Source organism: Eleutherodactylus coqui, chromosome 4 (assembly GCF_035609145.1).
Source record: "Eleutherodactylus coqui strain aEleCoq1 chromosome 4, aEleCoq1.hap1, whole genome shotgun sequence".
Taxonomy (NCBI): Eukaryota; Metazoa; Chordata; class Amphibia; order Anura; family Eleutherodactylidae; genus Eleutherodactylus; species Eleutherodactylus coqui.
This window is the reverse complement of record NC_089840.1, coordinates 34,518,717-34,579,620: the sequence shown is the minus strand read 5'-3', so window position 1 is coordinate 34,579,620 and position 60,904 is coordinate 34,518,717. Positions and strand designations below refer to the sequence as shown.

Here is a 60,904-nt window from a genome sequence, read left to right as displayed (position 1 = left end):
CACACACAATCTAATCATGGTATTTGCTAGCCAATGGATGGGTGATGTATTTGCTCTAAGTACATAGAAGTTGCTCAACCAGTTTCTAAGAGTTAAAAGGCCATAGTGTCGTGTATATCCTGTGTTCAATACTGAGTGTTTACCTAGGCCCCCTTCCACTCTCATCCTGAAGCTAGGTAAACAATGATTCATCACTACACGGAGATGACTTCAGCTAGGACAAAAGTCCACATTATACTGGACTTGAGAGGGGGTGGGCAGAGAGGTGGGGGATTCTATATGATCCAACAAATGAGAATCTTATATGTTACTGATGTAATCTGTTGCACGCCCATTGAAGGGCGGTTGTTATGTGTTATAATAAAAAGCCTGAGCCTCTACACAGTGTAGAGACTCTCCCGGTTTTAGACAAGCATTTGTGTCTGATTCTGGTCGACGATGTGTGCACACGACACTCAATTCGGAAAGCGACAAAATACCCCAAAGCCTGCTGGAGAAATCATAATCCAGATCAGTGGCGTCCCTGGGTGGGCGAGTGGATCTGTGAGGTCACAGCCTGGAACGTACAGAGATCGGCAGATGGCACGCAGAACTCAGGGGCCCGAAAATCTACAGAACACGGTAAGATTGCTTTATGTAAATCTACCGATGTGAGCTGGGTTCTGACTGCTTTTCTGCCTGTTCCTGATCCAGACTGGACCTTCACTGAAAGACAGGTCTGTCCACTCGGAAAAACCACCGTTTTTACCTGTCTAGGGGTATTTTGTACGCTGTGTATGCTGTTGTGTCTGAGACGGTTAAAAATTGTTTATGCAAGACCAAGAGATAAATTCTGTGAGGGTTAATGTGTCGGGAGGGCGGACTCGGCTGTTTAAGTCTGAGGGAACACGCCAGTGACACGTGCTCCTAGGTAAAACTAGTGTGAGGTTAGGAAGATTTATGATACGTATACTTAACTTTATGATTGAGCGTGTTATGTTCTCATATGTGGAAAGGTATATACGTATGAAGTATAGTCGTGCTTTGTGACGGCTGATTTCTCCAGAATATTATTGAGGTTTTGGTCATTGAAAATAATCGTCAGTCTCTGTGTATAGCTAAATGTCCTGTCTAGATCGTGTACAAGGAGTGCTCTTGGGGATTACTAGTAGAGGTTGGTTGATATAAAGGTGGATGAGATATATATATACCTTGAGCCGTTGTGGGTATTCTCCAGTAATCCCGTCTGTCTGGTATTATAGAAAGAATGTGCAGTGTTGATTATTGGGGGAGGGGTGCTGGTAAGAGAGTGAACTGAAAGCTTTTTCAATTAACCCTTTCTGTTTCCTTTGTCTTTTCTGAGTGGGAAAGAGAGGTTATATGGGAAGGATTTGAAGAAAGCAGATTTTAGAAGAGGAACACTATTGTGTCCAGAAACTTCGAATAGGCTAGAATAAGCAGGTAGCATAGAGTTGAGCAAAGTGAGCAAGGACAAAGGTCATAGAGCTTGTGATCTGGTTGCTGAAGGGAGCAGAGTTTACTGAACAATGGGAAAGGACCAGGAAAAGTTGCAGAAAGAAATGTCAGGTCATGGACAGATAAGATAGGTTGTAGAAAGTTTTCAGAAGATGAGCAGGAAGCCTAGCAGAAAGAAAGGTGTTTTTAGATTTCTAGGAGGAGGTATAACATAGTTAAGAGATTGAAGAGGGGAAGGCATGTAGGGGGGGTATGTGTATTGCTTATGAACAATGTAATGTCTTTGTGTTGACTACAGCCCCTCCCTGTAATGGCGGCCGTGCTTGCAATGTTTACAATCCAACATAGTGTGACTCTGCAGTAAATGTAGTGAGGCCTGCCCCCACCCTGAAGTTACTTCCCCCCATGTGCTCACTTTCAGGGTGTGTGATGTTACTTCCGGTCCCTCCCCATCCGGGACAGGACCTGGCCCCGCCCCTTCCTCCTCCAGCGGCCATCTTGCCTCACCTGGGAGTGCTGCTGCCCCTGGCCCCGTCCGGTCCTCCGGCAGCCATCTTGCCTCACCTGGGAGTGCTGCTGCCCCTGGCCCCGCCCGGTCCTCCGGCAGCCATTTTGCCTCGCCTGGGAGATCTGTAGCCCCGCCCCTTTCTGCCTCTGGCAGCCATTTTGCTGCATTTGGGAGGCCTATATTCCCCAATGCCACTGTATCCAGTGCTAACATCATGATTGTCTGAAGTAAGGTTTTGTTTGACCAGACTTTGTTACGCTCCAAGATGTGGCCACTTTGGATGTGTGATAAGTTCAGGGAAACAAACCTTTGTGGAGATGCAGCTTGGGACATAGTAGATGACTAAGCTGGTTTATAGTGCATGGAAGATTGGAGTTGATGCATGGGGGGCAGAGACCAGGAATACATGACAGGGGACGCTCTCTCATGTTCCCGGGGGCTCTGTTTTCCACTGCCCGCTTCTCCAATGGATGCTCAGACAGATGATGTTATGGAAGGCTCCTACAGATGGAATAATTTCCCTATAGTCACCCAGCAAACTTTTTCATGCAATTTGATGAAGTAATTTTACTTTTAATGTGAAGAAAGAGGGACTGAATTGCCCAGAGTAGGATGTTAATTCATCCGTATTCTTTAGTTTTTCTTTAAGTCTTTTGTATATTCTAGTGTCAGTCTACACTGAAGCTATAATTATATTCCGACAGGAGAGTAAAAGCTAAACGCTGGCCATACCCTGAAATACTATTACACTGGGTGACGTAAAATTTGAATTGTGTGGCGCCCCCTTGTGTTAAAAAATACTAACTGCGACCTGAAAGGGGAAAAAAAAAAACATTTTTTTTGTAAGGAGATTTTTGCTCAGACTTCGCTGCATACAATGTCACCTTGACCTACAAAGTGCTTGTTTTTGTGCCTCTTGGTTTACTAGTTTGAACGCAATGACTCTTTTTCCATTGAGTATTCCGCTTCAAAAGGGGGGAGGCATAGGTGATCTGGGCCATAGATGATCTAGGTGTTGTAGATCAGCTATTGGGTTTGAAAAAAATAAAAATAAATGGAATAAGATAACAAGATTCTGAGCCATGTGAAATAGAACATCAACATGATTATTTAGTACTAATACAGTAAGAAACTGCAGATATGCAAACAGTAACCAGAACCTCTGTTGATAATGCATATGTTGAGCTTTTTGCAGATGGTATCAGGGTGAGGATTGATGACTCCACATCGGATATGCAGTGGTCATACAACAAGATGTCCTAGAAGCAGGAGTTCTGCCTCCGCATGTCTCAGTACAAGAAGCGGAATTGAAGGCCCTCACTGAGGCGAGTAGAGTGGCGAGAGGTAAGACCGGCAACCCTTTACACTGACTCCTGGTATGCATTTGGCACAGCTCATGATTACGGCCCAATATGGAAGGCCAGACAGTTTTTTTACCTTAGCAGGACAACCAATTGAGAATGGTGCAGCGGTACAGAGTCGCATGGAGGCCCTACTTCTACCTGACAAAGTTGAGAGTTCGCACCGAGTCCTACACTGGAGAGGCGAGAGACGACACCCTCGCTGACAGCGCAGCAAAGGCAGCGGCCCTCAAGCCGTGGAAGAAAGAAGAAAGATACTGACAGCATGAGTCAGTGGTAAAAAACTTTGGACATTGACAAAAATTTGGACTTTGATATGCTAAAAGACTTTTACAGTTACAAGCCAGCAAGGAAGAAAAGAATAAATGGACTAATATGGGAGCAGCAGAAACAGGACAGCGTGTGGTGAACGGTCAACAGCACTTGCCCACCACAGTTCCTGTATCCCATGATGGCCCAGCTGATGGACGCAAAGACCCACCTAGTAAAGCAGCACTGACGACGACGCTTGAAAGAGGTTGGGCGACTTCTGGGTTCTCTGTAGCTGCTGCATCATTTGTCCGGTTTAGCATGATCTATGCCATAGGTGAGTCAGGGCAGAAGTAAATTTGCCACATCACACTTGCCGGGACCACTCTACCCATTTCAGGGATTGCAAATTGACTACGTTCAGCTCCCACTTGTTGGGAAGTATGAATACGTGCTTGTTGTTGTTGATGTCTTTGCAGGTTGGAGGCCGACCCTGTTACCAAGGCAAACAAGTAGGTAACCGCAAAGAAGCTCATGAACGAGGTAAACTGTGAATATGGGGTACCAGAAGTGATTCAGAGTCAGACAGAGGTATAAACTTCACAGGTGAATGTAACATGTCATGTCTGCTCTGGGTGTATCCCAGGCCTTTTACATACTGTACCACCTTTAGTGTAGTGGAAAGGTGGAAAGACGTAGTGGCACGCTAAAAAGTAAGATACTTGGGGCGGAGTCTGACCGGCGATGTAGACGGCCGCAACTCTGAGCAGCTCCCGGAGAACCCTGTTAAATATCCTGCCAGCGGGACCCAGAACGGCTGAAAACAGCCACAAATACAGCGACAGCTCAGCGGAGACCACCGGAGTAGAAGCGGGCACCCGACAAATAGATGGCGCGCGGCAAAGAGAAGGGGAAGACAGAAGAAGCCGGCGGCCGGCAAAAACAAGATGGCGTCGGAGGGAGAGAGCCGCGGACACTTATACCGCGCCCCAGCACAGGCAACGTGGAGGCAGCGCGGAGGCTAGCAAGGTATGCCAGAGAAGAGGGAGACAGCAAAAAAGAAGAAACAAGCCCGGGGCAGCGGAGGAGGGATACAGAGGAGCGGGGGAGCCCACACATAAGCAGACAGATGGCGGGAACAGGAGGGGAGGAAGAAGCCACACACCAGGAAGACAGAGCAAGGGAGAGAGGGGATAAAGCAACCAAAATAACAGACACCAGTTATGCAAAAAGCAAACAAGTCAGCAGCACACAAAAACCTGAAAATAAAAGACAAGACACAGTGCCCAGAATGAGAAACCCTAACAGCAGGGAAACAAACAGTGCAAATACAGATAAATACTGCCCGCAAGATGATGCAAGCATTATAAATGAAACAGAACAAGATGCACAAGATGACATATGCAATACCAGCGTACCTGGAGACGGGGCGCAAGAAGGCATAAACAATGCAAGAGCATGCAGTAAAAGTACACCAGACAAGACAAAGAGTACAAGTGCCATTGACAACCGCATGCAAAACAGCACAGACCATACAAGTACATTTGATAGCTATGCACAAGATATTATAAACAACGCAGGTGACCCTAACATAAATAACCAAGAACCAAAAGATGCAAGAGGCGTCAGAGAACCCACACTGAAAGACATCTTTGGAGAAATTGCCAAATGTAATGCATCGCTGAGTAATCTCAACACGCAAATGGGTGCGATGCAAACGAATGTAAACCTGCTGCGACACGACGTGCAAAAAATAGCAGAGCGTCTGACAGAAACCGAACAACGAATAAGCGATGTGGAAGACGCAATACAGCCAATGCAACGAGATATGGAGAAAAACCTGCAAGATATACAATATCTACAGAACAAAGTAGACGACCTAGAAAATAGGTCAAGAAGGAACAACATGCGGATTGTGGGCCTCCCAGAAAAAGCAGAAGGACGAAACCCAGCAGAATTCATGGAAACATGGCTGACTGAACTATTCGGAAGAAATACCCTCACCACGATGTTCGCAATCGAAAGAGCCCATCGTGTCCCCACGCGGCCCCTCCCCCCAGGGGCTCCCCCAAGACCAATGATCATGAAAATACTACACTACAGAGATCGAGACATCATACTCCAAAAAGCCCGCGAGAAGGGCGAAATCCAATTTAATGGCGCTAAAGTCTCCTTCTTCCCAGATTTTTCTACGGAAATTCAAAAGAAACGCGCAACATTTATAGAAATAAAGCGACGGCTGCGAAATCTACAAGTGCCATACGCGATGTTATACCCCGCCAAACTGAGGGTGGCGGCACTGGGCGCAACACACTTCTTCGAAAGCCCAAAGGAAGTCAGCACCTGGATAGACCACAACGAAATGGAAATTCGGAAGGAAAAAACACCACGCAAATCACCGCGAAGAGACAATACTTAAAGAAATGTTTAATCCAAGGGACCCCAAATTTTTGAGAGGAGCTTCTGGGACGACAGGACACATCGTTCGGCAGAATGAAGGACTGGTACCCCGATCCGAGTAGAAGACAACGGATCAGTGAGTTATATGTTGGGGATGTTCGTTGTTTGGTCTCTCTCTCGTATGTTGGGGAAATGTTAAATAATATACAGGTAGAAGAGGTAATGACAGGCGGTAGAAACATAGGACAGGGGGGGGTAAGGGGAAAGAATGCTAACATAAATGTACAGATGATCAGAATACTGGAAATAACAGAAATATGTAAGGTAAAAAAAGGTACATGTAAATACTGGAGATGGAGAAGGAGAATGGGTAAAACTGTATGCATATATGTGGGGAGGGATACGGGTGTAATGTTGATACACAGATATGGATCCTCCCAGTGCGGCTCACTCACAGACATAAAAAAGAACAGCAAACACCAGAAAATAAAAACCCTGAGGAAGGTAAAGAGCAAGAACAATGAGTAGGAAAGTCAGGATTGTTTCGTGGAATGTGCGGGGCATGAGTGACCAGACGAAACGCTCGGCAATATTACAGGTAATTAAGGAGCAGGGCCCAGCAATTATATGCCTACAGGAAACGCACTTGTCTAAAGAAACCATAGATACACTCAAAGTGGGGGGAATGGGACAAAACTTCCACTCTACACATACAAGATACTCCAGGGGGGTCAGCATAGTAGTGCACAAAAACATACCGTTTAAATGCCTCGCGCGAAAAATAGACCCAGAGGGCCGATTCATATGCCTACACTGTAGGATATACAATTACACATGTATACTGGCCTCGGTATACATCCCGCCCCCATATAACAACACAGTAATGCGGCAAATAGTAGGATTTACAAATGACATACCAGATGCCCCAATCCTAATAATAGGCGACTTTAACTCGGTACTTAACCCCGCACAGGATAGACTAAGGACAGAAAATATAAATGAGGAAAGGAACCTAACATCACTGGGCCGATTGTTAAACGAAATATCATTAATAGACATATGGCGAACACGACACCCCACAAACAAACAATATTCATGTTATTCGTCCACACATCAATCCCTATCCAGGATAGACCTAGCAATAGGGAATACTAGACTATACAGTGACATAACCGCAATAGAATACCTGCCGAGGGTTATTTCGGATCATTCCATACTACGCCTAGAACTACAACATAGCAACGCCGCCAACTACACCCAGAGACGGTGGAAATTAAACCCGCACTGGCTAAATATATTAAATAAAGAAAATGGGAAAATAGCCCTAGCGGAATATTTTGAACTAAATAAAGGCACTACAAGTGTGACGGTCAGCTGGGAGGCCATGAAAGCATACATGAGGGGGGTCTATATACAGCAGATCACACAGGCAAAAAAGGGACACAGAGAGAGAGGGCAGAAACTACAGGTAAAAATGAAGGAAACGGAAGAAAATCACATAAAAGAGAATACCATAACAACACTTAACATATGGAAAGAAGCCCAAGAGGCCCTTAATAAATATACACTAGAAGCAGCGGCCACCAAAAATGGGTTCAGGAAGCAGGCATACTATGAGGAAGGAGAAAGAACAGGGCACATGCTGGCAGTCATAGCCCGAGCACAAACTAGCCCCACATACATTATTGAATTGAAAAACGTACAAGGCGAAATTGTTAGGGATACAGCATCCATAAGAGAGACAGCGCGGGAATATTACTCCTCCTTATACTCCTCAAAGCTGGATAAACCAACAGAACAAATTGAGGAATATCTGGAGGGGATAGCAACACGGAGGCTGACGGAAGAACAGAGAGAACTCTTAGATGCCCCAATAGACTTAGAGGAAATACAAGAGGCAGTGAAAGATATGCAAAACAACAAGGCCCCAGGGGAGGACGGCTTCCCCATAGAATTCTATAAACAGTACGCAGATATCCTATTGCCGCACCTACTAGAGACAATGGAGGAGGCAGAACAGAAAGGGGAACTACCCAAAACAATGAGAAAGGCCAAAATAACAATTCTATTAAAACCAGAGAAGGACCCCCTGTTGATGGACTCATATAGGCCAATATCGCTGCTGAACGCAGACGTTAAAATAATAGCTAAAGTCCTAGCTAATAGACTATCTAGAGTGGCCCCCGCCCTGGTGCACCCGGATCAGAGCGGGTTTATACCAGCAAGATCAACAGCAACAAACATCCGCAGAGTATTCCTAAACTTACAAATACCAGTAGACAACGCCGGAGATAGAATCCTATGTTCATTAGACGCGGCCAAGGCGTTTGATAGCGTCGAATGGCAATACTTATGGAAAGTATTAGAAAAAATGGGATGCGGCGCAACATTTGTGAGACGGGTAAAACTTTTATACACTGGAGTGGAGGCGGATGTACTCATTAACGGGGGGTCCTCAGAGACATTTCCATTATACAGAGGGACAAGACAGGGGTGCCCACTGTCACCTCTCTTGTTCGCACTAGCAATAGAGCCCCTAGCGTGCAAAATAAGAACACACCAGGGAATAACGGGGTTTCAAAGAGAAAACACAGAGGAGAAAATCGCCCTGTACGCAGATGACATGCTGCTGTTCCTGGGGGATGGTGGAGGGTCCCTAGAGACTGCCATGCAAACAATAAAAGAGTTTGGGACTTTCTCGGGACTATCCATCAACTGGAATAAATCGGAAATACTCCCAATAGATAACCCCGAGATGCAAATCACTAACAGAGAAATAACCCTGAAATGCACACCAACAATTAAATACCTGGGAGTTAAAATCACCAGAAAAGTTAGCGAATACGCAAAAATAAATTTAGACCCACTCATGGAAAAGTGGAAACAAAAGTTACACATATGGCGCAAATTACCCATGACAATTATTGGAAGAGCGAATCTCATAAAAATGATATGGATGCCACAACTGCTATATCTAACACATAATGCCCCCCACTGGATAACACAAAAGTTTTTTTATAAAGTCAGGGGACTATTCAGGGAACTCATATGGGGGGGGGGAAGACGCCTAGGATTAAACTGGAATTGCTATATAATTCCAAAGAAAAGGGCGGGCTGGCCCTACCCAATCCGTTTGCGTATTTCATGGCCTCTCAGCTACAACACCTTAGGGGGTGGGAGACGGAAGAGGTACAGGAAGCCAGTTTCAGGATCCTTAAAGACTTCTTTGATGGGTCACATTTGTTTGAAACTCTGGAATGTGGAACATTTAAAAGAGATGGCCAGAACACCCCCACACTATTACTTATACACAAAGTATGGTGGAAGGCCAGAGATATGCTTGGTATAACAGGCTGTACACAACACACCCCCATATGGAACAATCCAAACCTACCAGAGATTAACAAGCTACAAGGCTTCCAGGGATGGAAAAACAGGGGAATTAGAAGGATGGGACAGATACTGGAGGGGGGAGAGCTGAAAACACTTGAACAGCTAAGACAGAACTACGACATCCCTAATAGGGATTTTTACAAATATTTACAGCTTAGGCATGCTGTACAAGTAGAAAAGAGCATGGCAGAAATAACAGTGTCAACAAACGCAGTGGCGGGTATAATAGGAAAGGCGACCACTACAGCAGGGAAAATATCTATATTATATTCCTATATACAGGACACGGTCAATGCACACAACCCGATACTAACAAAAGCAAAATGGGAAGCAGACATAGGTCCCATTGAGGAGTCGCACTGGGAGGAGATCCTACAAATGACACCCAAACTATCTCTAAGCGAAGCACACAGAATATCACAAATATTCCTAATACATAGAGTTTACCGTACTCCGGCCTTTCTGCATAACATAGGTATGAGAACCTCCCCAATATGTGTAAGGTGTAGGGCCCACACGGCGGACCTAATCCACATGCTATGGAGATGCCCGAAACTGCACAGATACTGGGCGGAAGTACGGGATGCAATAAACGCAGCATTCGGTATAGACATGGATTTCACACCATATGTGTGTATCCTAGGATATACGCATGACCTCGTGTTAGATGATAATGAAAAACTGGCGGTATCCAGACTATTATATATTGCTAGAAAGACAATAGCTCAACATTGGCTAGATGAAGAGCCGCCTACACTAGGGGAATTCAAAAATAAGGTTAACCAAATCCTACCATGGGAAAAAAGTATATATACTAAACGCAAGACCAGCCAAAAATACTATGATATATGGCTGAGATGGATACACGCCCAGAGCCAGACGAGGAATGATGGAACCAATATATGAGAGGTGGGGGGGTGAGCCGTGTGGGTCGGCACCAAGGGGTTGGGGATCTGACCCGGGAGAGGAGAAGAGGTAAATAAGACACAGTAAAATAGACATATGCCATATATAACGTTTATTGAACAAAATAGAGCTGCTCACAAGACTAGTATACTGGAAAAACAAACTAGAAAGAATTGAGAGGACAGGGTAAGATAATATAAAGGGGAGAAGGAGAGACCAGACAACGGGCAATGATATACTGCTACCCCTTGTAAGTAGCAAAAACAATCACTGAACCAATAAGATGACAAGAAAAAGACGACAAAAGAAGACAAGCGGCACGAAGAAGGAAGAACAAAGGACGACACTAGAAACTGTTAATACCACCTAAGATAGACTGAGGAGATACAGAGACCTGTCATTTAAAGGACTAAATGTTGAGAGAGAGAGAGACTTTAGGGGGGGTGGGGGTGGGGGGTGAGACTGGGGGGGGGGAATAGGGGAAACAGTTATAAGTACAAAAATGCTATAAAGACATGTAAAAGATGAAAAGCTGAATAAAAATATTTTCAATCAAAAAAAAAAGTAAGATACTTAAAAATGACGCCACTTTGGAAAGACTGTCATCCAATAGCCTTATACAGTGTTAGATATGAACCTAGGGGGGATTATACATTATCTCCCTACGAGATTGTTTGGGCTAGCCCCAAGGCTAGGTCTTTACTATCCTCAGTAGTTACAATTACAATCTGATGTGTTGACTAAGTATGTGATTTCCGTTGTTAAAGAACTAACCAAAGCCTATGCACAGGTGTTCTCTTCCAGACTCAGAGGCAGACACTGGGACACATATCTTGCAGCCTGGGGATTGGGTGTGCGTCAAGAAGTTCCTCAGGAAGCACCCTCTTGAGCCCCGATTTGATGGCCCCTACCAGGTGCTTCTGACTACTGCCACAGCTGTGAAACTAGCCGAAAGACTTACATGGATCCATGCTTCATACTGTAAGAAAGCTTCAGATCCGGGAGACCAGTCTTAGTTGTGCCAAAGACGTTACTCTGGTTAGGGCTAGTGAGAGAGGAGGGTGGCAACTGGAATCCTTAGTCGGAAGAATATGAGGGTATGGTTACCTTCTAGTATAACTCGTCCAATGCTCAAGTAGCCGCATATTCCTTCGACTATTGTACTGTGGTCCCGTGTCTAGGCGCAAGATCCCACCGCAGGCCAGATTTAGCCCAGTCCGGCTGGTTATATGACTTATATACCCGGGGAATACAATATGTTTGCGCCACTGATAACGTCTGGGGAGAAGACTGCCGTTATTGGGGATTAGTGGGATGTAACGCAGGAACAGACTAGTCCTATAAACCGCGAAGTGCCTTAAATAAGAAAGATAAGAGCGGGAAATCCCTAATTAGTCGTATAACCCTCCTTGAGAATAATAAGGACAGCAGGTATTGGAAGGCTGAACTTAGTATGTTGCTTGGTTTTAATGCGGTTTTTACATTAACCATGGGAGATCCAAGCCCGGGGGACGGGGAGACTTATAGTCTGGGGACATACCGGTACGGGAGGACAGATCCCTTAGGGAAGTTTAAAATAAGGGATATGGTAGATGCAGCCGAATGGAAGCCTTCACTTAGTCCCGTGCCCATAATTAACCCCCTCCGCCGTAAGATAAAGACCTTGACGAACATGATGATCATAGCCGACCCTACCTTTGAGGACACCTTGACAGTAGCGACTGGCTACTCTGACCAGAATCTCTGGTTGGAGTTGATGAGCTACAATGCTAACAGGAGCAACAAGTCTAACTGTTGCGTGTGCGGTAGTGCCCGATTACACTCGGGGATGGTCCCCCTAAATCTCCCTGTAGATGCTGAAGAGTGGTTTATTAGTCTCTTCACGAACATTTCCGCTAATTACACTGTCCGTGAGAAATGGAAGAAGGAATACTCTATAACTACTTAAGTGTTTTGCACCGGAGAGAGTATTACTGACTACCCTGGAAACTACACCTGCCAGGCAAATAGGCAGGGTGGAGGGAGATTTTTGGGGAACTCACCAACGGGTATTGCTCCTCCTACAGTATGATAGGAGGGGAATAGATGCAGAATCAGGTCCAGTCCTTAGGAGACGTTTACTGGCTTTGTGGAGACATGAGGTAGAGGACCCGCCTGGAGGGTAATTGGACAGGGGAGTGTGCCTTAGTAAAGCCCTTATGCTCCTCCACATCCTGTCAGACACCAACGTTTCCCTTGTTTGAAAAAGATGAAGAGCCAGTTCCGATAATGCCAACCACATACGCTACCAAAGAAAAGGAGAAATGTACTAGTACTGTGCCTGCCCCGATCTCCTAAGATGGATTGTCAGTGGAATTCCCATTTGCCTAGGGATAGTGCAGAAGACCTTAGGTTCCGGCGAGGGCACACCCTGTGGGGTGTTAACTTGTACAGATAGAGGGTATGGATGCCCGGAAATGAGCCCAGGGAATCCATGGCCTCCCTCTGAGGTAAGGTAGGGATCCCCCCCCCCTCCTAGGAGTAGGGACTTACGGGCAGTGGGAAAACCCTGACGCAAGGGTGAGGCGACTTGGACGTGTTCACCATTAGGACTATCTCCAGGAGGGACTTTGGTGTGGGTGAAGATTAGGGAGTCCCACGCCGTGCGTACCTGTTCACGCTACTAGTATTGTAACATTATGCTAGAGCGAGAAGAGAGACCCCTGGTGGTAGTTTTGATCTACACGTGTACATTGACGTCATAGGATAGCCAAGGGGGGTACCTGACAAGTTTTAAAAATTAGAGACCAAGTTAAAACTAGATTCGAGTCCATTTTCCTGATCATTAGGGTAAATAAATGTTGACTGGATTAATTATGTTTATTACAATTAGCAGTGGTTTATAAATTATACTAGAGACGCCTTATAGGGACTAGTCGACCAATAGGACCTACCTCGACTATGACTTTTTTTAAAATAGAGTGACCTTAGATATGACTTTAGCTAAAAAGGGGAGTGTCTGTAAGATGATAGGGGAGACTTATCTACATCCTAGACGACACGTGACCCGCGGGTAAAGACGCAGTTGTCATTAAGAAGCTGACCGCACTAACTAAAAAGAGTTAACTTTTGGGACCAGCACTCGCCATGGATGAGCGGGTGGTAAAGGATCCTGGCACAGACGGGCGTTGCTGTTGTATGTGAACTGATGGTTACCTTTTCTGTTCTAGTCTGCTGTGTTATTCCCTGTGTCAGAGAGACCTGTGAAACTGATGCTGGAAAAGCCGCCCCCACCATGAGTTTGCTGGATGCATCCCCAGAAGGAGTGGACAAGTCCTACACCCCCTTGAAGACCCTAAAACGAACCTTCAACGCGCTCCAGTTATAGGCTCATGCGCAGAAAACTGTGAAAATTAGATAGAGAATTAGAGGATAGACATTTTAAGGGGGGATTGTGATAGACATGATGATTATTTATAAAATGTCTATCGATTAATATAACCCAAATGTATTTTGTTGTTGTAATGACTTTTAGCTCAAGAGTTTAAAGGACACACACACAATCTAATCATGGTATTTGCTAGCCAATGGATGGGTGATGTATTTGCTCTAAGTACATAGAAGTTGCTCAACCAGTTTCTAAGAGTTAAAAGGCCATAGTGTCGTGTATATCCTGTGTTCAATACTGAGTGTTTACCTAGGCCCCCTTCCACTCTCATCCTGAAGCTAGGTAAACAATGATTCATCACTACACGGAGATGACTTCAGCTAGGACAAAAGTCCACATTATACTGGACTTGAGAGGGGGTGGGCAGAGAGGTGGGGGATTCTATATGATCCAACAAATGAGAATCTTATATGTTACTGATGTAATCTGTTGCACGCCCATTGAAGGGCGGTTGTTATGTGTTATAATAAAAAGCCTGAGCCTCTACACAGTGTAGAGACTCTCCCGGTTTTAGACAAGCATTTGTGTCTGATTCTGGTCGACGATGTGTGCACACGACACTCAATTCGGAAAGCGACAAGATACCCCAAAGCCTGCTGGAGAAATCATAATCCAGATCAGGGAGACAAAGCAGCGCAAGAGGGGGATGCCGGGCGAGGACGCCCGAAGAGAAGGAAGAACCCCCCGGCGAGGCTCAGCCCCGCGGCAAAGAGGAGCGGCCAGAGGAGCAGCCGTGGCGGCGAGAAGACAGCGGGGACAGTTCGCGCCACACAGAAAAAGGCGCCAAAATCAAATCGCGCGGCGGGAGGAACGCCCGCGGCCGAGCAGCGGGCACTGCCGAGTGGCAGTCCGCTGGGATGTGGATTACAAATGGTGGCATCGTCGGGGTGCCCCGGCCCGAGGGACCAGCGCGCGGCAGGGCGCACGGCAGTGGAGCATAGCTTGGGACAGAGTCATCAAGGAAGGAGAGCGGCGCACGGCGGTGCCCCGCAGGAGCGCAGGAGAACACAAGATGGCGGCGCGAGTGTTCAGCAGGCGCAGGTAGGATGGTCAGGGAAGGGTAGGGGAGGTGCAATGGAGCGAGGGGGGGGAGGCAACGAGGTAGAAGGCCACAGCAGGAGCAGAGTAGAGGGGAGGGGGAGGGAGAGTTATAGCACGTCTTCTAGTGCAGTTAGCAGCGCGGATAGCAGGAGAGGTAGCAGGCAGGGTAGCGGGGGCAGGGGCTTTGAAACGGATGGGAGCGGTAGTTTGTTTTCGGATAGCCCACCACAGGGCCCTACGCCTGGGGGCTACACAGATTTCCCACCCTCGCAAGGCTACAGCAGACAGCTCTCGCGACATCAGGTTGCGGCCACTGCGTTCCCACGCGGTGCCGCGGCGTGTAGTCGTGACAGTTACGGGGCGCATAGTAACCCGCCCTCACAGCAACAGCATGATTGCGCACGCCCAACATCGCAGAGGTTCTGCTACGTTAACCCACGTTTCGTGGAGGCTCTCTCTTCAGGTGGAGGAGAGTCATCATATAGCTACGTTAGTCGCGCTAGCAAGAACAGGCAAGGCCAGGGCGCTAAGCGGAGACAGAGGGAGAGAGCTAGGAGGGAGAGGTATCAGCGCAGGCGCGATAGTGAGCAGGCCAGGCTAGCTGCGGAGGCCAGCGGCATTAGGGCGAGAACAGGTAGAGAGACCGTAGGCGAAGGGTTCCGCGGTCCTGAGCAGCGGCACCAGCCGGAAACTTACCGCCAGGCGGACATCTTGCCAAAGACTCAGAGCAGCAGGGATTGCATACGCCACAGGAGGCGGGATGTTACGCAGGAGCGGCCGGAACAGGGCCACCTTGGTACAATTCAGGAAACGAGGGCTCGCAGGGCTCCGCACGTGAATCCGCGGCAACCAGCAGCCCTCGGGGGCAGAAGCCCAGGAGGAAGCCCGGCAAGGTCCACGCCCTTGGCGACGCCGGAGGACAGGCATGCCGGTGAGTCCAACTACTTAAATGCGTGGAATAATGTGTTGGATCCCGCCAGGGTGGCGGAGAAATGTGATTTAGTTACTGTATTGAGATCGCTGTTGAGCAGAGTGGATAATAAGGGTGGTGTGTCAGAATCCTGTGGTTCCCCAGGGGGCGCGGGCCCGCTGGTGGGGCAGGAAGGTGGTAGCCCAACAGCCGGTGGTGATGTGGACCCTATGGAGGGTTTGAGATACGCGGACTCGCTGTTTTGTGGTGTCGCCCCTTTGGGGGTCAGTGTGTCGGATGACGTTTTGGAAAAAATACGTAAAGGTATATACGTGGATATATGGTCCTTGCTGTCGGCGGACCACGTGATGGTTGACAAGGAAAAGGCCACGGAGCGTGGTTCGGACAGGAAGCCGAAAGTGGCTAAAACGTTCGCCAACTGGTTGCAGGCTTATACAGTGTTGGCGTACGTAGTATGCCAACAACAGCCTAAAAAAGGCCCTGAGATGTTGGTGTACCTAAACACAATTTTTAGCGCGTATAAGTTGCATGGCGGCGCTGCGTGGTAGCGTTACGACGAGGATTTTCGTCGGAGGGTTTCGGGCATTAATCACATAAGTTGGGCGTCGAAAGCGACGGATGTCTGGATACAACTCATTCTAGCACAGCGCCCTCAAAAAATGACATTTCAGGGAGGAGCCGTGGGGGGTGGGCAACAGCCTCCTGCGGCCTCCCCAAGACCCAATGGCACTTGTTGGCTCTACAATGAGGGCCATTGCAGGTTCTATGCCACCTGCAAGTTCAGACACGAGTGTTCTGTCTGCGGGGGCCAACACGCGGCGGTGCGATGCTTTAGGAAGCAAAGAGCAGCAGGCGCCGGAGCTGGCGCCAGCGGAGCGTCGAACGCCGGTGAAAAGCCAGTACCTCTCCCTGTGGCTAGACAAATACCACAGGAAGGAGGAAGCAAGAATCCTTAGACAGGGTTTTGCAGAAGGCTTCGGTATACCGTTTACGTTTCAGCCCGCGTCCACGTGGTGTCCGAACCTAAAATCAGCGACGGATAATGTAGAATTAGTCAAAGAAAAGGTACTGAAAGAAGTAGCAGCGGGCCGCATGGCAGGCCCCTTTGCTGAACCGCCTTTCCCCAATTTGCGGGTCTCCCCATTGGGGCTTGTCCCCAAGAAGGAACCTGGAAAATTTCGTTTGATACATCATTTATCCTTCCCAAAAGGGGAGTCGGTAAATGATGGGATATCGAAGGAGGAAGCGTCGGTAGTTTACGCTTCTTTTGACCAAGCAGTGGCGCTGGTAAGAAAAGCGGGAAGGCGGGCGCAATTAGCAAAAGCTGATATCGAATCCGCCTTCCGCCTTCTCCCGATACACCCAGATTGTTTTCACTCGGATGCAAAGTGGACAATCAATTTTTCTTTGACATGTGTTTGCCGATGGGCTGCTCGATTTCATGTTACTATTTCGAGCTGTTCAGCTCCTTCCTGGAGTGGATGCTTAAGTATGAAACGGGCATGTCATCGGTGACGCATTACCTCGATGATTTTTTATTTATAGGTACGGAAACATCCGGCGTGTGCTCCTTGTTGTTAAACACGTTCCGAAAATTGATGTCGCTCGCGGAGGTCCCGTTGTCTGAAGAGAAGACAATGGGCCCGGTCAACAGATTGATTTTCCTGGGGATCGAGATCGATACCGAGGAAATGGTTTTCAGGTTACAGCCGGAAAAAATCGCGCGGCTTCGGCAGACGGTAAACGAGATTGCGAGCTGTAAGAAGGCCACGTTATGCCAAGTGCAGGTCTTATTGGGTTTACTAAACTTTGCTTGCAAAGTGATTCCCATGGGCCGCGTGTTTTCCAGGCGTCTTTCCCTTGCGACGGTAGGCATAAAAGAGCCCCATCACTTCATAAGGATCTCGCAAGGAATCAAAAGGGATCTCCATATCTGGAGAGTTTTTCTGGAATCCTTTAACGGGCAAGTGGTGTGCCCTAAGGAGGAGTGGTTGGGCCCCGACCTCTGCTTGTTTGCGGATGCAGCAGGATCGGTGGGTTTTGGGGTGATTTTCCGGAACCACTGGTGCAGGGAACCCTGGCCAGTATCCTGGCTGGAGAAAAGTTGGAACAGAAACATTACGCTCTTGGAGTTTTTTCCGCTGGTGGTAGCGTTGGAATTATGGGGCGAAGAGCTCCAGGATCATAAGTTGTGTTTTTGGTCCGACAATGCGGCGGTGGTGGAGATAATTAACAGGCAGTCCGCGGCTTCCCTGCCGGTACTGGTACTGTTGAGACACGTGGTTTTGAGATGTTTGCAGCGGAACATATATCTACGCGCAAAGCATGTACCGGGTTACAAGAACATGGCAGCTGACGCACTCTCTCGTTCGCAGATGGAGCGTTTCAGGGAGCGGCATCCACAGGCGGACGCCGAGGGCGTACGCTGCCCGCCTTTCTTGTGGAAGCTGGCCGAGCAGAGTTGCTGAAGCTAGTTGAGACATCCGTAGCGGCGGGAACGTGGAAGCAGTACAATGCGCTTTGGCAGAAGTGGTTGAGTTGTGCGGGGGGCCGCATGGTACAGGGTGAAAGGGCGCGCGCGGCGACGCTGGACATGTTAGCGGCGTTGCGAAAAAGCAAGGCGTCGGTCGACGTGGTTAAAAAACATCTTGCTGGCGTTGCTTTTTTATTAAAACTCCACAGTCTGGTAGACGTTACAAAGGAATTTGTTTTCCGGCAGATTGTTCGGGGGTGGAAAAAAGAAAAGGCCCGGGTGGACACCCGCCGTCCTATAACTTACCCAGTTTTGTGTAGGTTATTGGAGGTGTTGGAAGGCATTTGCACGAACTTGGCGGAAGCGTTACTATTCAGATCTGCATTTTTGCTGGCGTTTTTTGCAGCCTTGAGAATAGGCGAGCTCGTTCCCGCCAGTAGATTCAAGGCGGGAGGGCTACTCGGCAACGACGTGATGATAGTAGAAGGGGCGCTACGAGTACGGATAAGAAAGTCGAAAACGGACGTGTACGGCAGAGGTGAGTGGGTGTACATCAGCCCGCTGGGCGCGCGTTGGTGCCCAGTCGCGACAGTAATACGTTATATGGCGGCCAGGCCTCCGGGCGAGCGGTTTTTGGTCCACGAGTCGGGTTTTCCCCTTACACGTTTTCAGGTTTCGGCAGTTTTGCGCAGGTCCCTACGGGCAGCAGGTTTCGACGCGTCTGATTTCGGCACGCACTCTTTTAGAATTGGCGCAGCCACATCGGCCGATGCGGGCGGTATGAGTGAAGAAGGGTTAAAGAGACTGGGGAGGTGGAAGTCTCAGACGTATAAGTCCTACGTTAGGCCGGATCTAATGGTTGGGAACGTTCATGGTTATTTGTGTTAGCGTTTTTAAAAAAAATTTTTGTTTTTGCTCAAGAAGAGATCGTTGCCCTTGGAACTGTTTTTGTTTTCTCAGTTATGGAGCCATGGAAGGTGCACATCGTGGGCCACTCATACGTATATTGGGCCCAGAAGAGGGCAGCGGTACGGCCAATGGGATTGGACTTGGGCCTTACCGGAACGTCCGTAACCTGGCACGGAGTCCGGGGGCTAAAATGGCCGGACATGCTAAGACTGGTAGCGGACATTGGGAGGCGTAACCCCGGGAGAGTGGTTTTGGTCGTCCACGCGGGAGGTAACGACCTGGGCAGTTTGAAGACCCGGGACCTTCTGGTCTTAATGAAGCAGGACATTTTGCGTTTCCAGGAATGTTTCCACACGGTGACTATTGTTTGGTCGGACATCGTAGCCCGCAGGCACTGGAGAGGAGCAAAGAACATGGAGGCGATAGAAAAAAGCAGGAGATTTATTAACATGAAAATGTCTCAGTTTGTGCATTCCCTTGGGGGGGTGGCCGTGCGGCATTGGGAATTGGAGGATCAGGAAAAAGGTGCATTGAGGGAGGACGGCGTCCACCTCAATGAGCTAGGTTTAGACACGTTTTTATCAGGGATACAGGACGGAGTGGAGGTTGCACTGGCCAAGGTCGGTGGGGTGGGACGGAATGAGCCGAAGTAATTCGCCACATCCCGTGTGGCCCGGAATTAGTCCATGCTGGGTTAGGGTTAGAAAGGAGGGTTCGCAAGCCCAAGGACCGGGGCTTACGAACGTCCTTGGCGGACAGTTTATGGACTGTAATATAGCAGCTTTGCAGCATGGATAGGGTTTTTTCAGAGAAAGTTATGAACATTAATGTTATTTACAAGTTATTCAATAAAGCTGTGGCCTACCCCACGTTTTACAGCAAGAAGTGGTAGACGTTTATTTTGTTAATTAGATAAGCGAGCGGTTTAAGTAAGTTATTGTCCCCAGTCTTAAATATGAGCCATACAGAAGTTATTCACTTACCTGCTCCGTTGCTAGCGTCCCCGTCTCCATGGTTCCGTCTAAATTCGCTGGCAGCTTGCTTTTTTAGACGCGCTTGCGCAGTCCGGTCTTCTGCTCTGAGCACGAGCTGCTTCAGTGTGCTCCCCGCTACAGCTCTTCTGCGCATGCGCAGACGAGCTGTCACTGCTCGGGAGCGCGCTGGAGCGGCCATTCTGTACCATCCTCTGTTAGAGGAAGGTGCAGAAACTGGAGCTGTCGTCCCGAGAAGCCGCCCAGGTGTCCAGCTGTCCCGAGAAGCCGCCCAGGTAAGTAATGGGTCGGGGGTGATGTTCACTGACGCGCTGGGCTCCGGAACCTAGCGCTGGGCTCCGGGGCCTTCACCTGGGCTCCGGAACCTAGCGCTAGGCTCCGGAACCTAGCGCTGGGCTCCGGAACCTAGCGCTAGGCTCCGGAACCTAGCGCTGGGCTCCGGGGCCTTCACCTGGGCTCCGGGGCCTAGCGCTGGGCTCCGGGGCCTAGCGCTGGGCTCCGGGGCCTTCACCTGGGGTGAGGGTCTAGCGCTGGGGAGCCGGGAGCGTAGCGCTGGGGAGCCGGGAGCGTAGCGCTGGGGAGCCGGGGGCTAGCGCCGATTAGCTGCTGCCTGGTGGTGGGTGACTGGTCGGCGGCTGCGGTGGGTCCGGTCGGCGGCTGCGGGGCGGCTGGTTGCCATGGACACACAGCTGGTAGCGTCTCGGGAGCGCGCACGTCGGGTTGCAGCAAGCGAAGGGAAAAGAGACGGCGGCCATCTTGGGGAAACTTTTATAAGTTGCTGAAACGCTGGAACGGTAAGTACAAACCAGCTAGAAAAGTCATTTACAGGGGGGCTTAGTAATGTATGCTTAATGGGGGGGACTGGGAAAAAAAAAATTCACTGCTTCCTCGAGACATCTCCTTTAAATATGAGGGAGAGCTGGTAGTCTTTAAACCACTATTGGAGTCTTAGCAACAGAAGTGAAAATCTAAGATGTCCTGCTAGGAACAATTCCATTCTATGCACATATGAGCGTGAGAGGTGCTTTAACGAGATAAATGTGGGAACCACGGCAGCAGATATCGTCTATTTTGGTGACCTTATGATCTACGGCGCTTTTATAAGTGGTGGACATTACTGTATATTCCACTCATAAATTATATCACTCTAGCAGTTTTTAAAAAAAAGTTCCTCTGAAAATAGACGCAATATTGGAGGCGAAGATATTGATATAATACAATATTGGTTTCTTCTCAGTCTACACTTTATGCACGAGAGTAATTAAAGGGGTTGTCCCGCGAAAGCAAGTGGGGGTATACACTTCTGTATGGCCATATTAAAGGGGTTGTCCCGCGGCAGCAAGTGGGTCTATACACTTCTGTATGGCCATATTAATGCACTTTGTAATGTACATTGTGCATTAATTATGAGCCATACAGAAGTTATAAAAAGTTTTATACTTACCTGCTCCGTTGCTAGCGTCCTCGTTCCCATGGAGCCGACTAATTTTCGCCCTCCGATGGCCAAATTAGCCGCGCTTGCGCAGTCCGGGTCTTCTGCAGTCTTCTATGGGGCCGCTCGTGCAGAATGCTCCGTGTAGCTCCGCCCCGTCACGTGCCGATTCCAGCCAATCAGGAGGCTGGAATCGGCAATGGACCGCACAGAAGCCCTGCGGTCCACGGAGACAGAGGATCCCGGCGGCCATCTTCAGCAGGTGAGTATGAAGACGCCGGACCGCCGGGATTCAGGTAAGCGCTGTGCGGGTTGTTTTTTTAACCCCTGCATCGGGGTTGTCTCGCGCCGAACGGGGGGGGGGGGGTTAAAAAAAAACAAAACGTTTTGGCGTGGGACAACCCCTTTAATGCACTTTGTAATGTACATCGTGCATTAATTATGAGCCATACAGAAGTTATTCACTTACCTGCTCCATTGCTGGCGTCCTCATCTCCATGGTGCCGTCTAATTTCAGCGTCTAATCGCCTGATTAGACGCGCTTGCGCAGTCCGGTCTTCTCCCTTCTGAATGGGTCCGCTCGTGCCGGAGAGCTGCTCCTCGTAGCTCCGCCCCGTCATGTGTGCCGATTCCAGCCAATCAGGAGGCTGGAATCGGCATTGGAACGCACAGAGCCCACGGTACACCATGGGAGAAGACCTGCGGTCCACCGTGGGTGAAGATCCCGGCGGCCATCTTAGCAAGGTAAGTAAGAAGTCACCGAAGCGGGGGATTCGGGTAAGTACTATCCTTTTTTTTTTTTTTTTTTAATACATGCATCGGGTTTGTCTCGCACCGAACGGGGGGGCTATTGCAAAAAAAACAACCCGTTTCGGCGCGGGACAACCCCTTTAATACACCGTCTGCTCAATATTGGATCTATAGTGATTTTTTGGTCACGTTTCTCTAGCAGCGAGGAATATTAAGCACCATAGTGGTCCAGTTTTTGTAACCTGGTGTTATTGTATCACACCGGTTTCTTTTATATGTGTTGTCCTTGTTTTGAGTAGTGGGTTCTGTAATTTTAAAGCAAATCAATAAAAGTTATATTTTAGATTTCTAGCTAGTAGGTTCCACACAGTGAATTCTAAGTTTATAAAAGAACCTATCTGTCCCAGTGAATAAATATACTTTATAATCCCCTCATTTGTGATATTATATACTTACTGTATACCCCTATGGTTTATAATCCCCTCGTGTGTTTTTTATATACTTACTCTATACCGCTACACTTTATAACCTCCTCATGTGTGATGATATATACTTACTATATACCCCTACACTTTATAATCCCCTCATCTGTGATATTATATACTTACTATATACCCCTACACTTTATAATCCCCTCATCTGTGATATTATATACTTACTGTATACCCCAGGAAGATCATTTGCACATTCCCTGTGCATTCTGAATAGAGCAAAGAATCACTGTAAGCGGGAAGATTGCCGGGATTAGCCGGGTCTAGCTGCTCGGAGGACATCGCTAGACCGCTGGTACCGAAGTTGAACACTTAGTAGTATCTTACAGGTTATATATCTTCAATACAATTCTTGACGTTTGGAAGTGGACATCAACTGACAACATGGAAAAGGAGAGGAGCCAATTGGTGAGCTGCAACGTATGCAATATGTTTACAGACCTACCAGAGGAAAAGCTTAACCTCACCTGCCAGAAATGCAAGCTTGTGTCTCTACTGCAGGAAAAGGTGCAGAGTCTTCAGGAGAGAATAGCTACATTGAAACTTATTAAGGAAGGTGAGGATTTCCTTGACAGAGTAGAAGAAAGTCTTCAAAATGTTGAAGGAAAAGAAATATCCAGTGTACCTGCGGAAGCCGAGGAATGGAAGCATGTGACCCAAAGAAGCAAGAGGATCAGGAGTCAGCCAGCACCCATACTGTTTTTGACGTTCTCACGCAGGGGGACCCAGTACTGGTTCCTGAGCAGAAGGAGAAGAGTTACAGCAAGAAAGGAGTCTCCCCACAAACAGCAGAGGAGAAAGTGGTACAGCAAGAAATGACGCAACCCACAAAGAACTGTGTAGTAAGCACACAGAGCCCTCTTGAATGGAGAAAAAGAAGTGTTGTTGTGAAGAAGAGTTGTGGTTGTGGGGGATTCCCTATTGAGAGGACCAGAGGCCACTGTCTGCAGACCTGGCACCTCACGAGAGGTGTGCTGTCTTCCCTATGCACAAATCAGGCTGTCAAGACTCTTCAGACCTACAGAACGCCACTCATTCCTACTAATACATGTAGGGACAAATGACACTGTAAAAAAGGACCTTGCAACTATCTGCAGAAACATTGAAGACCTCGGAAAGAAGGTGAAGGAACTAGGAGCACAGGTGGTCTTCTCATCCATCTTCCCAGTGGATAGCACAAAATGCATTATATTTATTTAAATGTGGGGAATGTCATGGGGGGGAGCTTGAGAAAGATCACATGGCGTGATCGAAACATATATGGAGGAATAAAGACTTTTTTTCATTTCACCTTCTTGGCACTTGTATATGCTGCTGTAAAAACCTTCTTTGGATTGTTCCCAGTGGATAGCCATGGAATAAGAAGATAGAACAGGATTCTAGAGGTGAACAACTGGCTACGTCGATGGTGCTGTCAGCAAAGATTTGGATTTCTAGACCATGGAGTGAATAACATATATGATGGACTTCTTGCTAGAAACGGGTTGCACCTTACAAAAACAGGTAAGCATATATTTGTTGGGCGCCTTGCTTCACTCATTAGGAAAGCTTTAAACTAGAACAATATGGGAAGGGAAGTGAAAGGCAAGGTAAAAAATATACAGCTATACATTTGAGAACCTTGCTATTAGAAGTGGAAAGAAAGAACAAGGACAAAAAAATCAGAAGGAAAGTGAAGGAGCAAGAGACACCGATCACAAACTAAAATGTTTTTACACAAATGCACAGAGCATGGGAAACAAGGAGAATTGGGGCTCCTAACACAGGAAGAGAAATATGATGTCATAGGCACCATGGAAACGTGGTGGGATGATACACATGATTGGAATACAAAGCTTGAAGGATACAACCTGTTTATAAGAAACAGACCCACAAAAAGGGAAGGAGCTATTGCATTGTATGTTAGGAAAACATTAATCTCCACAGAAGTTCTGTAGAAACTGGGTAAGAATACAAGGAGAGAACAACAGAAAGGACACCATTGTAGGCATTTACTATAGGCCGCCTGGACAAGCAGAAGATATTGATAAACTTTCTACATCAGATGGCCAAGCTCTCCAAAAAAGCACAATATAGTGATTATGGGAGATTTCAACTATTCAGACATTTGTTGGGAATCTCTCTCAGCTAAAAGTAATGGATCCAACAAATTCTTATCCGCTCTTGCTGACAACTTTATCTTCCAAAAGGTCAAAGAGAAAACAAGGGGATCTGCTATCTTGAACCTAATTCTTATCAACAGGGAGGGAATGTTTGAGGAAGTAAGGGTGGCTGGGACCTTAGGAGGCAGTGATCATTCCATGCTTGGATGTTGGATAAAAAGGAGGAAGACCTGAGAAAACTCAGACCTCAAGGTTGGATTTCAGAAAGGCAGATTTTAATGGACTCAGAAAGAGGATAGGAAGAATCCAATGGCTGGATGATCTTAAGGACAGAAATGTCCAAGAAGGTTGCGAAATGAGATTCTCAAAGCATAATCGTTAACAATCCCTAAAAAAAGGAAGAATGGGAAGCATTTAAAGAAACCAGGATGGATGAACACAGAACTTCCACACATGTTAAAAATGAAGAAAAATATGTATACCGAATGGAAAGAGGGGGGGAGTATCTGAAGAAGAATATAACGTGGTCTGCAGAAACTGTAGGGCAAGCGTCAGAAAAGATAAAGCTAATAATGAATTGAGACTTGCAACAGAAGCCAAAAGCAATAAAAAAGGATTTGGGGGGTATGTCAAAAGCAGAAGAAAAGTCAAAGATGCTATTGGAGGCTTACAAGATGCAAATTCCGTATCTGTTTTCTCTCAGAACGTAGATTCAACATCAACTGATCTTCCGTGTGCTATTGGGGGAATAAAAGAATGCAGGCTATCTATAACCAGAGAGATGGTCAGGGAACACAGCTAACTTCAATGAATTCAAGTCTCAAGGTCCAGATGAATTATATCCTTGGATACTAAAGGAAGCAACGGAGGTAAATGCTAAACCACTCGTAATAATCTTTGAAAATTCCCAGAGAACAGGAGAAGTCCCAGAAGATTGGAAAAAGGCAAATGTCCCTATCTTCAAAAAAGGGAAGAAGCTGGATCCAGGAAACTACAGACCTGTGAACCTGACTTCTATACTGGGAAAGATCTTTGCACAAATTATTAAACAACATGTATGCAAGTACTTGCATAAAAATGGAGTAATTAACCAGAGCCAGCATGGGTTTGTAACAAACAAGTCATGCCAGACTAATCTAATTTCCCTCTACAACGGAATCACTGACTGGGTTGATCAGGGAAACGCAGTGGATACAGTATATCTTTAGTAAAGCATTTGACAAAGTATCTCATACCATACTTATTGAAAAAATGACCAAATATGGGATTGACAAGGCAACTATTAGGTGGATTCAACACTGGCTGAGTGATTGTACTCAAAGAGTGGTCATAAATGGCTGCACATCCAAGGGGAAGAATGTATCAAGTGGGGTAACACAAGGTTCTGTCCTAGGCCCAGTGTTGTTCAACATTATTATAAATGATCTGGAGGAGAGAATTGATGGGAAACTAATCAAATTTGCAGACGACACAAAAGTAGGAGGGATAGCTTACACTAAGGAAGAGAGAGAAATTCAAATATCGCCACACAAGTCCCCACCCCAAGAGCAGAAGGGAAGATATCTAGTAGGGTTATTCCCTTTGTCCTTTTAGAAAGGGTCCCTTCCCTAAGAACAGCAAGTAGTCTGTGACAAGGAAAGTAAGGCCTCAACTTACATTCAACATACCATTCATTTGGAGACCTGGAACACGCAAGCCCCTGAAAATTGCCTAATTTCTTCAAATCTATGAGTCACACCCAAAAAGTGATTAAAGTAATATTTGTAAGCAAGAAAATTATCAATAAAATGAGACCATTATCAGTTTTGTATGACAAATAGTTTTCATTTTATAGAAAAAGAACTGTGATTTTTTTTTTAATTTAACAAAAATGCCCTAAAGTCATAATTTCAAGGGTGATGAGGCAGGGGTTAATGTTATCCAACTGATTTAAAACTTTGGGAACCTCATTTTCTTACCAACTGGCAACGTTTAGTAGGGTACCCCAAAAGATATTGCAAGAATTTTTTTTTCCCAATTTACCTTGCGACCACCCTGAGCTATCTCATCTGGGATTTTATGATACTTGCTATGAAGTACAATAATATGTACTTGCGATGAAGGTGAACGTGGCCTACAGCCAGTTTCACATGAGTATATTATGGATGATACATATGATACTATGATGGTCTGAGCTTCAGTTAGTAGACTTGTGGTGAGTGGATTACATTGATTCAGTGTCGGACTGTTGTACCTAGGGCCCATCAGGGAAATCGATTTTGGGAGCCCACTATGCAGTTAGATACACATTAAGCCAAACACCATTGTGCAGTGCGCCTGTTATGCCATATATCACAGTCAGTTTTTTCTTCAAGGAGTTTTTTGGACTTTGGTGGGAATCTACCTATCCCCTTAATTGTTTACATAGGCAGTACATCTGTACTGAACCATATGTACGTGGCTATGCTACATTGAAGGTGGGTCACTGTGTTGAGTGTAAAACCTATTACCATTTTGGGGTGTATATAATTAGTTTGACTTTTATTACACTTTTTGGGGTGGATGCGGGAATAGAATAGTGCTATTTTATTAAAACATGCATCATGTGATATAAATACAATTTTATCCATATTATTTTTTGGCATTTGAGTGATTAAAAAAAATTATTGTGGCTACGGTATCTCCAATCCTCATCAATAGAGTTGGCTGTAGACTGTACATTACTATAATAGAACCATGTTTACTACATAGATATGATACCAGAACCAAGTTTACTGCATACATATAGTACCAGAAGAGAGCTTACTACGTAGATACGATAAGAAAACCAAGCTTACTACATAAAGTACCACAACCAAGCTTACTGCATAGATATAGTGCCAGAATCAAGCTTACTGCATAGGTATGGTAAGAAAACCAAGCTTACTACATAGATACTGTATTGGAACCAAGCTTAATACATATATACAGTACCAGAACCAAGCTACTATATAGATACTGTGGCAAGGCGGTGTACAGAATAGCTTATAGGGGGCTGTAGACAGGCATTCAGGTGCTAAGTAATGGGAGAGAACACCTGTGGGTATGGCAGGAAAAAAGATAAAGGCATCAGTTCCTGCCACAAAGAGGCCGTGAGGCAAATACTGGAGCTACAAGCCTGAGGTCCGGTGCAGCCCAGACTGTGTCTGTCACGAGTCTGACAGGGTAGGGCGCCCTCTAGACGTCCTGGTTGGCTTTAGCGGCAAAGACACTGCAGGTTGTCAACACAGAAATTGTGTTATATTCCTGTGTACATATATGCAGTGTGATGCTTTAAGCGATTGTGGAGTGCAATAAAGTTGGTAAACACCAAGTCTTTCAAGAAATCCGGTTGTCCAAAGTCTATGTGAGAGTGACGCCATCCCTTTAATGAAAGGGGATGGCGGTCCTTGTGAGCGAATGCTATTGCTTATGACAAATGTTAGAGTACAACAAGCACCTGATATGGTAATGTGGAAGCGTATGTAGCGGGGTTAGACCTGAGGTACATTGGCGTCAACAATGTCTGGCATCTTCTGTGAAAAGAGGCAGCCCCAACAGAGCGGTAAAGATCTAGTCTACAGCTAGCAGAGTCAGTGACGGCCAACAGCCAGATGCAGAGACTGTTGCAGCCTAGTAGGAGAAGATACGTAAAGGACATGTGAGCCGCCTCTGTCTGTCATCGCTGCACCATGCACATGCTACCCGCCGTACTCCACTAGTTCAGGTCAGTAGATCTGTGGTCAGGCTAGGACGCTTGTCCATATTATGTAAACGTACCTGTAATATCCTCGTGTGAATCCAGCCTATTATGACTAGGGGCTCTCTCACATGAGCGTTTCTTACTGCATATTACCCAGTAACAAATTACATTACTTTCCACTCTGTCTCACACACAGCGTGCAAAGTGCATGCACAAATAAGACCGCAGCATGCACTATCTTGGTACATATTATGAGCGCATACATGCCATGATAGTGCATGGGGATTGTCAACATGCAGCAAGTACACAATGCATTGCATACCGCTGCGTGCAAGATACGCCTGCGGTGCACAGGAAAGCAACGCTCATGTGAGAAAGCCCTAGGATACTACTTTTTATAGAGTAGTGAATTTTATTTATTTTTTTACCTTTTGTTAGTTTGCCTCAATGGGTCAGCAATGCTTTGGCAGCATAAGTGGGATGTATGCAGTATTAGGCAGAAGGCTTTAATGTTATGACTGATCAGTGTCTATATAGATCTGTATACGGTGTTGTATATGTGTATCGATCCGGATCCGCTGCTGTTTTTATATCTCCTCTGAGTGTGATGAGAGCTGCAGATACTTGTGTAGTTGGGTGACCTCCAGTCGACGGGTGGGGGCAGGGTGACTACTTAGAGCCGGAGGGCTGAACTGAAATTCCTGGAATCTGCACAAGATTTAGTAATTCTGCACTGCACAGCTGCACCGTTCAGATAAGTGTGCAGCCTGTATACAGGCCCAGCACATTCCTTACACTTCCTGGGGAGGAGGAGGAGGGTGCACGGAGTGACTAAGGCCTGGGACACTCGCACTCCTAGGCCAGCCGGTGGGCTCTGTGATTATTCCTCTTTGTGTTCTACACCCTCTATTCTGCTCATGGGTCTTTTGCACTGCAGTCTAGAACTGTGCTCTGGATCTGAGAGTATCTAGAACTATTTGCCTCTACTTCACTTCTCAACTTCTTCCTTTTATAGACATTTCAGGAGTTGGCATTGGAATATATGGCGCAGACCGGCCTTTCGGAGGACACGGCGACAGTCTTGTGCCCATCTCGCTGTCCGCAGTGCCAAGACGTGTTCTCAGACCCCCGTGTTCTGCCTTGTCTACACACTCTGTGTATGAGCTGCCTCCAAAGCCTGGAACCCTTTGGCACACTGGAAAGAGGGCAGAAACTAGCAAGCCAGCAAAGCGTCTTATGCCCGGTGTGTGACTCCGAAGTGTCCTTACCACCGGGAGGGATCAGAGATTTAGTACCAGATCTACTTGCACAGACAGAGGTGCTGCTCGAGAAACTACGGTGTGGTGGGAATGAGATGCCATGTGATCTATGTGGAGACGGTAAGGGAGAGAGGCGGTGCCAGGACTGCAGGGTGACCATGTGCGAGTTCTGTTGCCTGGCACACAGGTGAGGAATGGGGGTCTTAGGGATGATGGGAGAAAAATGGTGGGCATCTTATTGATCATGTCGTAATCAAAGTATCCAAGGAAGGAGGTATTTTATCACATATGTATGACCACATGTAAAACATGTTGTTAGGATTACTCATGGCAAGGAGCATTGGAAGAGGGAGGGGCAATGAATAAAGAGGAAGGGCATAGGAGCCGGAGTAAAAAAAAGAGGGAGGAGCACAGGATCCAGGGAGGAGCATAAGTCGTTTAGTTACCTTTCCTTATTAAAAAGTGTATTCAGATGATGATTCATTATGCAGTTGTAAAAAATAGGTACCCCACCTCTGCCAATACTGAAGGGAGGAACTCAGGATGAGGCTAGATGTAAAGGTTGGGGGAGCACAGAAGGAGGGGAGGAGCTCAAGTCTTCACATTCTCATCTTTCATTGAAAATTCTATTCAGATGATTGTACAGTCATGTAAAAAAGTAAGTGACCCCCATACATGTTGTTTCAAGGCCTATTTACCCGGAGTGATGATCACTCAAAAGCGATCTTTTGAGCGGTAATCCTTGTGTCTAAACGCGCGGCCATCGTGCACTGCTCGTTGATCGCTAAATTCAAGCCAGCCTAAAAATCATTGTGCGGTCTTATCTCGGACCACACACTGAGTTCTCCGCCGGTAGTGCTGATAGTACTGTTTCAGCTACTTAACCTGCCGGAGAACAATGGAGCTTAATGCAGATAAGAGCCCTCCGGCTATTAACTGCATTCAGCTAAAGGCTTCGTTTACATGCTAATAAGCTATTAAGTAACTGAGTAGCTACTTAATAGTTTATGCAAAATCATTGCTCAAAGCTGTCATTCAAACTGTCATTTGAACGATTTTTGAGCGATCATCGCTCTGTGTAAATGGGCCTTTATGCTTACAATCATAGAATGGTAGAGTTGGAAGGGACCTCCATGGTCATCGGGTCCAATCTCCTGCTCAGTGCAGGATTCACTAAATCAACCCAGACAGATATTTATCCAGCCTTTGTTTGAACACTTCCATTGAAGGAGAACTCACCACCTCCCGTGGTAACCTGTTCCACTCATTGATCACCCTCACTGTCAGGAAAGTTTTTTCTAATATCTAAGTTGTGTCTCCTCCCTTTCAGTTTCATCCCATTGCTTCTAGTCTTTCCTTGTGCAAATGAGAATAGGGCTCATCCCTCTGCATTGTGACAACCCTTCAGATATTTGTAGACCGCTGTTAAGTCTCCTCTCAGCCTTCTTATTTGCAAGCTAAACATTCCTAGATCCTTTAACCGTTCCTCATATGACATGATTTGCAGAACACTCACCATCTTAGTAACTCTTCTTTGAACGTGCTCTAGTTTGTCTTTGTCTAAGTGGGGTGCCCAGAACTGGACCCAGTATTCCAGATGAGGTCTGACTAAGGAAGAGTAGAGGTGGATAATGACCTCACGTGATCTAGACTCTATGCTTCTCTTAATACATCCCAGAATTGTGTTTGCCTTTTTGGCTGCTGCATCACATTGTTGACTCATGTTCAGTCTATGATCTGTTAGTATACCCAAGTCTTCTTCACATGTGCTGCTGCTTAGCTCAATTTCTCCCATTCTGTATGTGCTTTTTTCATTTTTCTTGGCCAGATGTAGGACTTTACATTTCTCCTTGGTAAATACCATTCTGTTAGTCGCTGCCCACTGTGAAAGCTTTTCTAGATCTTTTTGAATACTCTTTCTCTTTTCCCCAGTGTTAGCTATCTCTCCTAGTTTTGAGTTATCAGCAAATTTGATCAGTTTTCCATCAATTCCCTCCTCCAGATCATTTATAATAATGTTAAACAACACTGGGCCCAGGACAGAGCCTTGTGGTACCCCACTTGATACATTCTTCCACTTGGATGTGCAGCCATTTATGACCACTCTTTTGAGTACGATCACTCAGCCAGTTCTGAATCCACCTAACAGTTGTCTTGTTAATCCCATATTTGGTCATTTTTTCAATAGGTATGGTATGAGATACTTTGTCAAATGCTTTACTAAGGTCAAGAAAAACTATATGCACCACATTTCCCTGATCAACCCAGTCAGTGATACTATCATAGAAGGAAATTAGATTCATCTGGCATGACTTGTTTGTTACAAACCCATGCTGGCTCTGGTTAATTACTCCATTCTCATCCAAGTACTTGCATACATGTTGTTTAATTATTTGTTCAAAGATCTTTCCAGGTATAGAAGTCAGGCTCACAGGCGTGTAGTTTCCTGGATCCACCTTCTTCCCTTTTTTGAAGATAGGGACAACATTTGACTTTTTCCAATCTTCTGGGACTTTTCCTGTTCTTAAGGAATTTTCAAAAATTATGGCGCGTGGTCCATCAATTACCAGCGCTGCTTACTTTAGTATCCTAGGATGTAATTCATCTGGACCTTGAGTCTTGAATTCATTTAAGTTAGCTAAGTGTTCCCTCACCATCTCTCTGCTTACAGATAGCCTGCATTCTTTTATTCCCCCAATAGCACAGGGAAGATCAGTTGATGTTCCATCTACTTTCTGAGAGAAAACAGATACAAAATAAGAATTTCAAAGTTCGGCCTTCTCAACATCATTCTTAACCAATTCACCATTTTCATCTTGTAAGCATCCTATAGCATCTGTGACTTTTCATTTGCTTTTGACATACCCCCAAAATCCTTTTTTTTTAATTGCTTTTGGCTTCTGTGGCATGCCTCAATTCATTATTAGCTTTAGCTTTTCTGACACTTGCCCTACAGTTTCTGCAGACTGCATTATATTCTTCTTTAGATATTTCCCCTTCTTTCCATTTGATAAACATATTTTTCTTTTGTTTTTTAAAATGTGTGCAACTACTGTGTTCATCCATCCTGGTCTCTTTAAATACTTCCTATTCTTCCTTCTCTTAGGGATTGTTAACGATTGTGCTTTGAGAATCTCATTGTTACCATGTCTGCATATATCAATATTTGATCGTCATTCTGAAGAAGATTTAGGGGATAGAACTAAAAAAAATATGTCATACAATGCAAATCAGCTTATTCATACCGTGATAGGGGAGCTGTCACTCCATAACTAGTCATAAGCCAGGTTATGACTCCTGTAGGGAGCTGTCTGAGTGAAGTTATATTTACTGGGGATTTTCTTACTTTTGTGGTTGCTCTGCACCGATTCCTACCTCAGATGCTCCGCAGAACTCTCGATACACGGGGACTTCTGGGATTATTTTTAGCATAGTTTTTGCGTTATAAGACTTTTTGGGGGAGGAGAACCAACAATAGAGCAATAAATTTCCCCAGTTTTCCCCGCAGGGATCAGCATGCTTCTCCCTATAGATATCTCAGCAGCAGTTTCTCAATATTTTCACTAAGTTTCACTTCACTTGTTTCAGTTCTTTTTTTTTTTTTTTTGCAAATTTCCAGCTGACATGACTCTTAAACGGCTCATTTGCCTTAGCCTGCCATGTACCCTTTGTTTTTATGCCACAAACAAGGTTTAGAGAGGTGCCAGGACTTAAGGGACCCTGCAAAAAATGTCCCCATTTTAAAAAACTACACCCTCAAAGTATTCAGCAGAAGGTATACGGAGTATTTTGAGTGTGCCAATCTTTGCAGGAAATAATACAAAGTAGGTTTAAAAAATGGCAACTTTGTACAGGGATATTACAAATGATCTTCCCAGTGGGAACACCTCATAACTCAGATCTAATGACACTAAAATACATACATTTGATATCAATAGAAGCAGAAACTCAAAAAGTTTTTTGCATAACATCAAAAATGTTTCCCACTCAGAGGTGATCAGTGTTGCTTTATCACTGGATACAGATGGCGCCTGTAGTCAAGTTCCTGCCATACACGTTGTAGCGGATCACGACTGACTGATGCAAAGGCTTCTGGGATGCTGCAGATCATGGGGGGTGGTAAGGGTAGCATGTAGGCTCTAACACTCCCCTTAGGGAAAGAATCACGAGGTGTAGGGTCCGGGGAACATGGAGGACAAGGAAGAAGTTCACTATCATCACCACCTGCACGGCTGATCCATCTGGTTGGTAGTCGCTGCTCGCTCCTGACGTCATTGTGATAATGGGGGGGGGGGAATCCTGTTGGAAGATGAAACCTGAGACCTCCTATTCCGGCTGCGGCAGAAGCCATATCTGTAGTATCCAGGTACGAAATCCCTGGGATTGTTCCCTCATGGAAAACGAAGGGGCCGTACACTTTCCTACTGGTTATAGGGCAAAACACATTCAACCTTGGAGGAGTCGCACGTACCCTCCATGTAGTCAGGTGGGTTTCCCCTCCCCCAGATTCTGAAATATGTTTGTTGCCCGAAAGGTGAAAAGCGGCTTCATCGCTTAAAAACTCCATGAAACCATCACTTTCCATTACAGTTAGCATACTCTCACAGGAAGAACGTCGCCATTTTAATGAAAGCTGCGCTGTGATTGGTTGCTATGAACAACAAGGACGTCTTATCGTAGACAGTTTTGCTTAATGAAAGTTTTTGAGTGTATATTCCCATTCATACCAGATTTCTGTATCCGAGTCTCAGTAAATGGGAGTAATGAGGGGGTCACATTGGGAAGTTGATTTGTAATAACCCTGTATAAGGGTCTTAGAGCATAGGCCCATAATAGAAGCATGGTAACAGCCAGTTGTTCATACATTTCCAAACCAAACTACTAACATGGCATTGCCAGTACATCTGACTACGCCATGCAAATAAAACTGCTGACCAACTATTATGTCAGTCCGTAGCCATTAAGCACAGCATCCCACTTTGGTACAAACTGAGTAGCTACTTTATTAGAGTCCCCGGCCCTTTCAGGATTGGCACACCCAATGAAAATTAGATCTGTGACCCCGGAGTGCAACCTAAAATTAAGCGAGCAAGTCTTCCATGGATCCCTTCCAGTGTGAATTCACATTAGATGGGAAAATCCAGCAATCTGAGCAACTTCCAACAAGGCCCGGTCATTGGTGCTAGACTAGTCAGGGCCAGGATTTCACTGGAAACAACGGTCCTCACGGTGGTGGCACGCTGGATCTCCATGGCCCAAGAAATTGAAGGTACAATGGTCAGCTCGAAAGGTCATGGCCACCATTTTTTGAGATAGCACGGGTATTTTATTAACAAACTATCTTCAGAAGGGGCAAAATAATGATGTCTCGCAGAAATCTGTGAAAAGGCGCCTCTTCTTCAGGACAGCGCTCCTTCACACAAGGCTGTCAAGACAATGGAGCTTTAGAAGGATTTGGGTATTCAGTGCATAGACCATCCACCCTACTCACCAGATTTTAATCCATCACGCTATTACTTCTTTCCAAATTTAAATAAAGGGATGCAAATTTTTGAATGATTCTCAGATGATGAATCAGCAACAGAGACGTTTTTCAGTGACCCAACATCTGAGTTCTTTTTGAAACTTCAGGGGGAATATGATGAATAGCATTAAATTTTTGACCCTAGCTCTTTCTCTTCTCAGTTGGGCTGAGAACTTTTCAGCACCCCACCACTGCTCTTTTACAGGGACTAGTTGGCCCACATCTTAGTAGCCCAACCAATCCCTCTGTAAGGACTACAAATTATAAAAGAACCCAGCGCTCCAGGTGTGCGAGTGGTAGTAGCAAGAAAGACACTTACTTGAGTGAGGGGTCCGCAGGAAGAGGCAAACCTCCTCAGATATCCATGTTTGCTTTGATAATGATCACACAGTAAGGACAACTCCAGTTTATTCCACGACCCAGGATAAGGCAGTACAGGAAAGTGCAACGTGTTTTGGAGGTCTTATGAGTAAGTTTGCCTCCTTTTCCAAGCATACTTTATAAGACATATTACTACCGTGTTTCCCCGAAAATAAGACAGTGTCTTATATTAATTTTTGTTCAAAAAGGTTTAACCTTTTTACATGTATGGCTGCCTGGACACTATTTAAATTGACTTTTTAAATTAACTGTTAGCAGGGCTTAATTTTGGAGTAGGGCTTATATTTCAAGCATCCTCAAAAAGCCTGAAAAATCCTTTTGCATCCTCAACAATTCTGGAAAATCATGCTATGTCTTATTTTCAGGGTATGTCTTATTTTCAGGGAAACAGGGTAATAGGCAACGGTATTTAAAATGAAAGGACCGGAAGTGCGTGTGCGCGTTCCAACCAGAATGGCATGTGCACGCTTGCCTGCTTACATGAAGCGCACATGGGTGGAAGTACATGGCCACCGGGAGTGTCCACACGCACATGGCAAACTAGAAGTGATAGATTGCTGGGCGACCACGACTCTGTGACCATGCTCAATCCTAAAAGTGCGTGCACGCTCTACCAGACCAGTCTAAACGGCTTTAATAAGATATGCGATTTAAGTTGCTTTAAGAGGGAACAATTATCGTTCAAATGAGCAAAAGTGAACAATCATCATTCGGTCTGAAGGCACGCCAACGACTTAACGATGAACGAGAATTGCTCGCTTTTTGTTCGCCATTCATTTTATGCAGCGCTGAAAATCATTGTTGGACCGTTCGCTTATCATTCAACTTATACAGCGCTCAGCGTTCAGTCGTTCACATTCACTTATACAGCGAATAAAAGACAATGATTCTCATTTGAATGAGCCAACGATGTATCTGCTGTCTAAACAGGCTGCATGAGAGCAAACGAGTTAACGGTAATGTCAGTCGCTCATTCAAATGAGAATCGGCTCGTCAAAAAGGACCCTTTTATGTGACGGTCAGTCCTATCCTTCTGCACATTATAATATAACTAAACATATTCTTATGTTTATACAGGCTCGTTTAACCCTTTCCAATTCAATTTGTATCCTGGTTTTCCTAGGGGGCTTACTCTTTTTCTGCCATTATAAAAGGGCGCTTTCTGCTGGCTAAAGCCAGTACTGCATAAGGTGACACGTTGAATAGGCTCCGACAGCAGAGAGGCTGGCAATATACAGTAAGAGAACCCCGACGGGCGTCTTCCAACATCGGAGCTGTACAGCCTTAAATCATAATGTCTTTAGACGTCAGACAGTGGATTGGAAAGGGTTAAACAAGAAATCATTCAGTCATTCACATTCGCTGTATAAAAATAAATAAATCTTGTGATTTGTATAGCTCCAGCTTTATCCAATAATTTCAGGTAATTATTACCCCCCACCAAGCTGGGTTCTCATTTTACTGACCTCGAGATCAACCCTGAGCCGGCTACCTGAACCAAGCGGGGATTGAACTTGCAACCTTCCGGTGATTTTTATGCAAAAATGAACGATGAACAAAAAAAGTGAACAATTCTCGTTTGGTGTTCAGACATTGGCTGGAATTTAGACTGAATGTCGCTCATGTGAACGATTTTTGTGAATGATTCATTCCATCTAAAAGCACCTTTAATTCTATCATCTGTAATCCTGTCTGTTGAGCTGCTGTATCCAATTCTTTCATGTGATACGGTCTGCTGAGCTGCTGTATCTAACCCTGTAATACTGCTTGCTGTGCTGATATGTCTGATATCCTCTGTGATACAATCGAGTGCGACGCCTTCTCCTGTGCCCTGAGATCTTCCCCTTCTGCTGCCCGTTAGTCTCGTTATCTCTCTGTGTCACACCACAACAGGAAGAGATGAGCCTGTATAAAGTATCAGTCCCCACTCTAGTTTATAACAACGCCCAAATCGTCATCCTCATTAACTGTTGATGTTCTGATCAGAATGTACTCCCACTGCACAACTACTACCCTAATCATCTGCTTTGGTCTGACTCCCCACAGATACCCTCAGGCTGTGTCATTTTAGGGCGATTTTCCACTGGATGACATGTTGGGTGCAGATGCCCCTCGTCACAGCGATGATCGTTCCTGAACAACTGCCTGATTTCATGGGTCGATCGTCGTTCAGTTTTTACGGATGCATAAACTGAACGATAAACAAATGAATTCTCATTCGCTGTTCATTCAGCGCGGGAATCCGACCGATATATTTGCCTATGTTGCCTATGTAAAAGGAAAAAAGCTAAGGTTTAAAGACTGCTGTACCGTACTGCACCTATAGGGGGAGAAGTACACAGAGATTGGAGAATTAGGTCTATTGTTTCGGCAGATCTGGGTAATTATTTAATATTAATGGGGTTGTCCGAGTTATGGGAGACCCCTGTCACTGGGTCCCCCATGGTATAAAATAACAAATTTGCAGTTACATTACCCGTGACATCACTCTGCAGGCGGAGCCCGTCCACAAACAGGCTGCAGCAGCCAATGACAGTGATCATGGCTGAGCGCTGTCATTGGCTGCTATAGTAGGTTTACGGGACATCCAAGCTTTCTGAGACCGGAGCCAGCAGTGGAGGACTAGCGGGGAGAGGTAACAGCTACAATCGTACCAGGTAAAGGTACCTTTACAGTTTTAAGCAGCGCAGCTCCCAAAATAGAAGAAAATATCCCTTCAAAATCAGGAAATCCCCAAAAAAGTCTACGAGTCGTCCTCCCTTCGGCATCACTGAATATAATAGTAATATAATGACACTGTGATCAAACACAAGGTTCACATACTTTATACTACATGAACAGCTATTTATATATTACTGATGACAACCAACCTCTGTATCATGTCTGAGAGGTAGACAGAGCCCCGCCCCATGTACGGACATCACTTAAAGGAGTTGTCCAGTTATAAACTCTAGATGGCCTATCCATAGGATAGGTCATCAATAGAAGATCAGTGTGCGTTCACTGTCAAGGATTGCGGATTGATTTCTGCAGGAAGTGGAATAGCTCCATTTCTACTGCAGTGGCCAGACTTGGTATTGCAGGCAAGGTTCCCATTAAAGTGAATGGGAACTTTTCATGTTATACCAGGCCTAGCCACTGTAGTAGGAATAGAGTTGTCCACTTCCTGTAACTAATTGGTGGGGATCCCAGGCAGTGAAACCATGCCAACGTACAAGTGATGGCCTATCCTAAGGATTTGTCATTCAGTGCCCTGTTGGAGGTATGTACACGGGAAAACTATTACCCGAATTTGCCAATTACCAGCGATAATCGCCTGGGGTAAAGGTACCTTTACTGTAGCCTCTATGATTACTATCTCTCTCTGGGGAGTGGGGTGCACATAATTATAATGTTGGTAAGTGTAGAGTGCAGAGGAGATTCTAGGATGTAAAATAGGCATCAAATTAATTGATATTTACAATATTTCCTTCTTATGTAGGCGTCAGAAGCGGACAGCTGGTCATTCACTGCTGCCCTTGCGGGATCTCCCCCCAGGCTCCTCTCTATCTCCAGCACCAACCTGCACCCTCCATCCTCTAGAGGAGCTGCGTCTGTTCTGCGAGTCCTGTGGTCTTCTCTCCTGTCGGGATTGTGCTTTGGTCAAGCACTTGGGACACAAGATTCATCCAGTTACGGAAATTGCAGGGAGGCATCGAGTACAGTTGCAAGGGGCATTAATAAAGTCTGAACCTCAGCTGGAGGCCATGGAAGCTGCACTTCATACCATACAAGAAGCAGGAGAAGATTTAAAGAGGAGTGTGGACTTTCTGCGCAAGGAAGTGGAGGACTTCTCAGACGGTTATATACGTGCCATTCAGGAGCACAGGGTCCGACTCCTTCAAGATATAGACGAGGAAATGCTCCAAAAGGAGCAAGCCTTGAGCCTACGAAGGGCTAAGATACATCAGCAGCTGACAGACCTGCATACTGCCACCACGTTCACTCGAGACCTACTAGACAATGGACCAGATCTTCATATTGTACGAGCCAAGGCTTTAGTACTTGGCCGCTTAAAACAGCTAAACCAAGGAGATCATAGCCAACTGGAACAAGCAGAGGCTGACAGAATTGTATTCAATGCCAAGCAGGAGGCAGGACTATGTCGAGGGTATCAGATGTATGGTATGGTGCAGCGATGTGGTGTAGATCCCGAGAGGTGCCAAGTCAGAGGACCAGGTGATCTGTCTATACACTTCCTTATTTTGCTATAGGAATGCAATGACATTTATGAAGGTTCCTGATTTCCTGTGTCCTCCATAACTTTACTCAGGTCTACAGTTTGTGCACCAAGGAAAACTCAGCAGCTTCACCCTCACCTGTAGCACTCCATTTGGAGATCAGCTGGAAAATAAAGGGGCGCCACCTAGGGTTACCATTCTGCATAAAGAATCCGGCAGGTCAGTCCTCTCTGTGGCTGGTACAATCAGTGCATCATATCTTCTCTTCTCATATGTGCTTCTTGAAGTCTATTACTACCATCCATAAAAGTTCTAAATGCTGAAGGTACAGATTATAGTTTCTTGGGAGTTGGGTTGTGTCTCCTCTTTCCAGAATAGATGCCTGGGTGGATAGTTGTGTCTTCTCTCTCCAAACTAGATGCCTGGGTGGCGGATTGGGTCTCTTCTCTACAAATTAGATACCTAGGTGTTAGGTTGGGTCTCTTCTTTCCAGACTAGATGCCTGGGTGGCAGGTTGGGTCTCTTCTCTCCAGATTAGATATATGGGTGTTGGGTTGGGCTTCTTCTTTCCAGAGTAGATGCTGGGGAAAAGGCTGAGTCTTGTTTCTCCAAAATAGATGCCCGGGCGATGGCTTGTGTCTCTTCTTCAAGAATTGGTGCCTGGGTGGTGTTTTCTTTATCTAAAAAAATATGTCTGTGCAGGGGGTTGCTTCTCATCTTTCCATATTAGATGCCTGGGCAGTAGTTTGGGTCTCCTCTTGTCAGAATATATGCCTGGGTGGCGAGTTAGGTATTTCCTCTCCATATTAGATATCCGGGTAAATATTGTGTCTCCTTTCTCCAGAATAAATGCCAGGGTGGTGGGTTACATCTTCGCTCTCCAGAATAGATGCCAGGGTGATGGGTTACATCTTTCCTCTCCAGAATAGATGCCTGGGTAGTAAGTGGGGTCACTACTCTCCAGGATAGATGTCTGGGTGGTGGGTTAAATAATCTCTCTCCAGAACAGATGCCAGGGTGGTAGGTTACATATCTCTCCACATATATGCCTGGATAGTGGGTGGGGTCACTACTCTCCAGAATAGATGCCAGGTTGGTGGGTTACATAATCTCTCTCCAGAATAGATTCCAGGGTGGTAGGTTACATATCTCTCCAGAAATATGCATGGGTAGTAGATGGTCACTACTCTCCAGAATAGATGCCAGGGTGGTGGGCTTCTCTGTTCCGAAATAGATGCCAGGGTGGTGGGTTTCTCTGTTCCGGAATAGATGTCAGAGTGGTTAGTTACATCTTCTCTCTCCAGAATAGATGCCAGGTTGGTGGGTTACATAATCTCTCTCCAGAATAGATGCCAGGGTAGTAGGTTACATTTCCTCTCTCCAGAATACATTGCCTAGGTAGCGGAGGCTCTAGTATTGATAATAGACACTTTTGTTGATTGAATGAAGATTGTTACTCATGAATGCTCAGTTATTATTCTGTGACCATTACACTGCAGAGCCGCATATGGTCTGTCATTATTTATTACATAAAATGTTACCCCAATCCCCCAGAATCCAGTCTGGGGATGAAAGAGAAATGCTTGATTGGTCTATATATTCCACAGATGTCTGCAGCCTTCCATTCAGGATAGCCAAAATGGAACATACCACATCTCATACATCCCAACAGAGCCGGGTCAGATTTCCATAAGTATATGTATGAAAGGACGTCATATCAGGGTAAGAGGTGGAGAGACCACCACATGGGCATAGTTCTAGTTTTTATTTTACTGGAGATGGTCATGCCACTTGTTTTCACAGGGCTCCCCTTTTACTGTGACAGTGAGGGGAACATCACGCAAGCATTGTGGGATCTATCATTGCTGCACGTTCTGTTCCAGTGGTGGCCAGAAGGATGCCCGCTGTGGCTGTGGTGGGACAATGCCTGGTAAGTGCTTTCACTCCGTAAAGGTTCACTTAGACATATTTAATGTCCTTAATCATTGTCATCCTCTATAGGTGGTTTCCAGAGTTGTGGTCATGGTCATAAAGGACATCCTGGCCAGTCCCACTGGTCATGTTGTGGATCCACCTCAGAGACATCAGAGTGCCCTGGAGTGAAGGACTCAGCCCCTCGTAATCTGCTCCAGACTGTAGCTTTATGATGGTTAGAAATGTTGCAGACTCTTAGAAGATCTTCTTACATGCTGAGATTTAAGAGTAAGGGTACATGCAAAATGGGCATTAAAAAAAGTTGTGCCCGAGATTCTTGAGTGTAACTTGGATTGGTCAGCGCATGGACATTCAGCCTGTGTTCTGTGCAACATGTGGGCAACTACACAGTGATGTGTGCTATTCTCCTCCAAAAATTGGACAAGAGTAGAGGCCTGTTTAGACAACGATTATCACTCAAGATTTGGTCAAAAGCAATCTTTTGAGTGATAATCGTTGTGTGAATTTAGGCGCTCTGAGAACTGCTGTGTTCTTGGAGCACGCAGCTGGTATCCAGTTGAGCGCTCCAAGTGGGGTATACAGAGCACAGCTGGAACGCTGTCTTCTGCATACTCCTGCTGTGTTCACAGAGCACTCAGCTGGTATACAGCTGTGCTCTCCGAGCGGGGTATGCATAACACAGCGGGAGCGCGGTTTTCTTCATACTCCGGCTGTGTTCTCCGAGCGGGGTACCAGCTGAAACACTAGTATCAGCGGTATCCCACTGAGAACTCAGCACGCGATCCTGATAAGACTCATCGTTGTCTTTCAGCTAGCTCCCATTGTGCTTGATGCTCAAACTGGTGGAAAATACAATTCTTATCTCATAGTCTGCTAAAACGAAAAAAAAAAACAACTTTGAAGAGTGCCTTATGGTTAGTGCAATATTCACCAACTAAAGAAATTCCCAAGTCCTCGCACAATGTACCCCTGCTGGGGAGCGATGCAGGCTGGATGTTATATGGAGATGAATAAACATGCCTTTTCCTATTACTTTATCCCATGATGCATTATGTCGTACGCCTTAGTTATAAATCTGTCCACCTGAAAACTGTAGGTTTTACGGGAAAGAATAAATATGGGGCAGAGCCAAGGCCACAACAGCTGGTGTGAGAAAGCCTTCAGGTAGCCCAAAGTGTAGGACAGCACCGGGTTATGGAGACACAGTGGATGTGAACTCCAACCAGATTACTAAATCTCTCCAACGCTAGTTCTATTCTCCATACAGAAGATTGCATGGGATAGAACTAGGACAGCTACATAGGGGTGAATAAGGTCTCCATATCACAATTTCCGTACCTGTGATGTATTTTACATTGGATAGCAAAAGCGCCATCCTCTGTGCCACTCAGGTTCCATCCTGGTTTATCATATCCAGATGTAGTTTTCTAAATGGAGAATGGAAACCATGACTGAGCCAGCCAAATCTTATTGTGAATCCGGCCTACAGTCTAATTCATTTTTTTCATCTTTTTAAAGTAAAAAAAAAAAAAAAGTGGATATCGAACCGATACAAACTGAAGCAACCAAATCCAGTTAAAAATAAAAAAAAAGACTAATAAAAACATATATATAGAAAAAAAGAAATTATACACACATACAAAAAGGTTCAAATTTTTAGTTAACCCCTATTGCAAAAATCACTCTCAGCCTCCCCCATTCCCTTCCTCCTATTTTTTAAAATCTTTGCACCCAGTGGAGACCATAGATGGTATTCTATAGCTTGATAGGTCTGTGAGAAGAGACCTGTACAGTCAGCTACATAGTATATAGTTCTTCCTACGCACTAACAACGACAGAGATATAAATGTATAAAACTTGGCTTTATTACACAACAGATATACAAGAGACGCAACACACTGTACACCATAAATAGAAAGTCTCCAGTATATACAGCCAGCGGGGGGAAAAGGCACTGAACAACAGGTGGAGTGGAGGGGGCTGTAATGCTACACCCCAAACAGCAGACGCAGGTCGGCCAGGGTGAGCTTGGTGAACACACTGCCATTTCCAGTCAGAACTTTCTTGGCCAGTTCCTTCTTCTTCTCCTGCAGCTGAGAGATCTTCTCCTCCACCGTCCCCTGGCAGACGAACCTGCGCAAGATAAGAGAAATGGAAATAATGAGTCCAGCAGAATCTAAGCGAGCGTCTGCAGAGATAAGCACAATAAATACGGAAGTTCTGCTACACATTTCCTTCCCAGAAGAGTAAGAACACGTCTCCGAGCATTTTTCAGCGAAGGAAGGGGACGTGATTTGCCGTAACTCAAATTAAAGGGGTTGTGTCCAAGTTATGTAAAAGGGTCCCCCATGGTAAAAAATAAAGCAGCTTACACCTCTCCCAGCTCGTGACCCACTGGCTTTTCAGGCAGAGATACTTCCAGCTTAACCCCTTAAGAACATGGCTTATTTTGGTCATTGTATATAATTCTTGCATTTTCGCAATCATACCAACGCGCAAAAAAGTACCAATAAAAACTACAGCTCGCCACGCAGAAAACGATCCCTCGTACGGCTGCGGAGACAGAAGAACAAAAATAGTTACGACTTTTGAAAAGTGGAGGTGAAAATCCCCCAAGGACCAAAATAGGCCATGTCTTTAGGGGATTAAGCTGAAAGTCTATCTGCCTGAAAAGCTCATCCTGAGGCTACTTGCACACAAGTGCGACTCTCTCGTGAGTGGTGTGCATTGCGAGATGCACAAAACCCAGGCGAAGATGAACTCCATTCTTTTGAGTTATTCACATAATCAATTTTGCGATGCTGCAAGGTTGAAAATTGCTGCATGTCCTATTTTTTAACGTTCTCTCGAAAACACCTCACCCATTGTTCTCAATGGGATCTTTAATGACATTGCATACACTCGCATGTGGTGTGATGTGCATGCAAGCACAATGTGATCATTTCCAGTGAAAACACTTGCAATCCTCTGAAGCACCTGACGATCACAATTTCACAGAAGTGATACGAGGCTTTGTTCATCAAAAACACTTCACCGGTCCTTTTCTCCCGAAGCGGGGAGAAGACGTTACAGCGTAAATGAACTTTTAAAAAAAACTCTGAACATGTCATAGCCACATGTTAAAAGTTTTAATCAGTGGGGGTCCGGGTGCTAAGGCCTCGGTGATTGCTGAAATGAAGGGCTGCAGTGTTGGCTCGAGCGCGGTGCCATTTCGGCTGTCTTGGTTGTTTGCCGGCAGTTGCACAATGTTCTATAGACATTTGTCAGTCTTCAGCCGTGGAGAGGAGCCGACAGGCAACAAAGACAGCTGAAGGGGCACAGCACTCTAGTGAGCGTTATAGTCCTATTTCAGTGATCAGCAGGGGTCTCAGCATCCAGACCCCCACTGATCAAACCTTTTGACATGTCGCTCTGACATTGCACTTTTTAAAAACTTTTGCAGTTACTCTTTAAGGAGCTATGTCCAGATACAGAAGAACAACCACCCCAGAGTTACACCCCATGCACTCGAGTAATACCATGAAACGGATCTATAGGTCGCCAGGCGCCTCCTCACCTGTGGATCACCACATCCTTGCACTGTCCCACCCGATAGATTCGGTCGCAGGCCTGATCCTCCAGAGCTGGGTTCCTGAAACACGAGAAGAAATATCAAGGAACTGCAAACTCAGCAAACCTCAACAAGGACCCCGATATTACCCGTCCCCCATACAACACATCCTCCCTCTGTGTCAGGAAGCAGCGGTAAAAAGCGCCAGTGTGAGGGAGGCCTTAGGATGTCAGAAGGACAGTAAGTACTGAAACTAGGAAGTTGGAACACAGGGATGGACTCTTCCAGTGACTGGTTCAGAAAACTCTTATCCCTTTGTAATTGATCCTGAGCTCCATCATGTCTTCTGCTCTAGTCACATCTGGAGCTGCAACCACAACTTTAAGTGCTGACTGCCACTTGCAATCCATGAGACATGGCAGACTCAACTATGACCTAGCATCAATAGAAAATATTTGGAAAACCCCTTTATTGAACCCACCCCAAAGGTGAAGAGGTTGTTACCAGTGCATGTCCATCAGGAAAAGGTGGTTTCCACCAATCAGATTCAAACCAACACCTCCAGCGCAGAGAGAGACGAGCATGACCTGGGAGACACAGACGTTATTAGTGGCCCCTGACTCCATAGCATGGTGCCTGATGTCACATGACCACTGTAGTGCACGTTGGGAATCCCGCAGCCTTCCTACCTGGGGTCCTCGGGGGTTGTTATTGAAATCTTCCACCACATCCATCCGTGATTTAGGATTGATGGAGCCATCGATGGTGGCATAAGAGATCCCGATGCGTTTTAGATGGACGGCCACAATCTTCAGCATGCTGGTCCACTGCGATACGATGACACTGCAAACAAAATGCCCCCGATTTCATTCATAGCTAGAAGCGGGAAGCGGATCAGAAACTAACATGCCCACCATTAAAGCTTACAGAGAGGCAGTAACACAGCTTTGGCAGACTCCGCATGACTGATCTGTTAGGTTGAGCAGCAATACCCCAATAACCCCCGTACTGCCAGAGAAGTTAACTTTATGGTGAAGGGCTCTGATAACAAAACTTGCGAGAGCCAACATGGGTCCCCAGAAAGAAACCTCACCTCTTCTGGAGAACAGCGCCAAAGCTTATGGTTCTCAGCTCAGAGATAAGAGCGTCAATCTGGAAAAAGACAGACGAGAGCGTTGAGATCCTGACCGTGACATCATTGACTATACATGACCGCAGTTTTCCTCACCTTGGTGCTTCCACTCTCACTCTCAAATAGTTCAGCCTGGAAGTTTGTTCCATTTAGGGAGACCATGGATTTAGGGTCCGGGCTCTGTAGGTCACACAAGGTCATGGCACTAAGCTGCTCCTCCAGGGTCAGACTAAGCCCCTCGTTCTTCAACTCAAGCTGGTCCAGAGTCTGGGGAGAGATATGTGGTCAGATCATTCCCACCAAAATCACCAACATCCTCTTCATCATACTGTGGATTATATATCTCATGAGCAATATGAAGCTCAGCCAATGAGGTGCCTGGGATGGCTCTGGTACCTCATTATCACCACACGACCTGAATTTTCAATGGCTGCTCTAGGAGCCAATTGTCCACTCACACAGCCAACCTCCGGGACACTCACCGTCTTCAGAAGAGATAGGTGGCAGCAACATTGGCGTAGACGGAGCAGAAGTGACAGGATGTGGACAGCGCTGGATCCCTGGGAGAGCGGAGGGGCCGACATGTCGCCCTGACTAGGGCCGAACTCCTGAGCAACTGTCAAAAAGGAAGAGTTCAATAGAGGGACAACTTAAAACAGTGAGGTTTGAGTCATGAAGTGTCTGGTACCTCTATCAAAGGGATTATCTGTTCCCCTGAGTGCTGCATAAGATCCGCCCTCTTGTCTCTTCAGGTAATTCTGCAGCGTTGATCTAAGAAGAGGAGAAACAGCTGTGAAAAAGAAAGACAAAGATAACCCCTCACCCTCTACCCGCCGGCCGCTCACTTTTTACCCATACACCCGGCCCCTACCACGCCTTTCTACCCCATACACCCGGCCCCCACCACGCCCTCCCCCGTATAGCCACACCCATCACACCTTCCCCCATATACCTGCACCCATCACACCTTCCCCCATATAGCCACACCCAGCACACCTTCCCTTATATACCTGCACCCACCATGCCTTCCCCTATGCATATATTCCTATTCCACACCACCTCTGCTCGAGCCAACCCAAACAACCAATCACTGTGAATCAGTTAACCCAAACAACCAATCAGGTTGCGAATGGTGTGGAATTTATTAATACACTTCCCCCAAATACCTGCATCCAGCACAATTGCTCTCGTATCCACTACACTCGACTCTACCAACCATGCACATCATGCAAATACTACCCCCCAGTAAAGTACATCAGCTGGTGGACCCCAATATAATGATCGGAGACTCCATCTCACCTGGAGCGAGCAAATATCACATCGTACACAGCCCGTTCCTGAGTGGATAGCGACAGCTGATGAAGCTCACTCCTCCTCTGCGGGAGCTCAACCTGAGGGACGTGAATAAAGAGTGTCATTTACATACTGCATGTGCTGAACCCCAAGACCTGTACACATTGGGTTCAACAAGCATACAGGTAGTAGAGCATAGACCCTGCGGGCTCCACGTGTACCTTCCCGTATACACATATAGTGTATAATCCCCAGGGGCGGTTATTTACCAGGGGTCGCCCGGTGTGGTCCAGCTGATCTTTGGTCCTCCGCAGCAGTAGGCTCTTGGTTAGGATGGTCAGGCGCTCTCCCCCCTTCCTGCTGCCGTTGTCCACCTGACTCTTCCACAGCTTAAACTCATCGAAAGGGGAGCAACGCAGGAACCTACAGAGAGACGAGTCATCTCCATTGTCATCCAATGCTGACCACATGGACCGAAGGTCAGGTCAGTTAGCCCCTTATGTAAATCAAGACAAGATCATGTGACCACTGTATGGTGCTGGGTACCGGTCACTCACCGCAGCAGGGAGTAGAGGTCCAGCAGGTTGTTCTGTATGGGGGTTCCAGTTACTGCCCAGCGGGCCCCGGCTCGGAGCTTACACACAGCGATGGATGTCTGCACCTTGGGGTTCTTAATGTTGTGAGCCTCATCCAGAATAATGCGGGCCCAGGCAAGACGTAGCAGAGGGGAAGAAGAGGCCGCCTGGTCCTGAAAATAGGGATCTCTGAAAGTAATTCTATCGCAGTGCATTCTGGGAGATGTAGCATTTAAACCAGGAGTGCACAGGGGGCTTAATAAGTACATCTCCCATAATGCAGGACAGATAAGGTGTCTAGAGCCGGAAAGTGAAAACTAGCAGAACTATGCTTGCAGCTCTAGGTTAATGGAGTGAAGGACATAACTACAGCTCTGGATGAAAAAAAAAGTTACACACGGTGTTAGCCAGTAGAGCAAAATGTGATTATTCTCAGTAAGGCAAACCAAATATGATACCTTTTAATGGCTAACAAAAAGACACGTTGTTATAGCAAGCTTTCAAACCTATTCAGGGTTCTTCCTCAGGCATAGAAGGATGAAATCTGAAGAGGCATAAATGAGGGGGTACCTAAAAGAAACAGGAATCATCTTCTGGTGGGTGGGGGTTCCTAGTACAGGCTTCTGTTGCTAGGCGAATGTCGGCAGAGCCCTCCTGAGGCGGTATGCCAGCTGACAAACTGTTCGGGATGAGAGGAGGACTAAATACTTAAAAGTGGTTCTAAGGGAAAATACTATTGGACTTATCCCTAGGATAGGGTATCAATTATTGACTGGCTGGGGTCCACTGCTCGAGACCCCAGCCGATCAGGGACCCACAATAAGTGAGGACCCGTAACGTGGGTTGTGGGCTCACGTATTTTGGCCAAAATATCAGTATTTATTAGTAACATGCAGTGCAGCTTTGAATGCTGGGGAAGCCCAGGGTGCTAGTGCCAGTGTGGTTCACCTTTGAGGTGCAGGGCAGCCTGCTGGTTTCAGCTATGGCATCATTAATAGGTTGTAAACCTGCATTGGTGCACTACACGTACCATGTGGTCTGACACCCTGTATCTATCTTTCTGTGCAGGAATAAAGAATAAGTAGCCACCCCCTCAATATTTAGGAGAGTTTGTGAGTGGCTGACTCATCAGTGTCCTCACATGTGTTTCTTGCTCGTCTGTTTAGCATTCTGGCTCTCTACATGTTGGAGGTTACATGGTGTATAAACCTGCCCTCTTGTATCAGCATATCAGTGAGTATATGGCTGCTTTCTGTGATAGATACGTGATATTTTTTTTTGTCTGTATGATACTTCCCTTTCTGTGATTTTGACCCTGGTGTAGTGGTCGGCGTTTGTAACTACAGGTGAAGCTTCCACCGATTTCGATGAGATAGATCATCAATTATATTTTCCCTGAAAACCCCTTTAAGTATTTAGTCCTCTTCTCATCCTGTTCTGTGCTTTAAGTGCAAATTAATCACACCATGTCTGAGCCCTCTTATGTGTACTTATGCTTCTTCAGATTTATCCCATCATGCCCAATGCAAAATCCTAAGTAGATTTGAAAGCTCGCTAGAACATCATCTCTTCTTATTAGCCATTAAAAGGTTTAATATCAACAAGATTACTTTGTCTATGAAGCAGCAATCACACATGGGGGGCGCGATATGGGGCAGGGGAACTTCGGCCTGATATCACACTTGCAAAAGTACCATTTTTCACCCCACGGCAATACATTTTTGTATGGCCATGCGTGAAAAGATAGCAACCACTTCCCATGGCATGCGAGTGCCATGCGGTTGCTTTCAAGGTCCCATTGAAAGCACCCCCACCGAAATAAAAAGCATGTTGCGATTTTTTTTTCCGCATCACAGCACTGAAAAAAACCCAAAAACACGCTGTTATGAATAAATCCATTCAGAAGAATGGATTTCTTATTAGTACGAGTTTTGTAAGCATCACGTAAAACCTGCGTGATAATCTTGTTCATGTAAAGAAGTGCTTTCTACGAACAATCACATTTTGCAACTCTGAAAGTGACGCTACTCAAGATCAGTCCAAGATGATGGATTTATACAGTCACTCAGCGGTGTAGATGCAGTCCGTCACCCACCTCCAGGTCCTGGTCTTTAGCCGGTGCGTCCCCTTCCTCTTTTTTGGCAGGAATCTCCTTAGCCACCAGGCTGTAGGTGGTGACCACGATGTCATACTGCGCCAACCTAGACGAGAGGAAACACAAACAAATGACAACCCTGGGAGCAGCTTTACACAGAAACAAGGCTCCTACACTAAAGGCTTCCCATTGTTGATCTCCCTGGATATCATGCGATCTTACTTCTTGGAGGGATCCGGTAGTCCAGGAACGGACAAAACGATAGTCATACCCCCTCCATTAATTTCAGTGGGACTGCTGGGGGTAGCAGAGATCAAGCGCTCAGCCATCTCCAGCTATTAAAATGAACACATCTGCAGCACTAACATGTAACCACATCCCTGGATGCACCAAACCCGCGTTCTCAAGATAAGTGGGAGTCCAAGAAATCAGAACCCCACCGATCAACAAGTCAGTTGTTGTTAAACAACCCCTTTAATACTCACAGCAGAGTTTGTTACAATTGTATCGAGTATAGACAATCCAGTCTAATATATAATAACAAATCTGCTTCTTATGGGCTTACTTCACAGCAGATGGTCTACACTGATACATTGTAACAAATTCCCAGCTGTGACGTTCGGATGGGTTTTTAGCTTTCCCCATTCACTGACAGCATGCAAAGATCTAGAAAATCACGAGGTACGGAAATACAAAGTGGATTAGAAACTTCTACAGTTTATTTGCAGTCATTCATCCACACAGCCGAGTACACAGACATGTGAATATCTAGATCTCCGAGGACGCTCTCTCCTTGACGGTCAGAACAAGTAATTCTACATATTCTGCCACTGAGCAGATGAGAAAAGTGAGAAGTTGCGCTGTGCGGGAAGTGAAACTTCCTGAATTTGTTTTGCTCGGAATCAGAATATATTTTTAGGTTTTCTGACAAAATACAGTTTAAAAAAGTTCTGATTCTTCTTCACGGTAAACGAATAAAATGCCCCAGGCCAACGCTGGGTCACATGACTGTCAGGAGCCCGGTGGAGCAGCCTGTGACGTGTTAAGGCCTGAGTGTTCTTTCTACTCCGGGCTGGCCCTGTTTGCATGAAGCTTTTTTTCTCCATTTAGGGCACACAACGAGAAAAACCTCATCAGCCTCTAATATTGGATGAACAATCACGATCCACTTACGTCTTACAGTTCTTCTCCCGATTGGCGCCATGATAAAGGTAAACCCGCAATCGTCCGTCACGCACTCTCTTCTCTACTTCCCTCTTCCAATGATGAACGAGAGAAGCCGGACAGATGATGAGGGTTCCACGGGATACTGTCAAGGTGGAGTCTGGGAACAGAAGGGAATGACGGTCAGTGATCCCAGGCTAACAGAGCAGTTAACCCTGATAATGCAGACATCATCAGAGAATAGCAGGGAACCCCCATCATGCACCTGTTTTAGAGATCCAAGACTCTAACTTCTCCTCCTCTTCCTTCTCGGACTTCTGCTGCTGTTTCTGGGCCAGTATGAGGGCGATCATGGTCAGCGTCTTGCCCAGCCCCATGTCATCCGCTGCAGAGACAAGAATTATAGATCACATCCGTGCCTCACGTATCCATCATCAGCAGGGGTGTAGTTACTACAGAAGCAGGGCAATGTCTGTGGGCCCCGGTCCTGACCTATCTCTAGCTACATGAAAAGAATTTGTCTGTCTGCCTCCTCCACTAGGGGAGCTATTTATCTCCTGGGTTCTAAAAACATACAGAATGATGGGAAATTCTAATCTTTTTAAATAAAGATACGCATTCAAAATTAAGATACGCAGTAAATCCAGTTGTAGTGGGACACTTTTGCTTTCCCCCTTTTGAGGTCCATTCTTAGCTTTGCTCTGGGGCCCTATGATTTTTGGGTTCACTCCCGATCATCAGGTATGTGTAAAGGACCGACTATAAACGGCTGTCACTTACCCAGAACCCCTCCCTGTGGCTGTTGCGTCTCCCTCCATTGAAGCCAGGCCAGGGCTTGTTTCTGGTGCAGGAGCAGCGGGACCTGGAATAGGAAGCAGTGATTACACTGATGACTTGCCAGTAATACAGGAAGAACAAAACCGGAGGTGGGCATGTCACCTTCAGTCCTCGGGGGTCTTCTGCGATGGTCTCTGGACCGGGGCAGGACTCCAGACTCTTATGCAGGTGATTGATGGCCCCGCTTGTTGCATTTATAACAGCAAAGAGTCTTTCCTCAGTCATCCGGCCGCCATAAAGACTCTGCCACTGAGGAGTCGCTAAGGAGGACAACAAAGGACTTCAGTCAATATGAAAGGTGATGGCTCAGTAGGAAAGTGGTGAAGCAGTACAGATCATGTCTCTAGCAATGGTGCACCACCTGGAACTACAACACCCACCATGTTCTCGTAGCCTCTATTACAATATGGCAGTGGTGTATAACCTCCAACATGTCCTAATAGGTTGTAGTTGCTCAACAGACGGAGAGATACAGGTTGCACACAACAGGAATCTACAGACTAAGGAGTAGACGCCAGGTAATTCATACAGGTGTGATGTCGAGGGATACAGAATAAATCTGGCATATGGACGTCACCCTAAAACTCCTCCCACAACTGCTGGATGAGAGTTCAAGATTGTGAACTGCTCACAATGCTGTTCGCTGTGATCCCCCCCCCCCCCACCACCACTAAGTGTTGCCGGTCTCACCTGCGTACAGGCTGCTGTAGTTCTGGCTCTGAGTTACTCCTTGGAGGCCCAGGGTGCTGGGAGGAAGCTCATGGAAGCTCAAAGGCTTCACCCCTCGATTTCCCTCCACCGCCGCGGGTCTGAGGAATGCGTTTCCAGGGTCAGGCTGAATCTTTTGTCTTGTCTCTTGTTCTTTACCTGAGAAGGAAGAGGAAAGTTAATAAAAACGGTATTTGCCCAACACTAGCGCCTTACTTGGCTCCATTGACACCAGCCTTCCCGCTTGGCACCATCTCACCCGACACTGGTACTTGCCCTACACTGGCTAACCTCCATCACCATCTGACTCCGGCCTCTCCACTTCCCTAGCACCATCCTTGGCCAACACTGGCCTCCCCCATCCGACAGCAGCTTCCCCAGCACCATTTTCACCTGACACTCCCCTTATTCAAAACAACCCATCCCAGCACAGTCTTTACCTGCTTGGGCCACAGTTTCAGAAGATAGAGACAGAGTCCCGAGAACATCTTCCAGGTCCTGCACTTGTTTCAGGAGTCGTTCTCCTCCATCCGGCAGTGCCTTCAGGTTCACTGTTGCTAGAGTAACCTGAAATACACAAGAGATAAGAGTCAATGACACCACATTGGGGGTAGGTTTGATGAGGACTAAGAGCACAAATCAATTATCAAGGAGCTCCTCCTCACCTTCTTCTGCTGCAGCTGAGCCGAGAGCATAGAGTACGTGTCAGCCGAGCTCTGACCCTCTGCCTGAGGAGTGAAACCCGGGAAGGAGGTTATGGTTCTCTGTTTGCCTCCCCCTGAAGTCCTCAGCGCAGACGCTTTATCCTTTCCAGGTTGGGAACTCACAAACACAATGTCATCATCATCATCCTCCTCCTCAGGTCCCTGCCCAAGATCAGAGTGTTTGATAGTGGTTACCCCTGAGGTCTGTTCCTTCTTCTTGATCTTGAGTCCAGCTGGCAGCTCCTTCTCCCTCCATCCTTGGAATGACACTTCTTCACAGTCCTCCACAATCTTCTGTTTGCCATCACTAGGAAGCTGTGGCCACTTAACCTCGGAGCTCCTTGTTGTGTCCTCCAGTCTCTTCTCCACAATGGCCACTCTGCCATCGGACATGTTCACAGTCTTCTTGTTATCAGTCTTAGCATCATTGTTCTCTCTCACTCGGTCATTACTGAGGTTTGCCACCTGGTTTTGGGGCTTTTTCTCCTCACCGCTGTTCTTCAGTTCCTTATTTAAGGTCTTATCTTCACCGCTTTTCCTTGCTCCGTTGTCACTGGGGTTTCTCCCTTTCTCTTGGTACTTCACCGACTCACTACTTTTCTTCCAGCTTCCATCAAACATTTCCTCACCGCTCTTCTTCAGCTCTTGATTGGATGTCTTGTTCTCACTACTCTTTGCTCTGCTGTAGTTAGGGTTCATCTCTTTGTTTTGGTGCTTCACCTCCTCACTTCTCTTCCTCAGGTTCCCATCAGTCTTTTCCTCACTGCTCTTCTTCAGCTGTTGATTGGATGTCTTGTTTTCGCCGCTTTTCCTTGCTCCGTCATCACTGGGGTTCCTCCCTTTGTTTTGGTGCTTCACCTCTTCGCTGCTCTTCTTCCGGTTCCCGTCAGGTCTTTCCTCACCGCTCTCCTCAGAGCTGCACCTCCGCTCTTCACTGATCTGTTTCCAGATGGCAGGTTTGGGGCCCTCATTGATCACTTTGAAGGGATTTCTCGGAGGTTTCTCCGTCTTTTCTGAGGGAAGATCACATCTTGACGTCACTTTGCACTTTGACTCCTGGAAGAGGAAGGGGATCACACTGGATGAATAAAGTACCACCTCGACTACACAAGTTCAGGAAAGTCCAGAGACAACGAATAGGGCTGCGAGATTGGCTTCCACAACGTATGTCGCCCTGAAATCTGATCTGCCATATCAGTTCTGCGGCAGAACATGGTGGATATACCTCTAACCCTGGGAGAACCTTGATAGCGGCCATACTAATTATCACCTGACCTTCACGACGGTGATTTCCTCCTTCCAGGGGACGCTGCCGCAGAACTTCTTTCCGTCACTCTTCGTACAACGATAGAACAACCTGCAGAGATTAGATATGACAGAAGCAAAATCGTCATTATCGTAGATGACATACATTTCTCTAGTACGCCGCAGGATGGACGATCGTCTCACCTGTAACCGCCGGAGTCCTGCTTCACCAGAGCCTGCAGATCCATCGGAGCGTCATCATGCAGCAGACAGTGCGATGGTGGCAAACTGGATGGAAAGAAAAGGGATGACATTACACAGGATGCAGGAGAACCGCCAGCACCTGAAACAACCGCCACCCCTACTTACTCTGTGGGCTGCGTATAGGGACAGGCCACTCCGCGGTTGGCTGGGCAGACATAGAAGCTCCTCCCCTTGTTGGGACCCTCGCGTGTCCCAGTTTTCAGCCAACAAACGGCACCTAAATGACCAGCGCGAGAACGTCAGTCACATGACTCAATTAATCACAGTAGTCATGTGTTCCCTGCAGGTTAGGACTTACGGTGTTCGGGGCAGCGAATCTTCTCCATGATGTCACTATGGCAATTCAGGAATGGACTGCGGAGAGGAAAACATTAACCCCGTAGTGACCAGCCTATAGCATTTTTACATCCTGCAGCTGCATGGTATATATGAAGGGAGATAATACAGCGATCGCCCTCTATACGTCGTGGCTGCAAGCTGTTTTTTTACAGCCAACACATGGCGGCAAGAGCTCCAATAAACCACGCAGCTCATCGAAGCTGTTAACCGGTACTATTGTATCTTGTCTACACCGGAAGTAGGTGTGTAGACATGGACAGCAGTAGGGAAGAGCGAGGCTGACAGCTGTACACGCCCCTCTGGCATGTATGCTTCCTAGCAGCTGGCCTCTGCAGCACGCCATGTCAGCTGCTGGTGACCCTGTTACTCTTCCCCCGCTGGCAGTCTCAGACTTTTACAGCTGCCTGCTCCTGCCAACCCTGTTAGTGTCCTGCCGCCGGCGGTGGGGTGGCATCTCCCTAACATCTGCGGAGGTCTCCCATGGCGTCCTCTGTCCATGTTGAAGCTAGGACCCCCCCCTCTCCACCCCATCATCTTACATGTTCCCATGCTGTCCGCGTTGAGCTGCCTCCGAACTGTGCTGTTCAGGGCCCTGCTGTGCTGCCTCATCGACGGTGCCGCCTTCAACGCGGTCACTCTCCCCATTCTCTCTGCGGCCGCTGCAGAGGGGGACCACTGTGACTCTACCAACCTTAGCGGGGGCAGCTTCAGGGCAGGCCCGCTTCCAGCGGCATATATGTGTGGGGCCCGGGAGGATGAGGCAGGAGGTCCCGCTCAGGAGGGCACGTCTGCGGAAGCCAATCAGCCACTGGGGGGGCGTGTCCTTCAACTCAGGACTGCTAAAGCATGTCTCCATCCATTATTCTGGTGGAGACAAGATACAACAGTACCCTGTTAACCATTTAAATGCCGCTGTCAATGAGATCGTAGGGAGCCGTGCTCAAAGGCCCTAGAGCTGTTTTAGCAATATGCCTATCAAGCTATGCCTGTGGGGTGAACCAAAAAGAAGGTAGATTTTTGCAAAATTTATTTACATATACAGAAAAAAGAGAGGCAATAATTACCTCTATTTTAAAAGACAAGGTGATATGCAACGCGTTTTGGCATCTCAGACGCCTTTATCAAGCATACAATAACATTATAACCCTGCTATAAATAATGTAAAAGGTTTTTTTTTTCTTGTTTATTGTTATCTTTACCCGTTTTTTTGCCAAAAAACTGGGGTATCCCCTAAAAACTGCAGCTCTCCAAGGATTTGGATAAGTGGAAGAAACCTCCAAAGTTACTATCTTAGAGCCCACCAGGATTTGAGGTGCAGGCGGGGTTTTTGAATAAGTATTCCGCCAGGAACCGGGTAAGTTGAATTTGATTTTTTTTACTATTTTTTGGTGCTTTTTTATGACGTGTGAGGTGCTCTCCCGGATTCTTTTTTTCATTATACTGCAGGAGCGATCAAAGCATCGGCAGTTGTTGGGACTAAAAAAAAACCTGTAAAAATAAGATCAATAAAGTTTAAAGGGGTTCTGACATCAAAAAAAAAAATTGTACTCACCTTGCCTGGCCCGATCGCCAGGCATGTCCCCTCCAGCCGGCATCTTCTTCTGTGCCTTTAAAGCAGAGCAGGAGCGGTCAAAAATACCGCTTCCTGCTCTGGTCCGTCCGTCAGGCACTTCCAAGGTGAACGGACGGACCGCCCACAGCAAGCACGTCACAAGCAGTGCTTGCTGTGGGCGGCCCGTCCGTCTTGCTGAACTCCGGAGTGCTGCGCATGCGCAGTGGAGACGCAGCCTGTCCTGACTCGTCAGAGGGCACCTCTCCACTGCGCATGCGCGCGATCCCAGAGCGGCGCGGCTCGTGCAGACAGAAGAGGAGGAACAGCGCCTGCCGGGAGATGACCCCCCGATGTCAACAACAACAGAAGAACAGGTAAGTGTTATCTTTTTATGCTTTAGCAGCCATTAAACCATGGGTTCCCTGGGTCCATTAGGCAGACCAGGGAACAATGGCTGCTAAAGCATAAAAACATTATTTGTGTCAGAACCCCTTTAACTAATTAGTAAAACAAAAAAAGGAATAAAAGTTTAAATCACTCCCTTTTGCCATATCTATAATAAAAATTTAAATCATAAAACAAAAATACATATTTGGTATCGCCGCGTCCGGAAAAGTCCGATCTATCAAAGTAGTGCATTATTTCACCCGCAAGGTGAACGTCGTCTGAAAAAAAAATAAAGAACGCCAGAAATGCACTTTTTTGGTCACCCCGTCTACAAGAAAAAAATGCAATAAGAAGTGATCAGAATGAACAGGATGTCACACACAAAAAAAAGAGCCCTGGAACAACTATGTGGATGAAAAAATAAGAAAGCCATGGCGCGCAAAAGATGGCGGCAGAAAATAATTTTTAAAAATTAAATAAATTTGAAAAGAAATAAAGTAGTATAAGAAAAAAAAACAACCACTATACAAGTTTGGTATCGTAGCAATCGTACCGACCCATAGAATAAAGTTATCAGGTCACTTTTGTTGCAGTTTGTGCGTCGTAGAAACAAGATGCACAGAAAGATGGCAGAATTGTATTTTTTTTTTTTTCATTTTACTTCACTTAAAATTTAAAGGGGTTGTCTCGAGGAAGCAGTGAAATTTTTCTTTTTGCCCAGTCCCCCTTATTAAGCAAACATTACTAAGCCCCCCTGTAAATGACTTTTCTAGCTGGTTTGTACTTACAGTTCCAGCGTTTCAGCAACTTATAAAAAGTTTCCCCAAGATAGCCGCCGGCTCTTTTCCCTTCGCTTGCTGTAGCCCGACGTGCGCGCTCCTGAGACGCTAATGTGAGGGGTTAATTCTAGATTTTCCCTTCTCTTAGAATAAAATACATTTCATTTCTTCATTTTCCAAGCTTACTTCTTATCTGTCCTGTTCTGGCTATATGACCCTGAATATGTTCCCATATGCCTTATCAGTTCGTTCTCATGTGTTTTCATCCCTGAGAAGCTCACTCCCTTCTAAGAAGCGTCCAAGGACATTAGGTTTTGATACAGTTGTCACCGGGCGTTGATATATTGTTCATGTAGGAGACGTCTTTGAAAGATATGTATTGTTAATTAAAATTTGCAGATGTTTAGCGGCCTTGGGCATGCGCACCAATCAAATAACTACGTCAGCAAACCTTTTCTATATCTTCTGTAACTCTGAATAAACGCTCACTTCACTATATGACAATCCATGATGCATGTGACTGTCTATTTTGCGTCATCCATGAGTACTCATATCTAAAGACCAATTAGGAAGCAGACAGCATCAGCTCAACGGTCTGAGTTTGACCCTAACGCTACCAGCTATGTCTCCCTGACAACCAGACGCCCCGCAGCCGCCGACCGGACCCCGGGATTGAACGCGGCCGACCAGTCACCCACCGCCAGGCAGCAGGTAACCGGCGCTAGGCCCCGGCTCCCCCGCGCTAGCCCCCGGCTCCCCCGCGCTACGCCCCGGCTCCCCAGCAGTAGGCCCCGGGGCCACAGTGGTAGGCCCCGGGGCCACAGCGGCAGTCCGTCACGCGTCACCCCCGTCAGTCCGTCACCCATCACTTACCTGGGCGGCGCGGGTGGGCGGCTCTGCACCTTCCTCTATGAGAGGATGGTACAGAATGGCCGCTCCAGCGCGCTCCCTTGCAGTGACAGCTCGTCTGCGCATGCGCAGAAGAGCTGTAGCGGCGAGCACACTGAAGCGGCTCGTGCTCAGAGCAGAAGACCGGACTGCGCAAGCGCGTCTAAAAAAGCAAGCCGCCAGCGAATTTAGACGGAACCATGGCGACGAGGACGCTAGCAACGGAGCAGGTAAGTGAATAACTTCTGTATGGCTCATATTTAATGCACGATGTACATTACAAAGTGCATTAATATGGCCATACGGAAGTGTATAGACCCACTTGATTTCGCGGGACCACCCCTTTAAGTTTTTCAGTACATTAAAGAGCACCATTAAAAAATACAACTCGGCCCGCAACAAACAAGCCTTATACAGCGACGTTGATGGATAAATAAAGGAGTTACGGTTTTTTTAAAAGAGGGGAGGAAAATGGAAAAAAAAACAAAAAGGGAGTCATCATTAAGTATCGAGTGCGCTGAAGGCGTGGCCACGATACAATCTTTCCCCCAGGAGTCACTTCAGTTCACAAATCACCATTATCTGACAAGCCGAATGTACTCTGACTGCAGTAGAACCACAAGTCTCAGCAGTCCTGGTCACCACAGGCTTGTACTATGGGCTCTGCTGGTGGAAGAAAAGAAGTAACTATAACTAGACCAGCTCCGGCCTGTGGCCCCTGACACACACAGGGCCCCGTCATGCACAGTAGCAGTCTCACCTCTCACAAACCGGCACTTCCACTGTTTCTAAAGCTCCAGCCAATGGGAAAGCGCGTATCGGCATGGCTATGACGTCACGTATCCACCCGCCAATCACCTTTCAGAGAAACGAAGCGTCTTGGATTTCAAATTTCTGAAGCGGCCTCCCCTCAGGCTGGCTAAGGCAAATAACCAATCACATAGCGCATACTCTGACCTCCGTCCCGCCCCCGAACCAATAGTTGGAGCGTACAGTGTGATTGACGCATGGATCGACCAATCAGAAACAAAGACTTTTCCGACACTAGAGGTCTAATGAAAGCTCAGATTATGTCCCCAATGGCGGCTCCAGGACTTTATTAAAGGCACCATATCTGCTAAGCAGTCACGTTAGTTAGGCTTCAAGAAAATGGCGTCTATACCAGGGACATATTAGTCGTCATTATCGTGTGGGCTATGATGGGAAGGAAAACAAGCTCTTGTTTAGCTGCTGCTGTGACACGTGATCTGGTTGCCATGGTGTTCAGCAGTCACACTGCAGATGTCTATATAGAGGCAGGTATCCTGTATGTGTGTGCAGGTGATACATTATTACAGCTACCGTTCAGGAGTCTGGAAAAGCTGGGTGACCCCACTATGTGAGACTGTAACGGTGATTACATTGGACGTCACTTAAATACGGAAAACTGCAACAGAAAGTATACAGGAAGCCGGTTATTTCTCTGTTTTTAACAGTAATGCCGCAATTAGACGGAACGATAATCATGTCCTTCTCTTTCATCATTCAGTTTCAGCCGGCATAAGGCCGGTCTC

The 60,904-nt window shown here is 46.4% G+C and overlaps 2 protein-coding genes across 4 annotated transcripts; one reads left to right on the top strand and one right to left on the bottom strand.

The window, feature by feature from the left end:
* Positions 1 to 29,298: 29,298 nt before the first annotated feature.
* On the top strand, positions 29,299 to 42,871 carry TRIM45 (tripartite motif containing 45). Its single transcript, XM_066599207.1, has 6 exons — positions 29,299 to 29,966; positions 39,166 to 39,902; positions 39,997 to 40,123; positions 41,512 to 41,626; positions 41,708 to 41,834; positions 41,906 to 42,871. The coding sequence occupies exons 1-6, from the start codon at positions 29,563 to 29,565 to the stop codon at positions 42,049 to 42,051; spliced, it is 1,656 nt and encodes a 551-aa protein (XP_066455304.1). The 5' UTR covers positions 29,299 to 29,562; the 3' UTR covers positions 42,052 to 42,871.
* Positions 42,872 to 43,682: 811 nt separating this feature from the next.
* Positions 43,683 to 60,145, bottom strand: TTF2 (transcription termination factor 2). 3 transcript variants are annotated; one of them, XM_066599205.1, is made up of 24 exons: positions 60,112 to 60,145; positions 55,705 to 55,760; positions 55,512 to 55,623; positions 55,347 to 55,430; positions 55,173 to 55,254; positions 53,859 to 54,953; positions 53,634 to 53,760; positions 53,176 to 53,352; positions 52,588 to 52,745; positions 52,429 to 52,510; positions 51,914 to 52,033; positions 51,658 to 51,808; positions 50,485 to 50,590; positions 48,372 to 48,562; positions 48,084 to 48,237; positions 47,821 to 47,912; positions 47,210 to 47,292; positions 47,004 to 47,137; positions 46,618 to 46,788; positions 46,483 to 46,541; positions 46,079 to 46,232; positions 45,894 to 45,976; positions 45,396 to 45,470; positions 43,683 to 43,972 (listed from the first exon to the last, which is right to left on the bottom strand). In XM_066599205.1, the coding sequence occupies exons 2-24, from the start codon at positions 55,730 to 55,732 to the stop codon at positions 43,828 to 43,830; spliced, it is 3,663 nt and encodes a 1,220-aa protein (XP_066455302.1). In that variant the 5' UTR covers positions 55,733 to 55,760; positions 60,112 to 60,145; the 3' UTR covers positions 43,683 to 43,827. The 3 variants fall into 3 exon arrangements, 2 of the variants coding, with proteins under 2 accessions (XP_066455302.1, XP_066455303.1); XM_066599206.1 differs by lacking the exon at positions 60,112 to 60,145 and adding an exon at positions 59,928 to 59,946; XR_010792513.1 differs by having other exon boundaries at positions 43,951 to 43,972; positions 45,871 to 45,976.
* Positions 60,146 to 60,904: the final 759 nt, after the last annotated feature.

Bases quoted from the DNA above. Each gene is read 5' to 3' on its own strand.
- TRIM45 (XM_066599207.1), top strand. From the start codon at position 29,563: ATGGCGCAGACCGGCCTTTCGGAGGACACGGCGACAGTCTTGTGCCCA. The intron at 29,967-39,165 runs GTGAGGAATGGG...CTTCTTATGTAG, and splicing joins TTCTGTTGCCTGGCACACAG to GCGTCAGAAGCGGACAGCTG. The intron at 41,835-41,905 runs GTAAGTGCTTTC...CATCCTCTATAG, and splicing joins CTGTGGTGGGACAATGCCTG to GTGGTTTCCAGAGTTGTGGT.
- TTF2 (XM_066599205.1), bottom strand. From the start codon at position 55,732: ATGGAGAAGATTCGCTGCCCCGAACACC. The intron at 55,431-55,511 runs GTAAGTAGGGGT...CTTTCCATCCAG, and splicing joins CCCTATACGCAGCCCACAGA to TTTGCCACCATCGCACTGTC. The intron at 45,471-45,893 runs GTAACAACCTCT...CTCGTGTTTCAG, and splicing joins TTCCTGATGGACATGCACTG to GAACCCAGCTCTGGAGGATC.